This window comes from Electrona antarctica (assembly GCF_951216825.1).
Source record: "Electrona antarctica genome assembly, chromosome: 6".
Lineage (NCBI taxonomy): Eukaryota > Metazoa > Chordata > Actinopteri > Myctophiformes > Myctophidae > Electrona > Electrona antarctica.
The window spans coordinates 59,980,966-60,053,054 of NC_136811.1; the positions used below are offsets into that span (position 1 = coordinate 59,980,966).

At 46.9% G+C, this 72,089-nt stretch overlaps 1 protein-coding gene across 1 annotated transcript; it reads left to right on the top strand.

The window, feature by feature from the left end:
• The first annotated feature begins 11,310 nt into the window (after positions 1-11,310).
• LOC306924477 (uncharacterized protein) lies at positions 11,311-42,238 on the top strand. The gene is made up of 6 exons (XM_079502995.1): positions 11,311-11,411; positions 11,827-12,093; positions 17,660-18,880; positions 20,296-20,382; positions 26,912-27,220; positions 39,657-42,238. Exons 1-6 carry the CDS (start codon positions 11,396-11,398, stop codon positions 41,285-41,287), a joined length of 3,531 nt encoding a protein of 1,176 aa, XP_079359121.1. The 5' UTR covers positions 11,311-11,395; the 3' UTR covers positions 41,288-42,238.
• The last annotated feature ends 29,851 nt before the right edge of the window (positions 42,239-72,089 follow it).

Here is a 72,089-nt window from a genome sequence, read left to right on the forward strand (position 1 = left end):
AGTCTGTGATTCAGGGGGGGGGGGGAATCTAACAGTACAGTCTGTGATTCAGGGGGGGGGGGAATCTAACAGTACAGTCTGTGATTCAGGGGGGGGGGGAATCTAACAGTACAGTCTGTGATTCAGGGGGGGGGAATCTAACAGTACAGTCTGTGATTCAGGGGGGGGGGGGGAATCTAACAGTACAGTCTGTGATTCAGGGGGGGGGGAATCTAACAGTACAGTCTGTGATTCAGGGGGGGGGGAATCTAACAGTACAGTCTGTGATTCAGGGGGGGGGGGGGAATCTAACAGTACAGTCTGTGATTCAGGGGGGGGGGGAATCTAACAGTACAGTCTGTGATTCAGGGGGGGGGAATCTAACAGTACAGTCTGTGATTCAGGGGGGGGGGGGGGAATCTAACAGTACAGTCTGTGATTCAGGGGGGGGGGGAATCTAACAGTACAGTCTGTGATTCAGGGGGGGGGGGGGAATCTAACAGTACAGTCTGTGATTCAGGGGGGGGGGGGAATCTAACAGTACAGTCTGTGATTCAGGGGGGGGGGGGGGAATCTAACAGTACAGTCTGTGATTCAGGGGGGGGGGGGGAATCTAACAGTACAGTCTGTGATTCAGGGGGGGGGGGAATCTAACAGTACAGTCTGTGATTCAGGGGGGGGGGAATCTAACAGTACAGTCTGTGATTCAGGGGGGGGGGGGGGAATCTAACAGTACAGTCTGTGATTCAGGGGGGGGGGAATCTAACAGTACAGTCTGTGATTCAGGGGGGGGGGGAATCTAACAGTACAGTCTGTGATTCAGGGGGGGGGGGAATCTAACAGTACAGTCTGTGATTCAGGGGGGGGGGAATCTAACAGTACAGTCTGTGATTCAGGGGGGGGGGGGAATCTAACAGTACAGTCTGTGATTCAGGGGGGGGGGGAATCTAACAGTACAGTCTGTGATTCAGGGGGGGGGGGAATCTAACAGTACAGTCTGTGATTCAGGGGGGGGGGGGAATCTAACAGTACAGTCTGTGATTCAGGGGGGGGGGGAATCTAACAGTACAGTCTGTGATTCAGGGGGGGGGGGAATCTAACAGTACAGTCTGTGATTCAGGGGGGGGGGGGAATCTAACAGTACAGTCTGTGATTCAGGGGGGGGGGGAATCTAACAGTACAGTCTGTGATTCAGGGGGGGGGGGGGAATCTAACAGTACAGTCTGTGATTCGGGGGGGGGGGAATCTAACAGTACAGTCTGTGATTCAGGGGGGGGGGGGAATCTAACAGTACAGTCTGTGATTCAGGGGGGGGGGAATCTAACAGTACAGTCTGTGATTCAGGGGGGGGGGGGGGAATCTAACAGTACAGTCTGTGATTCAGGGGGGGGGGGAATCTAACAGTACAGTCTGTGATTCAGGGGGGGGGGGGGGGAATCTAACAGTACAGTCTGTGATTCAGGGGGGGGGGAATCTAACAGTACAGTCTGTGATTCAGGGGGGGGGGGGGGGAATCTAACAGTACAGTCTGTGATTCAGGGGGGGGGGGAATCTAACAGTACAGTCTGTGATTCAGGGGGGGGGGGGAATCTAACAGTACAGTCTGTGATTCAGGGGGGGGGGAATCTAACAGTACAGTCTGTGATTCAGGGGGGGGGGGGGAATCTAACAGTACAGTCTGTGATTGGGGGGGGGGGGGGGAATCTAACAGTACAGTCTGTGATTCGGGGGGGGGGGGGGGAATCTAACAGTACAGTCTGTGATTCGGGGGGGGGGGGGGGGGGGCATCTACGCGTACAGTCTGTGATTGGGGGGGGGGGGGGGGCATCTACGCGTACAGTCTGTGATTGGGGGGGGGGGGCATCTACGTGTACAGTCTGTGATTGGGGGGGGGGGGCATCTACGCGTACAGTCTGATTCGGGGGGGGGGGGGCATCTACGCGTACAGTCTGATTGGGGGGGGGGGCATCTACGCGTACAGTCTGATTGGGGGGGGGGGGCATCTACGCGTACAGTCTGTGATTGGGGGGGGGGGGGCATCTACGCGTACAGTCTGATTGGGGGGGGGGGGGGGCATCTACGTGTACAGTCTGATTGGGGGGGGGCATCTACGCGTACAGTCTGTGATTGGGGGGGGGGGGCATCTACGCGTACAGTCTGTGATTGGGGGGGGGGGGGGGGCATCTACGTGTACAGTCTGTGATTGGGGGGGGGGGGCGGGGCATCTACGTGTACAGTCTGTGATTCGGGGGGGGGGGGGGGGGGGGGGGGGGCATCTACGTGTACAGTCTGTGATTCGGGGGGGGGGGGGGGGGCATCTACGTGTACAGTCTGTGATTCGGGGGGGGGGGGAGGCATCTACGTGTACAGTCTGTGATTCGGGGGGGGGGGGGGGGCATCTACGTGTACAGTCTGTGATTCGGGGGGGGGGGGGCATCTACGCGTACAGTCTGTGATTCGGGGGGGGGGGGGGGCATCTACGTGTACAGTCTGTGATTCGGGGGGGGGGGGTGGGGGGCATCTACGCGTACAGTCTGTGATTCGGGGGGGGGGGGGGAGGCATCTATATGTATATAGTATTTGTATTGGCCTTAAATATTGTCTATCTTCATACATTCATTAAATATTGTCTAAACATACATTCATGAATCCACTTGCTGATCGGCTGTTAGTATTGGGCTATCTTTTTGTATTACTTTCCTTTTGCTTTAAGTATCATGTGACGTGTCATGTGATGCTTTAAGTATCATGTGACGTGTCATGTGATGCTTTAAGTATCATGTGACGTGTCATGTGATGCTTTAAGTATCATGTGACGTGTCAAACTAGGGGGTTTTCATGATTCCTGCACTTGCCCAAAATGTCCTCATCACATTTGTCATGACGTCTATGGTTGTTTTTAGCCCAAGGAGTGTTTCTTGTGCACAACTAATGCTTGGAATGTATTCAGAATCATGAAAACCCCCTAGTTTGACACGTCACATGATACTTATTTAATGTTCAAAAGGGGGGAGATTACCGACAATGGCTTTATGAATGAGAGTATGCCAGTGTACTCTCTTCAAGATCTGAGTATTTATAACAGAGTATGCCAGTGTACTCTCCTCAAGATCTGAGTATTTATTTAGGGAAGGAGTGGTTATAGTTTAACAGTAATATTGTCCGTATTCCCCCCCCGCCACACACACACACACACACAAATATGTGACAACAAGTCATACGACAATAGATGGAGAATATTTGACACATCGCAGCACGGCATTGTTTTTACGAATTGCTTTAATTTGTCTTGGTTTCTTATTTTGTTTTATCTTCAGTTGAGTGTTCTTTTTAATGTGTTACATTTAAAAAGTGATATGTAGGCCTAAGGCAGTGGTTCCCAAAGTGGGGTCCGGGGACCCCCAGGGTAGCCTGGCGTGGCCAGCCTCATAGCGGGGATTCACTGAAGATTCTTCCCCGCATATAAGAATCTTCAGTGAATCCCCGCTATGAGGCTGGCCACGCCAGGCTACCCCTAGGGGTCCTTCAGGGAGTTCCAGGGGGACCCTTATGGGTCTGTAACTCATATGTACCCTCTCTGTGGGGGGGGGGGGGGGGGGGGGGGTTATGTATATGCAAATATCATGCAAGACTAAACAATGAACATCAATGATGACGTTTAGGTGAGAAAAGAACTGAACAAATATATATTAATGAATTAATTAAAATATAAATGGTTGTATATTTGCAACGGTGTGTCTTGCAGGGTTAACATTGATTTATTCATTATAAAGTGGGGGTCCCAGAGATGGAAATGATTTATTCATTATAAAGTGGGGGTCCCAGAGATGGAAATGATTTATTCATTATAAAGTGGGGGTCCCAGAGATAGAAATGATTTATTCATTATAAAGTGGGGGTCCCAGAGATAGAAATGATTTATTCATTATAAAGTGGGGGTCCCAGAGATAGAAATGATTTATTCATTATAAAGTGGGGGTCCCAGAGATAGAAATGATTTATTCATTATAAAGTGGGGGTCCCAGAGATAGAAATGATTTATTCATTATAAAGTGGGGGTCCCAGAGATATAAATGATTTATTCATTATAAAGTGGGGGTCCCAGAGATGGAAATGATTTATTCATTATAAAGTGGGGGTCCCAGAGATATAAATGATTTATTCATTATAAAGTGGGGGTCCCAGAGATAGAAATGATTTATTCATTATAAAGTGGGGGTCCCAGAGATAGAAATGATTTATTCATTATAAAGTGGGGGTCCCAGAGATATAAATGATTTATTCATTATAAAGTGGGGGTCCCAGAGATGGAAATGATTTATTCATTATAAAGTGGGGGTCCCAGAGATATAAATGATTTATTCATTATAAAGTGGGGGTCCCAGAGATGGAAATGATTTATTCATTATAAAGTGGGGGTCCCAGAGATATAAATGATTTATTCATTATAAAGTGGGGGTCCCAGAGATGGAAATGATTTATTCATTATAAAGTGGGGGTCCCAGAGATAGAAATGATTTATTCAAAAAAGGAACAACAAAACAAAGTATTTGATTCCTTGCTTACGGTAATGAAAGTATTCCATAAGTGTTGCTACAGTATGGTGATACGATACGATTCAATGATTAGAAATAGATACAGTAACTATTTAAAATACATTGACATTATTTTAACCCATTCTGGGCGGGAACCACTTTTGGTGTTAGCATTATGTTATGTTATGCTTTAGCTATTGAAAAATAGCAGACCTACTGTACAAGCTCATAGCGTGCCACCGAGTGGCGCGCTATGAGGTTGTAGGTCTGCTATTTTTGAAAAATCGAAGAACGACTGACACAGAAACACAGCTTTTTCAGAAAACTGTCAGGATGTAGAAGACATTTTAAACTGTCAGGATGTAGAAGACATTTATAGAATCTGATCTCAGGTCAAAATGGGTTAAACTAAGTAATTAAACCCCTCTTTTTCTTCTATAAATTGCTAAATACCACACACAAAAAAGTAGTATTGATACAATCGATTATTTGCTTAGCAAAACGATTCGATATCGATTATCTGCATTGCAAAACGATACGATACAATACAGAGTCAATGTTGCTGTTTTCATTTCGATATACTTTGATTCATGAAATTAAAATGGATGTTTCGATACAGTTACTATATCGTTCCCCCCCTACTTCCTTATGTATGTATATATGAGTGTTTTGTTGTCATTGTAAGTAAAAAAGAAAGAAAGAAAAATAATTGATCATTAAAACACATTGTTTAAAAAATAATCTTGGTTTCATATTTTGTAACTCTTGTGTTTTTTAACTGTATGCCGTTTATTTCTTCCCAATTCTTAAATTGTCATTTATTTTCAACACGCTTTGACGACTCTGCAAATTAGTTTTAATTACTGGGGTCTAATCTTCGAGAATAAATACATGTGGAATGAAACTATAAATATGAAGGATTACAACATTCCTTCTAGGATCAAAGTAACTTATGAATGAAACTATAAATATGAAGGATTACAACATTCCTTCTAGGATCAAAGTAACTTATGAATGAAACTATAAATATGAAGGATTACAACATTCCTTCTAGGATCAAAGTAACTTATGAATGAAACTATAAATATGAAGGATTACAACATTCCTTCTAGGATCAAAGTAACTTATGAATGAAACTATAAATATGAAGGATTACAACATTCCTTCTAGGATCAATGAAACTATAAATATGAAGGATTACAACATTCCTTCTAGGATCAAAGTAATGAAACTATAAATATGAAGGATTACAACATTCCTTCTAGGATCAAAGTAATGAAACTATAAATATGAAGGATTACAACATTCCTTCTAGGATCAAAGTAATGAAACTATAAATATGAAGGATTACAACATTCCTTCTTGGATCAAACTATAAATATGAAGGATTACAACATTCCTTCTAGGATCAAAGTAATGAAACTATAAATATGAAGGATTACAACATTCCTTCTAGGATCAAAGTAACTTATGAATGAAACTATAAATATGAAGGATTACAACATTCCTTCTAGGATCAATGAAACTATAAATATGAAGGATTACAACATTCCTTCTAGGATCAATGAAACTATAAATATGAAGGATTACAACATTCCTTCTAGGATCAATGAAACTATAAATATGAAGGATTACAACATTCCTTCTAGGATCAAACTATAAATATGAAGGATTACAACATTCCTTCTAGGATCAAAGTAACTTAACTGTTTCATTAAGATATTCTGTTAACCCATTCAGGACGGGAACCCCTTTTTATCATCATGCATCATCTCATACTGGCCAATCAGAATGCCTCGTTGCCACAAAATGTACGTCATACTTGGTGGACACTTGACCTAATCTCTCCTTCCATTTGACCTAATCTCTCCTTCCATTTGACCTAATCTCTCCTTCCATTTGACCTAATCTCTCCTTCCATTTGACCTAATCTCTCCTTCTATTTGACCTAATCTCTCCTTCCATTGTCGATGGCAAATATGAGACGTGTGGGGACACAATGGCATACATGTTCCCTTCACGATGACGTACATGTTCCCTCCATGATGACGTACATGGTCCCTTCACGATGACGTGCATGTTTCATTCATGATGACGTACATGTTCCTTTCACGATGACGTACATGTTCCCTGCATTGTCCCCTCACGATGACGTACATGTTCCCTTCACGATGACGTACATGTTATCTGCATTGTCCCATCACGATGGCGTACATGTTCCCTTCACGATGACGTACATGTTCCCTTCACGATGACGTGCATGTTCCCTTCACGATGACGTACATGTTCCCTGCATGATGACGTACATGTTCCCTTCATTGTCCCCTCACGATGACGTACATGTTCCCTTCATGATGGTGTACATGTTCCATTCACGATGACGTATATGTTCCCTTCACGATGGCGTACATGTTCCCTTCACGATGCCGTACATGTTCCCTTCACGATGGCGTACATGTTCCCTTCACGATGACGTACATGTTCCCTTCACGATGACGTGCATGTTCCCTTCACGATGACGTACATGTTCCCTGCATTGTCCCCTCACGATGACGTACATGTTCCCTCACGATGACGTACATGTTCCCTTCACGATGGCGTACATGTTCCCTTCACGATGACGTACATGTTCCCTACACGATGACGTTCATGTTCCCTTCATGATGACGTACATGTCCCCTTCATTGTCCCCTCACGATGACGTGCATGTTCCCTTCACGATGACGCACATGTTCCCTTCACGATGACGTGCATGGTCCCTTCACAATGACGTACATGTTCCCTTCACGATGACGTACATGTTCCCTTCACGATAACGTACATGTTCCCTTCACGACGACGAACATGTTCCCTTCACGACGACGTACATGTTCCCTCCACGATGACGTACATGCTCCCTCCACGATGACGTGCATGTTCCCTCCACGATGACGTACATGTCCCATACATGATGACGTACATGTCCCATTCACGATGACGTACATGTCCCCGTTACGATGACGTACATGTCCCCTTCACGATGACGTACATGTGCCCTTCACGATGGCGTACATGTTCCCTTCACGATGACGTGCATGTTCCCTCCACAATGACGTACATGTTCCCTCCACGATGACGTACATGCTCCCTCCACGATGGCATACATGTTCCCTACACGATGACGCACATGTCCCCTTCACGATCACGTACATGTTCCCTACACGATGACGTACATGCTCCCTACACGATGGCGTACATGTTCCCTACACGATGGCGTACATGTCCCCTCCACGATGACGTACATGTCCCCTTCACGACGACGTACATGCCCCCTCCACGATGACGTACATGTTCCCTCCACGATGACGTACATGGTCCCCCCACGACGACGTACATGATCCCCCCCCATGATGACGTACATGATCCCCTCCACGATGACGTACATGTTCCCTCCACGATGACGTACATGCTCCCTCCACAATGACGTACATGTTCCCTACACGATGACGTACATGTCCCCTTCACGATGATGTACATGTCCCCTTCACGATGACGTACATGTTCCCTTCACGATGGCGTACATGTTCCCTACATGATGACGTACATGTCCCCTGCGCGATGACGTACATGTTCCCTTCACGACGACGTACATGGTCCCGCCATGATAACGTACATGTTCCCTTCACGATGACGTACATGCTCCCTTCACGATGACGTACATGGTCCTTTCACGATGACGTACATGGTCCCTTCACGATGACGTGCATGGTCCCTTCACGATGACGTACATGTTCCCTCCACGATGACGTACATGTTCCCTTCACGATGACGTACATGTTCCCTTCATTGTCAATGGCATTTCATTTGTGTTTGTGTTGCGGACATTTTGTGAGGACACAAGCTGTAGCGCCCAAATAAAAAACAGATTTCCATCTGGGTGAAGATACAGAACCTTGAAGATACAGAACCTTGAAGATACAGAACCTTGAAGTGGGAAAGGGATCCTTTTCAGCAGGTGTTTTGTCCTCTCGGCCACTACATTAAACTGCTGATAGGATGTTCATTATATTATATTTTTGGTATAGCGGGGACCTCATGTAGGCTAATAGTCTTGATGCTGTGTGTCGTGTGATATGTCGCTTTGTGCAATCAGTGTTTATTTTGTCGACTAAAACTAAGACGAAAAAGTTTGTCAACTACCTTTTTCCACTGACGAAAACTAAATGAACTATAAGCTATGACGACTAAAACTGAGACTAAATATACTGACAATTTCGTCCACAAATAAAACCTAAATGTCAGGAAGGGACTAGTGGACAAGAGATCCAGTATAAGTCATTTTACACTTGGTTGCATGCTGAAAATAGACGATCTACAGGCTCACAACGTGTCCGCAGCGCGACACATTGTGAGCTTGTAGATCTGCTATTTTCAGCAAGTGTAAAAACAGTCATGATCTGTCAAGATCAAGGCCCGACAAAATACATTTCAGTTGACTAAATCAACTGTAGATTTAGTCAACTAAAATACTATATTTAGTCGACTAAAACTAGATTAACACTGAAACATTCCAGGTGACTAAAACTAGCCTAAATGAAAACTATTCAAGACACTATGATTAAAACTAAAATATAAATGTGCTGCCAAAAACAAGCAGTGTGTGATATGGTTATTGTTTATTTTATTTTAACAGACTGTGAAGACAAATATACTTTCTGTAATTACATCCCTCATGACGCACGCACGCATACACACACACACACACACACGCAGTTTGGTAATATGAGACATTTTTGTGAGTATTTATTTAATTTAAGGACACGCTTTAAAATGTTTATTTAAAAAATATATATGTTTTTCATGTCCTGTTTTATGTTTGAATCCTCATTACATGCTTAAGAACCTTTATTTGTTTCCCTATGATTGGCCATTAGTGTAAATAATATAATAACGTCTCTAGTATTGTCATAATAAAACACAATGTACTGTAGGCTAAAAGATGCATCTACACTTTATCCTTCCATCGCTTTATGTATTTACACACCTCCACCAGGGGGCGAACTGCATTAAGGGACAGTGTCTGGATGGGGTGGTGCGTGCGCGTCCGTTCGTTACCAGCTAATCTCCGGCACAGTTAAAAACCGCACTGAAAACCCACCTGTTCAGAATTGCTGATGTGTTTTTAACTTGTTACATGTAACTTGTTTTAACTTGTTACATGTAGGCCTACTTGTTACATGTTTTATTGTTTTTTTGTATTCTTATTTCACTCGTTCTTTCTAATAAAGTCATTTTCTTATGTCCCCCCTAAGGACTACTATCTGTACCCAGTAGACCTAAACAATGGAATACAACCACCCTAAGGACTACTATCTGTACCCAGTAGACCTAAACAATGGAATACAACCACCCTAAGGACTACTATCTGTACCCAGTAGACCTAAACAATGGAATACAACCCCCCTAAGGACTACTATCTGTACCCAGTAGACCACATGTAAACAATGGAATACAACCACCCTAAAGACTACTATCTGTACCCAGTAGACCTGCTGCACATGTAAACAATGGAATACAACCACCCTAAGGACTACTATCTGTACCAGTAGACCTACTGCACATGTAAACAATGGAATACAACCACCCTAAGGACTACTATCTGTACCCAGTAGACCACATGTAAACAATGTAATACAACCACCCTAAGGACTACTATCTGTACCAGTAGACCTACTGCACATGTAAACAATGGAATACAACCACCCTAAGAACTACTATCTGTACCCAGTAGACCAGCTGCACATGTAAACAATGGAATACAACCACCCTAAGGACTACTATCTGTACCCAGTAGACCACATGTAAACAATGGAATACAACCACCCTAAGGGCTACTATCTGTACCCAGTAGACCTAGTGCACATCTAAACAATGGAATACAACCACCCTAATAACTACTATCTGTACCCAGTAGACCTACTGCACATGTAAACAATGGAATACAACCACCCTAATAACTACTATCTGTACCCAGTAGACCTACTGCACATGTAAACAATGGAATACAACCACCCTAATAACTACTAACTGTACCCAGTAGACCTGCTGCACATGTAAACAATGGAATACAACCACCCTAAGAACTAGACCTACTGCACATGTAAACAATGGAATACAACCACCCTAAGAACTACTATCTGTACCCAGTAGACCTACTGCACATGTAAACAATGGAATACAACCACCCTAAGAACTAGACCTACTGCACATGTAAACAATGGAATACAACCACCCTAAGAACTAGACCTACTGCACATGTAAACAATGGAATACAACCACCCTAAGAACTACTATCTTAGACCTTTAAACACATCTTAGATCTGAGTTTTCCTGTATACAATTTAAATAGTCCTGAGCAAAATAAATGCTGCTATTTGTACCAAAATGACTGCAAAGAAAAAAAATAGATAAAAACATTTGTTGCTAATTTTCTTTCTCCAAGAAAGCTTTTATATCCTGTTATAAATAACGATGCAATGTGACATAGCTCTGTTTGCAACATACTGAACCTCCAAATAGCTCTGTTTGCAACATACTGAACCTCCAACTTTATATACTTTCCCCATTTTCAACTGTTTTTATTCTATTGTATTTTTTTGACACTCTTTGGTAATGTATGTAAACGTATGTTTTCTCACGCCAATAAAGCTCCTTTGAATTGAATTGAAAGGGGGCGGGACGACGACGGCCCTCTACTGCGCATGCTCGAACCACGTTCACCCGGAAGTAGTAAGTGCGAGTTTGTTGTCATTGTTACGCCGTCGCGTAGACACTAGATGTTGTTGTTGTTCATCTTGTTCTAACACGATGGTCGCAACGCAGCGTCTGCTAAAGGAGACACAATGAGTCAGAAAAGAGGTAAACATTACTATTATTATTAATAACTCTATGGTGAAACATGTCTCCTAAAGGAGGTAATTACTATTATAATTAATATTATTAATAACTACTCTATGGTGAAACATGTCTCCTAAAGGAGGTAATTACTATTATAATTAATATTATTAATAACTACTCTATGGTGAAACATGTCTCCTAAAGGAGGTAATTACTATTATAATTAATATTATTAATAACTACTCTATGGTGAAACATGTCTCCTAAAGGAGGTAATTACTATTATAATTAATATTATTAATAACTGGTGAAACATGTCTCCTAAAGGAGGTAATTACTATTATAATTCATATTATTAATAACTATATGGTGAAACATGTCTCCTAAAAGAGGTAATTACTATTAATAACTCTATGGTGAAACATGTCTCCTCAAGGAGGTAAAGAGGTTCAAATGGAGTCTCTACGGATGTCCATCAATGAGCAGCTGCGGTCGGCGGGAGAGGACATCATATTGTGTGTTCTGCGTCGCGGTGCTATCAGCGATGTCTGCAGTGTGGAGCTCAGCGTCAGGGTGCTGGTGTTGGAGCGCCTCAGTGTGGCCGCGGCGTGGATGTGCAGCCTCTTCCAGAGAGAGATGGAGACACTGGAAACCCTGCTGGAGAAAAAGGACAGACTTCTGGAGGGTTTCAATGCGACCATAGGTTGGTAAAAACAAACGGTAACACACAGTTCATTATAATCTCCCTCCTAGCCTGTTTTTATAATGGGATGAATCTAGAGTTGCAATACCCTCCATTGACTCCCCACTCATCCAATTTGCGTTTGCGATCTGCTTGTCTTAAACAATGTTAAACTCACCAACATTGCAGCTGTAGTCCAAGCTTGAATTATCCTCTTTCAATCTGCTGAGCTTGTTTTTCATAAAAATCCACCGTAGACATGTTATGAGATACTTTCTGTCAAGAAATTCTGTACAAGTGATTCTTTTTCGAAGTGTTGGAGTTTGGAAGCGCTCGTCGTAAGTCACTGAACGGCCCTGCATGACATCTGTTTCGCATTTGCACATAATGCAGGAGGCAGCAGCGCGACCCATTAATAAAAACGAGTGCTTCCAACTCCAAAGAATCACCTGCAGAGAATTTCTTGACAGAAAGTAGCTCATAACAACATGTCTACGGTGGATTTTTATGAAACAAAAGCTTGGCAGATTGAAAGAGGATAATTCAAGCTTGGCCTAGAGCTGCAATGTTGGTGAGTTTAACGTAGTTTAATACAAGCAGATCACAAACGCAATTTGGATGATTGGGGACTCAATGGAGGGTATTGCAACTCTAGATTCATCCCATTATAAAAAAAAATAGAGTTTCAAATTCATAAGTCCTGCTAATGTAGCCCTGTTTAAAAACAATAGCATTGGAGCGGGGTGCTGACCACAGGAGAGCAACTGGTTGAGACAGAGAGGAGCGGGGTGCTGACCACAGGAGAGCAACTGGTTGAGACAGAGAGGAGCGGGGTGCTGACCACAGGAGAGCAACTGGTTGAGACAGAGAGGCTACAAGCTGTGAGCGGGGTGCTGACCACAGGACAGCAACTGGTTGAGACAGAGAGGCTACAAGCTGTGCGACCTCCTTCCTTTCCCTACACAGCATTGGTTTTCAACCGTTTTTATATCAAGGCCCATTATTTATTGGGTATTTGAGCCACGGAACCACCGTTTGATGAGATTTAGCCTCTCGGACCCATTTGAGCCACGGACCACCATTTGATGACATTTAGCCTCTCAGACCCAAAACTTGGAATATTGTTGTGGTCGTTGGACACAATTTTGTCCACAATTCCATGCTGTATTGATGTTGGTACCATTAGGAGAGATAACAGGATGTTGGTACCATTAGGAGAGATAACAGGATGTTGGTACCACTAGGAGAGATAACATGATGTTGGTACCATTAGGAGAGATAACATGATGTTGGTACCATTAGGAGAGATAACATGATGTCGGTACCATTAGGAGAGATAACATGATGTCGGTACCATTAGGAGAGATAACATGGTGTCGGTACCATTAGGAGAGATAACATGATGTCGGTACCATTAGGAGAGATAACATGATGTCGGTACCATTAGGAGAGATAACATGATGTTGGTACCATTAGGAGAGATAACATGATGTTGGTACCATTAGGAGAGAGAACATGATGTTGGTACCATTAGGAGAGATAACATGATGTTGGTACCATTAGGAGAGATAACATGGTGTTGGTACCATTAGGAGAGATAACATGATGTTGGTACCACTAGGAGAGATAACATGATGTTGGTACCATTAGGAGAGATAACATGATGTTGGTACCATTAGGAGAGATACCATGGTGTTGGTACCATTAGGAGAGATAACATGGTGTTGGTACCATTAGGAGAGATAACATGATGTTGGTACCATTAGGAGAGATAACATGGTGTTGGTTCCATTAGGAGAGATAACATGATGTTGGTTCCATTAGGAGAGATAACATGGTGTTGGTACCATTAGGAGAGATAACATGGTGTTGGTACCGGTACCATTAGGAGAGATAACATGATGTTGGTTCCATTAGGAGAGACAACATGGTGTTGGTACCATTAGGAGAGACAACATGATGTTGGTACCATTAGGAGAGATAACATGATGTCGGTACCATTAGGAGAGATAACATGGTGTCGGTACCATTAGGAGAGATAACATGGTGTTGGTACCATTAGGAGAGATAACATGATGTCGGTACCATTAGGAGAGATAACATGATGTTGGTACCGTTAGGAGAGATAACATGATGTTGGTACCATTAGGAGAGATAACATGATGTTGGTACCATTAGGAGAGATAACATGATGTTGGTTCCATTAGGAGAGACAACATGGTGTTGGTACCATTAGGAGAGATAACATGGTGTTGGTACCATTAGGAGAGATAACATGATGTTGGTACCATTAGGAGAGATAACATGATGTTGGTACCATTAGGAGAGATAACATGATGTTGGTAGCATTAGGAGAGATAACATGATGTTGGTACCTGTCCTGTTGTCCCTGCAGTGTGATATGTCCTGTTGTCCCTGCAGTGATATGTCCTGTTGTCCCTGCAGTGATATGTCCTGTTGTCCTGTTGTCCCTGCAGTGATATGTCCTGTTGTCCCTGCAGTGTGATATGTCCTGTTGTCCCTGCAGTGATATGTCCTGTTGTCCTGTTGTCCCTGCAGTGATATGTCCTGTTGTCCTGTTGTCCCTGCAGTGTGATATGTCCTGTTGTCCCTGCAGTGTGATATGTCCTGTTGTCCCTGCAGTGATATGTCCTGTTGTCCTGTTGTCCCTGCAGTGATATGTCCTGTTGTCCCTGCAGTGATATGTCCTGTTGTCCTGTTGTCCCTGCAGTGTGATATGTCCTGTTGTCCCTGCAGTGTGATATGTCCTGTTGTCCCTGCAGTGTGATATGTCCTGTTGTCCCTGCAGTGATATGTCCTGTTGTCCTGTTGTCCCTGCAGTGATATGTCCTGTTGTCCTGTTGTCCCTGCAGTGATATGTCCTGTTGTCCTGTTGTCCCTGCAGTGTGATATGTCCTGTTGTCCCTGCAGTGTGATATGTCCTGTTGTCCCTGCAGTGTGATATGTCCTGTTGTCCTGTTGTCCCTGCAGTGATATGTCCTGTTGTCCTGTTGTCCCTGCAGTGTGATATGTCCTGTTGTCCCTGCAGTGTGATATGTCCTGTTGTCCTGTTGTCCCTGCAGTGTGATATGTCCTGTTGTCCCTGCAGTGTGATATGTCCTGTTGTCCCTGCAGTGTGATATGTCCTGTTGTCCCTGCAGTGTGATATGTCCTGTTGTCCTGTTGTCCCTGCAGTGTGATATGTCCTGTTGTCCTGTTGTCCCTGCAGTGTGATATGTCCTGTTGTCCCTGCAGTGTGATATGTCCTGTTGTCCTGTTGTCCCTGCAGTGTGATATGTCCTGTTGTCCCTGCAGTGTGATATGTCCTGTTGTCCCTGCAGTGATATGTCCTGTTGTCCTTGCAGTGATATGTCCTGTTGTCCCTGCAGTGTGATATGTCCTGTTGTCCCTGCAGTGATATGTCCTGTTGTCCTGTTGTCCCTGCAGTGATATGTCCTGTTGTCCTGTTGTCCCTGCAGTGTGATATGTCCTGTTGTCCCTGCAGTGTGATATGTCCTGTTGTCCCTGCAGTGATATGTCCTGTTGTCCCTGCAGTGTGATATGTCCTGTTGTCCTGTTGTCCCTGCAGTGTGATATGTCCTGTTGTCCCTGCAGTGTGATATGTCCTGTTGTCCCTGCAGTGTGATATGTCCTGTTGTCCCTGCAGTGTGATATGTCCTGTTGTCCCTGCAGTGTGATATGTCCTGTTGTCCTGTTGTCCCTGCAGTGTGATATGTCCTGTTGTCCCTGCAGTGTGATATGTCCTGTTGTCCCTGCAGTGTGATATGTCATGTTGTCCTGTTGTCCCTGCAGTGTGATATGTCCTGTTGTCCTGTTGTCCCTGCAGTGTGATATGTCCTGTTGTCCCTGCAGTGTGATATGTCCTGTTGTCCCTGCAGTGATATGTCCTGTTGTCCCTGCAGTGATATGTCCTGTTGTCCTGTTGTCCCTGCAGTGTGATATGTCCTGTTGTCCCTGCAGTGATATGTCCTGTTGTCCTGTTGTCCCTGCAGTGATATGTCCTGTTGTCCTGTTGTCCCTGCAGTGTGATATGTCCTGTTGTCCCTGCAGTGTGATATGTCCTGTTGTCCCTGCATTGATATGTCCTGTTGTCCTGTTGTCCCTGCAGTGTGATATGTCCTGTTGTCCCTGCAGTGATATGTCCTGTTGTCCTGTTGTCCCTGCAGTGTGATATGTCCTGTTGTCCCTGCAGTGTGATATGTCCTGTTGTCCCTGCAGTGTGATATGTCCTGTTGTCCCTGCAGTGATATGTCCTGTTGTCCTGTTGTCCCTGCAGTGTGATATGTCCTGTTGTCCCTGCAGTGTGATATGTCCTGTTGTCCCTGCAGTGTGATATGTCCTGTTGTCCCTGCAGTGTGATATGTCCTGTTGTCCCTGCAGTGATATGTCCTGTTGTCCCTGCAGTGTGATATGTCCTGTTGTCCCTGCAGTGTGATATGTCCTGTTGTCCCTGCAGTGTGATATGTCCTGTTGTCCCTGCAGTGTGATATGTCCTGTTGTCCCTGCAGTGATATGTCCTGTTGTCCTGTTGTCCCTGCAGTGTGATATGTCCTGTTGTCCCTGCAGTGTGATATGTCCTGTTGTCCCTGCAGTGATATGTCCTGTTGTCCTGTTGTCCCTGCAGTGTGATATGTCCTGTTGTCCCTGCAGTGTGATATGTCCTGTTGTCCCTGCAGTGTGATATGTCCTGTTGTCCCTGCAGTGTGACATGGCCGCGGTCTGCAGATGGTCAATGGCCCAGACCACACCAACATGGCCGCGGTCTGCAGATGGTCAATGGCCCAGACCACACCAAAGGGTCACCATGTGACTCCTTGCAACTGTTTGGACCCAAGGAGTTGCATGGTGACCCTTTGGTGTGGTTTGGGCTCAAGGGGTATTTTGCAAACCATTTTTGAATAGTTCAAATGGCCAGTCTAGAAGCTCACAACGTGTCAATGTAGATTGGCTAGTTGAACTATTCAAACAAAAAATTCAAAATAGTAAAAAAAAAAGGCAAATAAGTTTTAGGATAAGGGGTTTTGCGGTGGCGAAAATGGAGCCCCATACGTATGTCATCCAATGGAGCCCCATACGTATGTCATCCAATGGAGCCCCATACGTATGTCATCCAATGGAGCCCCATGCGTATGTCATCCAATGGAGCCCCATACGTATGTCATCCATACGTATGTCATCCATACGTATGTCATCCATACGTATGTCATCTCATACGTATGTCATCCATACGTATGTCATCCATACGTATGTCATCCATACGTATGTCATCCATACGTATGGATGACATACGTATGTCATCCATACGTATGTCATCCATACGTATGGATGACATACGTATGTCATCCATACGTATGTCATCCATACGTATGTCATCCATACGTATGGATGACATACGTATGTCATCCATACGTATGTCATCCATACGTATGTCATCCATACGTATGTCATCCATACGTATGGATGACATACGTATGTCATCCATACGTATGTCATCCAATGCGAAAAGTTATTTTGAGTTGTTGTGCTGAATGATGTAATGTTTTTTCTCTCCTCCTTGTGTCTAAAGAGGTTTCATCTGAACATCAGGAGAGGAGATCCAGTCTGGTCCAGGAGGAACCAGGACCTCCACCACATCAGGAGAGGAGATCCAGTCTGGTCCAGGAGGAACCAGGACCTCCACCACATCAGGAGAGGAGATCCAGTCTGGTCCAGGAGGAACCAGGACCTCCACCTCCAGAACATCAGGAGAGGAGATCCAGTCTGGTCCAGGAGGAACCAGGACCTCCACCACATCAGGAGAGGAGATCCAGTCTGGTCCAGGAGGAACCAGGACCTCCACCACATCAGGAGAGGAGATCCAGTCTGGTCCAGGAGGAACCAGGACCTCCACCTCCAGAACATCAGGAGAGGAGATCCAGTCTGGTCCAGGAGGAACCAGGACCTCCACCACATCAGGAGAGGAGATCCAGTCTGGTCCAGGAGGAACCAGGACCTCCACCACATCAGGAGAGGAGATCCAGTCTGGTCCAGGAGGAACCAGGACCTCCACCACATCAGGAGAGGAGATCCAGTCTGGTCCAGGAGGAACCAGGACCTCCACCTCCAGAACATCAGGAGAGGAGATCCAGTCTGGTCCAGGAGGAACCAGGACCTCCACCACATCAGGAGAGGAGATCCAGTCTGGTGCAGGAGGAACCAGGACCTCCACCACATCAGGAGAGGAGATCCAGTCTGGTCCATGAGGAACCAGGACCTCCACCTCCAGAACATCAGGAGAGGAGATCCAGTCTGGTCCAGGAGGAACCAGGACCTCCACCACATCAGGAGAGGAGATCCAGTCTGGTCCAGGAGGAACCAGGACCTCCACCACATCAGGAGAGGAGATCCAGTCTGGTCCAGGAGGAACCAGGACCTCCACCTCCAGAACATCAGGAGAGGAGATCCAGTCTGGTCCAGGAGGAACCAGGACCTCCACCACATCAGGAGAGGAGATCCAGTCTGGTCCAGGAGGAACCAGGACCTCCACCTCCACCACATCAGGAGAGGAGATCCAGTCTGGTCCAGGAGGAACCAGGACCTCCACCTCCAGAACATCAGGAGAGGAGATCCAGTCTGGTCCAGGAGGAACCAGGACCTCCACCTCCAGAACATCAGGAGAGGAGATCCAGTCTGGTCCAGGAGGAACCACCACCTCCACACATTAAAGATGAACAGGAGGAGGAGGAGGCTGCTGCTGTGTCAACATTGACATTACTACATGAGAACACCTGGTGCCACACTGTCTCAGGTAAAAAAATAAAAAAAATATATCACTTTTTTAGCACTTATATTATCCCATTTGGGCCTGACGTTGAAATAAAATAAAAATCTTCTGATTTCAAAGATTTGTGCCACATTTTCACGATTTTTCAAAAATAGCAGACCTACAAGCTCATAGCGCGCCACTCGGTGGCGCGCTATGAGCCACCGAGCCACCGAGAGCCGGATGTGGGAACATAAAAATCATCATTATGCATTATTTTATGATTGTATTGTCGTGTTTCTTGTATGTTTAGCCCTTATATGTTAATCTATGGACCTGAGTCTGCTAATAAAGTATGAATTTAATTGAATTGCCACCAGAATCTATTATTTTTCATGAAATTCTATTCTAGGCTCTGGCCCATGGACTATCTGTACTGTTTTACACTCAACCTTCCTCTACGAGCCATGTTGTTACATTTGTTACATCAAAGTCTAATGTATTCTGAGCGTGTCGGAGGGTTTGTAGAAACCCTCCCACGTTCTCAGATCAGCCGACGCAACCCTAAACCCTACAAACCCTCCCGTGCTCTCAGATCAGCCAACGCAACCCTAAACCCTACAAACCCTCCCACGTTCTCAGATCAGCCGACGCAACCCTAAACCCTACAAACCCTCCCACGTTCTCAGATCAGCCGACGCAACCCTAAACCCTACAAACCCTCCCTCCTCTCAGATCAGCCGACGCAACCCTAAACCCTACAAACCCTCCCTCCTCTCAGATCAGCCGACGCAACCCTAAACCCTACAAACCCTCCCACGTTCTCAGATCAGCCGACGCAACCCTAAACCCTACAAACCCTCCCTCCTCTCAGATCAGCCGACGCAGGGAAGCTGGAAGTACCTTCACTAAAACCAGCCGGGACAACAACGCTCCACACGTGCGTTTTTTAAAATAGGACTGGACCTAAATTCAACGCACGCGTTTAGGGTAAACGCGTGCGTTTTGTGCGTGAAAAGCCTGGTGTAGCTTGGCTGTCACTCCCAATCTAAACTATGGAATGCACTTCCCATTACAATCAGAACTGCAGCCTCACTCCCAATCTTCCGCCGTAGTCTGAAAACCCACCTCTTCAGACCATCATGGCCCGTAGCACTTGCCCTAGCCCCTTATATAGCACTTTATGTAGACTTGGATAGCATTTTATACAGACTTATAGCATGTTACGTAGACAGCACTATAATTGCATAGTAGTATAGTATGTATAGTTTATATGTATAGTTTCATTATATAGATATTCCACTGTTACGTTCTTAGTTTACGCATGTTTCATGATAACTACTTTTTATGTGAGCATGTATTGCCATGCTTTTTGTTCTTGCTTACTGTAAATCGCTCTGGATTAAGAGCATCTGATAAATGACTACACTGTAAATTGTATTCTATTGTCTTCATTCCAGAGCAGCGTGAGGAGCCCAGCCGGCAGGTGAAGACGACTTCTCCTCAACCAGCCTGGACTGTTTCTATTAAAACGGAACCTGAAGACAGTAAGTTTCTCTCATTCTTGTACTGTTATGTTGTAGGGCGATCTCCTTATCAACGATTAAGTAACATAATGTAATATAATATGATATAGGTACTGTTATGTTGTAGGGCGATCTCCTTATCAACGTTTAAGTAACATAATGTAATATAATACGATATAGGCCCTAATATAAGATCTCCACAAAGGTTTACTCATCAGAACTGGTTATAAAACTGTAATAATTAAAGCATGGACAGCACTCGACGACCCGTAATGTTATGTGAGCATGTTGTCTATGAGGTGACAGTACTTCATTAGACACCCTGGAGTCGTTTTTATGTACAATGATGTATTCCCTTTGTATTTAGGGTTTCTTCCTGGAGGCTGAACCCTTGACAGTCAAACAAGCCAATTAAATAAACAGTAATATAGTGACATCACACTATCAGCCCCTCCCCTAACCCCTCCCCCTTTATCATACAACTACAGCTGTGGGTGCGGCTTCAGTTCAGGTGGATCTCCACCCACAAGGCAAACCAGGCATACTTAATGAACTGGTGGGCGTGCCCACATAAAAACAACATTTTAACAAATACTGTACACTTTTTTTTGAAAAAATTATACCTCCTTATATAACAATAAGACCTGATGATCATGTCTTAGGGTGGAACAACAATCACGCCACTCCATCTTTAAAATGATAAAAACAACAATAGGTTTATGAGGAGCAGGTTTAGGTCTGGTCCTTTGCTCCAGGTTTATGAGGAGCAGGTTTAGGTCTGGTCCTTTGCTCCAGGTTTATGAGGAGCAGGTTTAGGTCTGGTCCTTTGCACCAGGTTTATGAGGAGCAGGTTTAGGTCTGGTCCTTTGCTCCAGGTTTATGAGGAGCAGGTTTAGGTCTGGTCCTTTGCACCAGGTTTATGAGGAGCAGGTTTAGGTCTGGTCCTTTGCACCAGGTTTATGAGGAGCAGGTTTAGGTCTGGTCCTTTGCACCAGGTTTATGAGGAGCAGGTTTAGGTCTGGTCCTTTGCACCAGGTTTATGAGGAGCAGGTTTAGGTCTGGTCCTTTGCACCAGGTTTATGAGGAGCAGGTTTAGGTCTGGTCCTTTGCACCAGGTTTATGAGGAGCAGGTTTAGGTCTGGTCCTTTGCACCAGGTTTATGAGGAGCAGGTTTAGGTCTGGTCCTTTGCTCCAGGTTTATGAGGAGCAGGTTTAGGTCTGGTCCTTTGCTCCAGGTTTATGAGGAGCAGGTTTAGGTCTGGTCCTTTGCTCCAGGTTTATGAGGAGCAGGTTTAGGTCTGGTCCTTTGCTCCAGGTTTATGAGGAGCAGGTTTAGGTCTGGTCCTTTGCTCCAGGTTTATGAGGAGCAGGTTTAGGTCTGGTCCTTTGCACCAGGTTTATGAGGAGCAGGTTTAGGTCTGGTCCTTTGCACCAGGTTTATGAGGAGCAGGTTTAGGTCTGGTCCTTTGCACCAGGTTTATGAGGAGCAGGTTTAGGTCTGGTCCTTTGCACCAGGTTTATGAGGAGCAGGTTTAGGTCTGGTCCTTTGCTCCAGGTTTATGAGGAGCAGGTTTAGGTCTGGCCCTTTGCACCAGGTTTATGAGGAGCAGGTTTAGGTCTGGTCCTTTGCACCAGGTTTATGAGGAGCAGGTTTAGGTCTGGTCCTTTGCACCAGGTTTATGAGGAGCAGGTTTAGGTCTGGTCCTTTGCACCAGGTTTATGAGGAGCAGGTTTAGGTCTGGTCCTTTGCACCAGGTTTATGAGGAGCAGGTTTAGGTCTGGTCCTTTGCACCAGGTTTATGAGGAGCAGGTTTAGGTCTGGTCCTTTGCACCAGGTTTATGAGGAGCAGGTTTAGGTCTGGTCCTTTGCACCAGGTTTATGAGGAGCAGGTTTAGGTCTGGTCCTTTGCTCCAGGTTTATGAGGAGCAGGTTTAGGTCTGGTCCTTTGCTCCAGGTTTATGAGGAGCAGGTTTAGGAGGTCTGGTCCTTTGCTCCAGGTTTATGAGGAGCAGGTTTAGGTCTGGTCCTTTGCTCCAGGTATATGAGGAGCAGGTTTAGGTCTGGTCCTTTGCACCAGGTTTATGAGGAGCAGGTTTAGGTCTGGTCCTTTGCACCAGGTTTATGAGGAGCAGGTTTAGGTCTGGTCCTTTGCTCCAGGTTTATGAGGAGCAGGTTTAGGTCTGGTCCTTTGCACCAGGTTTATGAGGAGCAGGTTTAGGTCTGGTCCTTTGCACCAGGTTTATGAGGAGCAGGTTTAGGTCTGGTCCTTTGCTCCAGGTTTATGAGGAGCAGGTTTAGGTCTGGTCCTTTGCTCCAGGTTTATGAGGAGCAGGTTTAGGTCTGGTCCTTTGCTCCAGGTTTATGAGGAGCAGGTTTAGGTCTGGTCCTTTGCTCCAGGTTTATGAGGAGCAGGTTTAGGTCTGGTCCTTTGCTCCAGGTTTATGAGGAGCAGGTTTAGGTCTGGTCCTTTGCTCCAGGTTTATGAGGGAGCAGGTTTAGGTCTGGTCCTTTGCTCCAGGTTTATGAGGAGCAGGTTTAGGTCTGGTCCTTTGCACCAGGTGTATGAGGAGCAGGTTTAGGTCTGGTCCTTTGCACCAGGTTTATGAGGAGCAGGTTTAGGTCTGGTCCTTTGCTCCAGGTTTATGAGGAGCAGGTTTAGGTCTGGTCCTTTGCTCCAGGTTTATGAGGAGCAGGTTTAGGTCTGGTCCTTTGCACCAGGTTTATGAGGAGCAGGTTTAGGTCTGGCCCTTTGCACCAGGTGTATGAGGGAGCAGGTTTAGGTCTGGCCCTTTGCTCCAGGTTTATGAGGAGCAGGTTTAGGTCTGGTCCTTTGCTCCAGGTTTATGAGGAGCAGGTTTAGGAGGTCTGGTCCTTTGCTCCAGGTTTATGAGGAGCAGGTTTAGGTCTGGTCCTTTGCTCCAGGTTTATGAGGAGCAGGTTTAGGTCTGGTCCTTTGCACCAGGTTTATGAGGAGCAGGTTTAGGTCTGGTCCTTTGCACCAGGTTTATGAGGAGCAGGTTTAGGTCTGGTCCTTTGCTCCAGGTTTATGAGGAGCAGGTTTAGGTCTGGTCCTTTGCACCAGGTTTATGAGGAGCAGGTTTAGGTCTGGTCCTTTGCACCAGGTTTATGAGGAGCAGGTTTAGGTCTGGTCCTTTGCACCAGGTTTATGAGGGAGCAGGTTTAGGTCTGGTCCTTTGCTCCAGGTTTATGAGGGAGCAGGTCTAGGAGGTCTGGTCCTTTGCTCCAGGTTTATGAGGAGCAGGTTTAGGTCTGGTCCTTTGCTCCAGGTTTATGAGGAGCAGGTTTAGGTCTGGTCCTTTGCACCAGGTTTATGAGGAGCAGGTTTAGGTCTGGTCCTTTGCACCAGGTTTATGAGGAGCAGGTTTAGGTCTGGTCCTTTGCTCCAGGTTTAGGTCTGGTCCTTTGCACCAGGTTTATGAGGGAGCAGGTTTAGGTCTGGTCCTTTGCTCCAGGTTTATGAGGAGCAGGTTTAGGAGGTCTGGTCCTTTGCTCCAGGTTCATGAGGAGCAGGTTTAGGTCTGGTCCTTTGCACCAGGTTTATGAGGAGCAGGCTTAGGTCTGGTCCTTTGCTCCAGGTTTATGAGGAGCAGGTTTAGGTCTGGTCCTTTGCACCAGGTTTATGAGGAGCAGGTTTAGGAGATCTGGTCCTTTGCACCAGGTTTATGAGGAGCAGGTTTAGGTCTGGTCCTTTGCACCAGGTGTATGAGGGAGCAGGTTTAGGAGGTCTGGTCCTTTGCACCAGGTTTATGAGGAGCAGGCTTAGGTCTGGTCCTTTGCACCAGTTTATGAGGGAGCAGGTTTAGGAGGTCTGGTCCTTTGCACCAGGTTTATGAGGAGCAGGTTTAGGTCTGGTCCTTTGCACCAGGTGTATGAGGGAGCAGGCTTAGGTCTGGTCCTTTGCACCAGGTTTATGAGGAGCAGGCTTAGGTCTGGTCCTTTGCACCAGGTTTATGAGGAGCAGGCTTAGGTCTGGTCCTTTGTACCAGGTGTATGCCACTAGGTCTCCATTGGTGTCGTTGCTCGGTAAGGAAATTACTCTTCAGAACCACCGAGCGGCAATTTACCCTATCTGGAGAAACCGATTTTTTGTTTTACTTAAATGTCAATCAGGTATAGTACAGTATAGTACAGTATAGTACAATATCATTGTTCATCTTTGTGACAGGCCTAAACATTCACACAGGAACAACAACATTTTGACATATAATAATTTGCGAAATGTTCAAATGGCACGGAGAACTCCATCCTGTTCCTCTTTACACAGGGCACGGAGAACTCCATCCTGTTCCTCTTTACACAGGGCACGGAGAACTCCATCCTGTTCCTCTTTACACAGGGCACGGAGAACTCCATCCTGTTCCTCTTTACACAGGGCACGGAGAACTCCATCCTGTTCCTCTTTACACAGGGCACGGAGAACTCCATCCTGTTCCTCTTTACACAGGGCACGGAGAACTCCATCCTGTTCCTCTTTACACAGGGCACGGAGAACTCCATCCTGTTCCTCTTTACACAGGGCACGGAGAACTCCATCCTGTTCCTCTTTACACAGGGCACGGAGAACTCCATCCTGTTCCTCTTTACACAGGGCACGGAGAACTCCATCCTGTTCCTCTTTACACAGGGCACGGAGAACTCCATCCTGTTCCTCTTTACACAGGGCACGGAGAACTCCATCCTGTTCCTCTTTACACAGGGCACGGAGAACTCCATCCTGTTCCTCTTTACACAGGGCACGGAGAACTCCATCCTGTTCCTCTTTACACAGGGCACGGAGAACTCCATCCTGTTCCTCTTTACACAGGGCACGGAGAACTCCATCCTGTTCCTCTTTACACAGGGCACGGAGAACTCCATCCTGTTCCTCTTTACACAGGGCACGGAGAACTCCATCCTGTTCCTCTTTACACGGGGCACGGAGAACTCCATCCTGTTCCTCTTTACACAGGGCACGGAGAACTCCATCCTGTTCCTCTTTACACGGGGCACGGAGAACTCCATCCTGTTCCTCTTTACACAGGGCACGGAGAACTCCATCCTGTTCCTCTTTACACGGGGCACGGAGAACTCCATCCTGTTCCTCTTTACACAGGGCACGGAGAACTCCATCCTGTTCCTCTTTACACAGGGCACGGAGAACTCCATCCTGTTCCTCTTTACACGGGGCACGGAGAACTCCATCCTGTTCCTCTTTACACAGGGCACGGAGAACTCCATCCTGTTCCTCTTTACACAGGGCACGGAGAACTCCATCCTGTTCCTCTTTACACAGGGCACGGAGAACTCCATCCTGTTCCTCTTTACACAGGGCACGGAGAACTCCATCCTGTTCCTCTTTACACGGGGCACGGAGAACTCCATCCTGTTCCTCTTTACACAGGGCACGGAGAACTCCATCCTGTTCCTCTTTACACAGGGCACGGAGAACTCCATCCTGTTCCTCTTTACACAGGGCACGGAGAACTCCATCCTGTTCCTCTTTACACAGGGCACGGAGAACTCCATCCTGTTCCTCTTTACACAGGGCACGGAGAACTCCATCCTGTTCCTCTTTACACAGGGCACGGAGAACTCCATCCTGTTCCTCTTTACACGGGGCACGGAGAACTCCATCCTGTTCCTCTTTACACGGGGCACGGAGAACTCCATCCTGTTCCTCTTTACACAGGGCACGGAGAACTCCATCCTGTTCCTCTTTACACAGGGCACGGAGAACTCCATCCTGTTCCTCTTTACACAGGGCACGGAGAACTCCATCCTGTGCGCTCAGGGTGTTCTCCGTTCAATGAATTAGTAGCGGCCAGCGCTCAGGACAGAGATTGATCAAAAGGACGGAGATTTATTGAATAACTCTTGATCTAAATCATTCCGTCCAATTCTAAGCAAAGATTATGTGTCAGACGGCCCACCGCGGTCCCGTCGCTAGTCGCGTTAGAATGAATCATACCTCCCGTTGTTGTCGATCGCCTCGGGAGTGTTTTGGCTACATTTAGCTACTTCAGCTACATCCAGGATAGCGCCTGGTGCGTCGCTAAATGTGCTCCGCTGCTATAAATCGCTTGGTGCTCTGATTTAATGGATTAATTAATCCCGGGCGTTCTGGGTGTTAAAAGGTCTGAGAGGCTTTTCTGCTAAACCCACTTTTTACTACAAACTCCTGCAAATCGGTACACGTTATCCCTGTGGTCGTCACGTTATCCCTGTGGTCGTCACGTTATCCCTGTGGTCGTCACATTGGACCAATTACAGTCTGTGTCCAATTGGACCAATAACAGTCAGTATCCAATTGCATCAATCACAGTCGGTGTGCAATTGCACCAATCACAGTCAAAGTGCAGTGGTAAAGGAAAATGTTTTCAGCCAATCACACGTCTTTGATAAATGACGATGGTATAGAAAATATCAGCCTTTATTTACAGTGGAAGTTCCTCCAACTACCACAGCGGAAAACAAGAGGAGAAACTGACAGAAAGAAAATGTTAAAGTTCACAAACGATTTGTCTTTCTCTAATTGTATCTCTTGTCTAGACTTCCTTTCACCTGAACAACATGAGGAGGAACCGCAGCCTCCACACGTTAAAGATGAACAGGAGGAGCTTCTCCAAAGACCAGGGGAGGCCGATGGGTCAACCATGACATCACTAGCAGTGAAAAGGGAAAATGATGATGAAGACGGAGAGACGGAGCCTGTAGCCGGCACCTCGACTCAAACACAGGCTTCTGTAGAGGACTGTGGAACATCGCAACCAGACAGTGACGAGGAGCGCCGCCCCCTCTCTTCACACGGCTCTGACTCTGACACTGAAGACAGTGACGATTGGGTGGAGACCGGGGAAGGTATAAAATCAGCTTCAAACACACTGCAATCACACGAGACACAACACGTGGCGGGACAAACGTTGTATTTGAGCGGCAAGCTGTCCCAGGACCTGAAAACGTCAAAACAAAGGAGCCACGCGGGGAAGAATCCTTGTAGCAAAATGTTTAATTTAAAGGGAGATATGAACACAGGGGAAAAGCCCCTTGCTTGTACAGTTTGTGGCAAACGCTGTAGGTACAGGGGTCATCTAAAACAACACATGAAGACTCATACAGGGGGAAGGCCCTTTAGTTGTACGGTGTGTGGCAAAGGCTGTGCTCACGTAGGTCATCTAAAAGATCACATGAGGACACATACGGGGGAAAAACCCTTTATTTGTACATTCTGTGGAAAAGGCTGTAGTCAAAAGGGTGAACTAAATGCACACGTCAGGGTCCACACAGGGGAAAGGCCTTTTTCCTGTGCGGTCTGTGGCAAAGCCTTTGGTCAAAGGAATAATCTAAACGCACACATGAGGATTCATACAGGAGAAAAGCCCTTTAGATGTGCAGTTTGTGGCACATGTTATGGTCACAGGGGTCATCTAAATACACACATGAGGACTCATACTGGGGAGAAACCCTTTGCCTGTACAGTTTGTGATCAAAGATTCAATCAAAATTATGTTCTGAAGAGGCACATGAGGACTCACACCGGGGAGAAGACATTTACTTGTCCAGTTTGTGATCAGAGATTCATTCGGAATGATACTCTGAAGAGGCACATGAGGACACATACAGAGGGAAAACCCCTTTAGTTGTGCAGGGGAGGAAAACCTTTACCTGTACAGTTAGTGATCAAAGATTCATTAGAACTTATACTCTGAAGAGTCACACGTGGACGCATACAGAGGGAAACACTATGTGGTTGAGCAGGAGAAAAAAACCTTTACCTGTACAGTTAGTGATCAAAGATTAATTCAAAGTGATACTCTGAAGAGGCACACGAGGACTCGTGCAGAGGGAAAAACCCTTTAGTTGCAGTTTGTGAAAAATGCTTTGGTCGAAATGTGCATGTGAAGCTATGAGGATTCCTATAAGAAGCTTTTAGAATTAACATGAATTAATATTCATTTGTGATGATTTATTTCATTCAATCACATAATTGACAATAATTATCAACACGACCAAATTCTTTTTATTTTTTCTTGGGTCATCAAAATAACCCAAAACGATCACCAATCAATCACCATAGGCTAATTATATTCATGAATTATAATCTTAGCTGAGTTATTAAACATGAGTTAAAGAACAACCTTTAGCACCACCAGGCAATATAAGAGGAAATTATAATTAAGCAAAATACAATGTGCACGCCATTTTGGGGTGAGGTCGCTTCTTTCTGGTAGTAATACTTACCCCCCGGGGAACTCCAAAATGTTCGGGAAATGATAAATATACATTTTTAAGGAACTGAATAAAACCATATATGTTTTAAACAAAGCAATACTGCCTCATCAAAGTTGGTGTTGTGACTTTAGATATTGTCAATTACTTGCATGAGAAGGAGAGAGGTGGTGGAGTTAGCTGCTTTAGCAGACAGTTTGAGGGTCTAATGGAGTTAAGAGGTTTTGTCCAATGTGTGTTTTACTACTTGACATTGGTTCAATATGTTTTAAACCAGGGGTTCTCAACATTTTTGGCCGGGGACCCCCAGAAATGCTTTGGCAATGTCTCGGGACCCCCGCCCCGCCCCCTCCCGACCCCCAATATAAATTGACTGCTACAATAACCTTAATAATAGAGACAATACACCATAAATAAATACTGAAACCAGATATAATCATTAGGGAAGGTGTATGCATGTACTATGTGTACTATATGTAAACTCTTCACTTCCATTTTCCAGCCATTCAGTTGCAAAAAAAAAGATATATATATATATATTTTGAAAATAATTTGGGGGCCCCCAAAATAATTTGGCGACCCCCCGAGGGGTCGCGACCCACGGGTTGAGAACCCCTGTTTTAAACGACACACAGACGTAAAGGGTGTTCAATAGCACTGATTTATGGAAGAAAAAAATCAAAAACCTAAAAAATGTGTAAACGGATTTGTTTACACATGATAGCGATATTTAAATTTCACTCTCACAAACGTTTGTGCGAGGGTGCCCAAAACACCGTTTGTGCGAGGGAGCCCAAAACACCGTTTGTGCGAGGGAGCCCAAAACACCGTTTGTGCGAGGGAGCCCAAAACAACGTTTGTGCGAGGGAGCCCAAAACACCGTTTGTGCGAGGGAGCCCAAAACAACGTTTGTGCGAGGGAGCCCAAAACAACGTTTGTGCGAGGGAGCCCAAAACACCGTTTGTGCGAGGGTGCCCAAAACACCGTTTGTGCGAGGGAGCCCAAAACACCGTTTGTGCGAGGGTGCCCAAAACACCGTTTGTGCGAGGGTGCCCAAAACACCGTTTGTGCGAGGGAGCCCAAAACAACGTTTGTGCGAGGGAGCCCAAAACACCGTTTGTGCGAGGGTGCCCAAAACAACGTTTGTGCGAGGGTGCCCAAAACACCGTTTGTGCGACGGAGCCCAAAACACCGTTTGTGCGAGGGAGCCCAAAACACCGTTTGTGCGAGGGAGCCCAAAACACCGTTTGTGCGAGGGAGCCCAAAACACCGTTTGTGCGAGGGTGCCCAAAACACCGTTTGTGCGAGGGAGCCCAAAACACCGTTTGTGCGAGGGTGCCCAAAACACCGTTTGTGCGAGGGAGCCCAAAACACCGTTTGTGCGAGGGTGCCCAAAACAACGTTTGTGCGAGGGAGCCCAAAACACCGTTTGTGCGAGGGTGCCCAAAACAACGTTTGTGCGAGGGAGCCCAAAACACCGTTTGTGCGAGGGTGCCCAAAACACCGTTTGTGCGACGGAGCCCAAAACACCGTTTGTGCGAGGGAGCCCAAAACACCGTTTGTGCGAGGGAGCCCAAAACAACGTTTGTGCGAGGGAGCCCAAAACACCGTTTGTGCGAGGGAGCCCAAAACAACGTTTGTGCGAGGGAGCCCAAAACACCGTTTGTGCGAGGGTGCCCAAAACACCGTTTGTGCGACGGAGCCCAAAACACCGTTTGTGCGAGGGAGCCCAAAACACCGTTTGTGCGAGGGAGCCCAAAACACCGTTTGTGCGAGGGAGCCCAAAACAACGTTTGTGCGAGGGAGCCCAAAACAACGTTTGTGCGAGGGAGCCCAAAACAACGTTTGTGCGAGGGAGCCCAAAACACCGTTTGTGCGACGGAGCCCAAAACAACGTTTGTGCGAGGGAGCCCAAAACACCGTTTGTGCGAGGGAGCCCAAAACACCGTTTGTGCGAGGGAGCCCAAAACACCGTTTGTGCGAGGGAGCCCAAAACACCGTTTGTGCGAGGGAGCCCAAAACACCGTTTGTGCGAGGGAGCCCAAAACACCGTTTGTGCGAGGGAGCCCAAAACAACGTTTGTGCGACGGAGCCCAAAACAACGTTTGTGCGAGGGAGCCCAAAACACCGTTTGTGCGAGGGAGCCCAAAACACCGTTTGTGCGAGGGAGCCCAAAACACCGTTTGTGCGAGGGAGCCCAAAACAACGTTTGTGCGACGGAGCCCAAAACAACGTTTGTGCGAGGGAGCCCAAAACACCGTTTGTGCGAGGGAGCCCAAAACAACGTTTGTGCGAGGGAGCCCAAAACAACGTTTGTGCGACGGAGCCCAAAACACCGTTTGTGCGACGGAGCCCAAAACACCGTTTGTGCGAGGGAGCCCAAAACACCGTTTGTGCGACGGAGCCCAAAACAACGTTTGTGCGAGGGAGCCCAAAACACCGTTTGTGCGACGGAGCCCAAAACAACGTTTGTGCGAGGGAGCCCAAAACAACGTTTGTGCGACGGAGCCCAAAACAACGTTTGTGCGAGGGAGCCCAAAACACCGTTTGTGCGAGGGAGCCCAAAACAACGTTTGTGCGACGGAGCCCAAAACAACGTTTGTGCGACGGAGCCCAAAACAACGTTTGTGCGAGGGAGCCCAAAACAACGTTTGTGCGAGGGAGCCCAAAACAACGTTTGTGCGAGGGAGCCCAAAACAACGTTTGTGCGACGGAGCCCAAAACAACGTTTGTGCGAGGGAGCCCAAAACACCGTTTGTGCGAGGGAGCCCAAAACACCGTTTGTGCGAGGGAGCCCAAAACAACGTTTGTGCGACGGAGCCCAAAACAACGTTTGTGCGAGGGAGCCCAAAACACCGTTTGTGCGAGGGAGCCCAAAACACCGTTTGTGCGAGGGAGCCCAAAACACCGTTTGTGCGAGGGAGCCCAAAACACCGTTTGTGCGAGGGAGCCCAAAACAACGTTTGTGCGAGGGAGCCCAAAACACCGTTTGTGCGAGGGAGCCCAAAACACCGTTTGTGCGAGGGAGCCCAAAACACCGTTTGTGCGAGGGAGCCCAAAACACCGTTTGTGCGAGGGAGCCCAAAACACCGTTTGTGCGAGGGAGCCCAAAACAACGTTTGTGCGAGGGAGCCCAAAACAACGTTTGTGCGAGGGAGCCCAAAACACCGTTTGTGCGAGGGAGCCCAAAACACCGTTTGTGCGACGGAGCCCAAAACACCGTTTGTGCGACGGAGCCCAAAACACCGTTTGTGCGAGGGAGCCCAAAACACCGTTTGTGCGACGGAGCCCAAAACACCGTTTGTGCGAGGGAGCCCAAAACAACGTTTGTGCGAGGGAGCCCAAAACAACGTTTGTGCGAGGGAGCCCAAAACACCGTTTGTGCGAGGGAGCCCAAAACACCGTTTGTGCGAGGGAGCCCAAAACACCGTTTGTGCGAGGGAGCCCAAAACACCGTTTGTGCGACGGAGCCCAAAACACCGTTTGTGCGAGGGAGCCCAAAACACCGTTTGTGCGAGGGAGCCCAAAACACCGTTTGTGCGACGGAGCCCAAAACAACGTTTGTGCGAGGGAGCCCAAAACACCGTTTGTGCGAGGGAGCCCAAAACACCGTTTGTGCGAGGGAGCCCAAAACAACGTTTGTGCGACGGAGCCCAAAACAACGTTTGTGCGAGGGAGCCCAAAACAACGTTTGTGCGAGGGAGCCCAAAACACCGTTTGTGCGACGGAGCCCAAAACAACGTTTGTGCGAGGGAGCCCAAAACAACGTTTGTGCGAGGGAGCCCAAAACAACGTTTGTGCGAGGGAGCCCAAAACACCGTTTGTGCGAGGGAGCCCAAAACACCGTTTGTGCGAGGGAGCCCAAAACAACGTTTGTGCGAGGGAGCCCAAAACAACGTTTGTGCGAGGGAGCCCAAAACACCGTTTGTGCGACGGAGCCCAAAACACCGTTTGTGCGACGGAGCCCAAAACAACGTTTGTGCGAGGGTGCCCAAAACAACGTTTGTGCGAGGGAGCCCAAAACACCAGATCTACAAACTATATTAACAACATGGCATGATGCAAAGCTAAAAGCATGTTAGCTTGTAGATCTGTTATTTTGTTTTAATGAGGCCCATTCTCTTATACTGACATTACCATTTACACCAGTGGTTCTCAAAGTAGGCTCCAGGGACCCCCAGGGGTCCTCGAGGCGGTTCTAGTGCTTTTCCTTACACCTTACAGCTTAGTCTAGATGTCCATGTTTACTAGCCTGGGTAAACCCACTCCCCCTGCTGGACAACATTTCATTCAGAATGCAAATCTGGCGAGGGGGGAGGGGTTTACCCAGGCTACATGTTCACATGCCTTTTGTAAAGCGTTTTGTAGCCTTAAGGGCCTTTCAAACCCTTAAGGGCCTTTCAAACCCTTAAGGGCCTTTCAAACCCTTAAGGGCCTTTCAAACCCTTAAGGGCCTTTCAAACGTGAAGCGAGGAACGCAGGCGTTGTTTCCTGGATCAACACCAGGGGCTTATTTCACCAAACTTGGATTAGCGATTAAACCCGGATTTCACAGATATCCTGGTTTATTATAGCCTGGATCAGCGATTAACCCGTTTCATGAAAACTGGTTAATCTTGCCAGATTAACTTGGCCAGTTAACCTGGATATGTTGAGGCTTGATTTGGTTTCATGAAAGCAATGCCACATTAGTTCCCATGGAAACTAATGCTGTGGACTAGTCCGGAGACTTAACCTGCTCCGGACCAGGCTAACAGCAGGTTTAACCTAATCCTGATGTCTTTACTGTTCATTAAGCAGTCAATCTGATCACAAATGATGTTTTCCACACTTATTCAATTATTATGGGTTTATGTTGCCTTATTGTTATCGGTCTGCATTAAAGGACTAATTTAAGCACTATATCAAATCAAAGAACAAAAATATACGTATAGGCTAACATCATGACAGCTTGTGAGCTTGTAGATCAGCTACTTTTGGTGAATGTTCCCCAGAATAGGTTTGCTGTCGTGCAAGTGGTTAAGAAGAATTATTATATTATATTATATTATATTATATTATATTATATTATATTATATTATATTATATTATATTATATTATATTATATTATATTATATTATATATATATTTTTTTTTGTAAAAGTGAAAACCACTAATATTAGGCCTACTCATTGTTTTACAACATATTACCATTGTAACGTTTCACCCAACGTCTGGACAACAACCCCCTTCCCCAAAGGTAGCTCCCTCAGAGCAGGGAGTTATCACAATGTGACAATATCATTATGCTTACAATATTAAGAATTCGGTTTTAAGTTAATAGTAGTGGTAAAATGTAAACTATATTTTTGGGGTAGTTAATCATTCAGTCTATCCACTATTGAGAGTATGTTCTCTCTTTAATTACAGCAGCAGTATTTATTTTAGAAGCTTAAATCCTTGTATCAGTCTTGAATAGATTAGTAAAGATATTGAGATATACACAAGGGGGCAGTAATGCAACTATTAAGGATGCAAACTGCCATAATACCCCACGAAGAAGAAGGATCAGTAAATCTGTTCCACCGAATGGGTCTAGAGACAAAAAGCCAGGCTTTATGATCCTGGCTCGATAAATCCGACCATTCTAAGCCTCGCTTGGCTTTAGTGGAACGGAATAAACCAGGCTGTACAGAACAGGATTTAACAAACCTGGTTTTGTCTTAAATCCTGGATTAGTTAATCCAAGTTTTGTGAAATAGGCCCCAGGTCTCCTCCAGGTCTGCTCTAGAGGGTCTGTATCAACGACAGGTCTGCTCTAGAGGGTCTGGACCAACGACAGGTCTCCTCCAGGTCTGCTCTAGAGGGTCTGGATCAACGACAGGTCTCCTCCAGGTCTGCTCTAGAGGGTCTGGACCAACGACAGGTCTCCTCCAGGTCTGCTCTAGAGGGTCTGGACCAACGACAGGTCTGCTCTAGAGTGTCTGGATCAACGACAGGTCTCCTCCAGGCCTGGATCAACGACAGGTCTCCTCCAGGTCTGCTCTAGAGGGTCTGGATCAACGACAGGTCTCCTCCAGGCCTGCTCTAGAGGGTCTGGATCAACGACAGGTCTGCTCTAGAGGGTCTGGACCAACGACAGGTCTCCTCCAGGCCTGCTCTAGAGGGTCTGGATCAATGACAGGTCTCCTCCAGGTCTGCTCTAGAAGGTCTGGACCAACGACAGGTCTCCTCCAGGTCTGCTCTAGAGGGTCTGGATCAACGACAGGTCTGCTCCAGGCCTGCTCTAGAGGGTCTGGACCAACGACAGGTCTCCTCCAGGTCTGCTCTAGAGGGTCTGGACCAACGACAGGTCTCCTCCAGGTCTGCTCTAGAGGGTCTGGATCAACGACAGGTCTGCTCTAGAGGGTCTGGACCAACGACAGGTCTCCTCCAGGTCTGCTCTAGAGGGTCTGGACCAACGACAGGTCTCCTCCAGGTCTGCTCTAGAGGGTCTGGACCAACGACAGGTCTCCTCCAGGTCTGCTCTAGAGGGTCTGGATCAACGACAGGTCTGCTCTAGAGGGTCTTGATCAACGACAGGTCTCCTCCAGGTCTGCTCTAGAGGGTCTGGACCAACGACAGGTCTCCTCCAGGTCTGCTCTAGAGGGTCTGGACCAACGACAGGTCTGCTCTAGAGGGTCTGGACCAACGACAGGTCTCCTCCAGGTCTGCTCTAGAGGGTCTGGACCAACGACAGGTCTGCTCTAGAGGGTCTTGATCAACGACAGGTCTCCTCCAGGTCTGCTCTAGAGGGTCTGGATCAACGACAGGTCTCCTCCAGGTCTGCTCTAGAGGGTCTGGACCAACGACAGGTCTCCTCCAGGTCTGCTCTAGAGGGTCTGGATCAACGACAGGTCTCCTCCAGGTCTGCTCTAGAGGGTCTGGATCAACGACAGGTCTTCTCCAGGTCTGCTCTAGAGGGTCTGGATCAACGACAGGTCTCCTCCAGGTCTGCTCTAGAGGGTCTGGATCAACGACAGGTCTCCTCCAGGTCTGCTCTAGAGGGTCTGGACCAACGACAGGTCTGCTCTAGAGGGTCTGGACCAACGACAGGTCTGCTCTAGAGGGTCTGGACCAACGACAGGTCTGCTCTAGGGGGTCTGGACCAACGACAGGTCTGCTCTAGAGGGTCTGGACCAACGACAGGTCTGCTCTAGAGGGTCTGGACCAACGACAGGTCTGCTCTAGAGGGTCTGGATCAACACAGGTCTCCTCCAGGTCTGCTCTAGAGGGTCTGGACCAACGACAGGTCTCCTCCAGGCCTGCTCTAGAGGGTCTGGACCAACGACAGGTCTCCTCCAGGTCTGCTCTAGAGGGTCTGGATCAACGACAGGTCTGCTCTAGAGGGTCTGGACCAACGACAGGTCTCCTCCAGGTCTGCTCTAGAGGGTCTGGACCAACGACAGGTCTCCTCCAGGTCTGCTCTAGAGGGTCTGGATCAACGACAGGTCTGCTCTAGAGGGTCTGGATCAACGACAGGTCTCCTCCAGGTCTGCTCTAGAGGGTCTGGACCAACGACAGGTCTCCTCCAGGTCTGCTCTAGAGGGTCTGGATCAACACAGGTCTCCTCCAGGTCTGCTCTAGAGGGTCTGGACCAACGACAGGTCTCCTCCAGGTCTGCTCTAGAGGGTCTGGACCAACGACAGGTCTCCTCCAGGTCTGCTCTAGAGGGTCTGGACCAACGACAGGTCTGCTCTAGAGGGTCTGGACCAACGACAGGTCTGCTCTAGAGGGTCTGGACCAACGACAGGTCTGCTCTAGAGGGTCTGGACCAACGACAGGTCTCCTCCAGGTCTGCTCTAGAGGGTCTGGACCAACGACAGGTCTGCTCTAGAGGGTCTGGACCAACGACAGGTCTGCTCTAGAGGGTCTGGACCAACGACAGGTCTGCTCTAGAGGGTCTGGACCAACGACAGGTCTCCTCCAGGTCTGCTCTAGAGGGTCTGGACCAACGACAGGTCTGCTCTAGAGGGTCTGGACCAACGACAGGTCTCCTCCAGGTCTGCTCTAGAGGGTCTGGACCAACGACAGGTCTCCTCCAGGTCTGCTCTAGAGGGTCTGGATCAACGACAGGTCTCCTCCAGGTCTGCTCTAGAGGGTCTTGATCAACGACAGGTCTCCTCCAGGTCTGCTCTAGAGGGTCTGGATCAACGACAGGTCTCCTCCAGGTCTGCTCTAGAGGGTCTGGACCAACGACAGGTCTCCTCCAGGTCTGCTCTAGAGGGTCTGGATCAACGACAGGTCTCCTCCAGGTCTGCTCTAGAGGGTCTGGATCAACGACAGGTCTTCTCCAGGTCTGCTCTAGAGGGTCTGGATCAACGACAGGTCTCCTCCAGGTCTGCTCTAGAGGGTCTGGATCAACGACAGGTCTCCTCCAGGTCTGCTCTAGAGGGTCTGGACCAACGACAGGTCTGCTCTAGAGGGTCTGGACCAACGACAGGTCTGCTCTAGAGGGTCTGGACCAACGACAGGTCTGCTCTAGGGGGTCTGGACCAACGACAGGTCTGCTCTAGAGGGTCTGGACCAACGACAGGTCTGCTCTAGAGGGTCTGGACCAACGACAGGTCTGCTCTAGAGGGTCTGGATCAACACAGGTCTCCTCCAGGTCTGCTCTAGAGGGTCTGGACCAACGACAGGTCTCCTCCAGGCCTGCTCTAGAGGGTCTGGACCAACGACAGGTCTCCTCCAGGTCTGCTCTAGAGGGTCTGGATCAACGACAGGTCTGCTCTAGAGGGTCTGGACCAACGACAGGTCTCCTCCAGGTCTGCTCTAGAGGGTCTGGATCAACGACAGGTCTGCTCTAGAGGGTCTGGATCAACGACAGGTCTCCTCCAGGTCTGCTCTAGAGGGTCTGGACCAACGACAGGTCTCCTCCAGGTCTGCTCTAGAGGGTCTGGATCAACGACAGGTCTCCTCCAGGTCTGCTCTAGAGGGTCTGGACCAACGACAGGTCTCCTCCAGGTCTGCTCTAGAGGGTCTGGACCAACGACAGGTCTCCTCCAGGTCTGCTCTAGAGGGTCTGGACCAACGACAGGTCTGCTCTAGAGGGTCTGGACCAACGACAGGTCTGCTCTAGAGGGTCTGGACCAACGACAGGTCTGCTCTAGAGGGTCTGGACCAACGACAGGTCTCCTCCAGGTCTGCTCTAGAGGGTCTGGACCAACGACAGGTCTGCTCTAGAGGGTCTGGACCAACGACAGGTCTGCTCTAGAGGGTCTGGACCAACGACAGGTCTGCTCTAGAGGGTCTGGACCAACGACAGGTCTGCTCTAGAGGGTCTGGACCAACGACAGGTCTCCTCCAGGTCTGCTCTAGAGGGTCTGGACCAACGACAGGTCTGCTCTAGAGGGTCTGGACCAACGACAGGTCTGCTCTAGAGGGTCTGGACCAACGACAGGTCTCCTCCAGGTCTGCTCTAGAGGGTCTGGATCAACGACAGGTCTGCTCTAGAGGGTCTGGACCAACGACAGGTCTGCTCTAGAGGGTCTGGACCAACGACAGGTCTGCTCTAGAGGGTCTGCTCTGCTCTGTGTGCACAGGACTGCGCTCACGTAAATACGCTTGCGTTGTCGCACCGTGACTGCTCCCCAGAGCTCCGAGCAAAAACGCAGGTCTCATTGAAGATGAACTATAGGCGCGTTTTATCGCTTCACGTTTGAAAGGCCTTTAAAATCAGGATATATTTATGTGGTACATGATATGATATTGTTTATTCATAACTTCACTACAGACAGACACACAGACAGACACACAGACAGACGGTGTCATATGTTTGATTTGGATACAATTTAATGCAACAGAAGTTTGATGTGGTCATAAAGCAGTGGTTCTCAAAGTAGGGTCCGGGGACCCCCAGGGGTCCTTGAGGGAGTTCCAGGGGGTCCCCAGCTAAATGATAGTTAGGAACTAAATGAACCCTTATGGGTCTGTAACTCAGACAGTGTACGAATGTTTGTTTTTGTACACTCAGAGTTAAATTAACATTGATTTTACATTTTACCTCTTCCTGGGCGATCGGGGTGTTAACATTGATTTTACATTTTACTTTGTCCTGGCGATCGGGGTGTTAACATTGATTTTACAATATAAATTGGGGGTCCCAGAGATAGAAATGCCATTAAATGGGGGGTCCGTAGACAAATGCATGTCAAACTGGGGGGTCCTTGAAATTAAACGGGTTGAGAATCACTGCTAGAGACATACAAAATCTTCTCTTATGGGGGTCCCTGGCATGTATTTTCAAATCAATTTGGGGGTCCTTGACGTGGAAAAGGTTTGGAAACCACAGTCTTAAAGGACAACTCCAGGACTAAATAACATTTAGGATCATTTTCCTACTCTATATTGATCCCAAATGACGTCCAGTTTCACCAGCAGCTCTCGTAGCATCGAGTGGAGCCGATGAGCATATCGCGTTTTTAGCATTTCTTTTTTTGCGGTCAAAAGTGATTATTATTTTCATGAATTAATGCGTTATAATGGTTTTCATTACAAAACATATCCATGCCTTGGTTGTCCCATGCGAGCCACCGTCCATCCATCCATCCATCCTCAACCACTTATCCGTAGTCGGGTCGCGGGGGCAACAGCTCCACCAGAGAGCTCCAGACTTCCCTCTCCTGAGCAACATTAGCTCATTTCAGGCTAACGACTTCTTTAACGCCTTTTTTAATGAAATCGCGAGCCGCCAACGACGCCATTAACGTGTTATTTAGCGCTTTGTTTAATGATAAACCTATAAAGTTGTCTCTGCATATCAAAGCTCTCGTCGATCGGCAGCTCCGTGTTCCATTGCTTCCCCTTCAGCGTCAATGCATTGAAAAAAGAGCAAGGTGGTGGATGAGGCTTTTCTAGGAGTATTCCATTTCAAATGGCACTGGATAAATAAAGCGACTGTGTTTAGTGGCTCAATAGCAACTCCCCGTAACCGCGCAAAGTAACCCAAAGATCTACGACTAAGAAGCGAAATTCAATGTTACATCCTCCTCCCTCTCTCTGTCTCTGTCTCTGTGTCTCTGTCTCTGTGTCTCTCTCTCTGTCTCTCAGGAGTGAGGTCCCAGAACCCCCAGACTCGGGTCTTCTCCTGTTCAGAGTGTCCGTACGCCTTCACGTCTCAGGACTTACTCTGCACACACATGAAGAGGAACCACTATGCCCTCTACTGGCAAATGAGCCGCTCTGCAACCCTCCAGAAACACCAAGGAGACGCAGCGTCTCCCAGTGAGCCGTTTACCAAGACGTCACCTCAGCACGGAGAACCGACGACGACACACCAGGCGACCGACGCGGGAAATGAGAAGCCCCACGTCTGCAATCACTGTGGCAAGAGCTTCGGTTTCCCGGGTAACCTGAAGCGGCACCACGACCTCCACTGCCAAATCAGCAGCTCTGCAGCCTGCCGAGTACACGGAGACACGTCTTCATGTCTGCAGTTTACCAAGACGTCCCCTCGGCCAGGACAACCCAAGACGCCCCACGTCTGCGATCGCTGCGGCAAGAGCTTCAGTAACCCAGGTAACCTGAGGCGCCACCACGACCTCAACTGCCAAATCGGCAGCTCTGCGAAACGCCCCAAACGAGGTGACACATCTTCCAGTGAGCAGTCTACCAAGACGTCACCTCAGCATGGAGAACCCAAGACGCCCCACGTCTGCGATCACTGTGGCAAGAGCTTCGGTCACCCGGTTAACCTGAAGAAGCACCTGCTCGTCCACTCCAAGCCCCACGTCTGCAGCGTCTGTGGCAAGAGCTTCAGTCACATAACGCTGCTGAAGACACACCGGCGTGTCCACCTGAAGCCCCACGTCTGTGACGACTGTGGCAAGAGCTTCAGTCACCCAGGGAAGCTGAAGCGGCACCAACTGGTCCACTTCAAGCCCCACGTCTGCACCGTCTGTGACAAGAGTTACAGTCACTTGGCTAACCTGAAGAAGCACCAGGCGACCTGCACGGGAACGCGACCGCACGCCTGCGACCGATGTGACAAGAGCTTCTGTCAGTTGAGTAACCTGAAACGGCACCTGATCAGCCACTCTGAAGAAAGACCTTTCCTCTGCCAACTGTGTGACAAGAGCTTCAGTCAGATATATGACCTGCAGCGACACCAACAAGTCCACGGAGGGAAGCGTTTCCACTGCAAACGGTGCAGCAAAAGCTTCAGCTGCTCCTCGGATCTGGAGAGACACCGTCGCGTTCACACCGGAGCCAAACCGTACTATTGTACGCAGTGCGGCAGGGGCTTCAATCGGATAGACAGTCTGAACAGACACCTGCGCGTCCACACCGAGGACAGACAGCTCCACTGTCACCTGTGCGAGCAGGTTTTTAATAACGCGTACAGCCTGAAGCGACACCAGCGTCTCCTCCACACCGACGAAGGGCCCTTCCGCTGTAAATCGTGCGGCAAGAGTTTCAACCGCTCGCGCGATCTAGAGAAACACGAGCGCCGCCACGCCCGGCCTACGCCGTTCCACTGCGCGCAGTGCGACAAGAGCTTCAGCGACCTCAAAGGTCTGAACAGACACGAGCTCGTCCACACCGGAGAAAGACGCGTCCACTGTGACCGCTGTGACAAGAGTTTCAGTCAGATGTCTAATCTCAGACGACACCAGTGTGTCCACACCGAGTTAAGGATAAAAAACGTCTTCAGTCTAAACGAGCAGAGAGAGACCACTTAAAACCCAGATGTGACAGGATTTGACTGAGGCACTGCCATCGCACAGCCTCCGGCTTTTCACCAGAGGATAAAATAAATATTTTCCCCCAAAATGAGTTAACAGCACAGGCAGACTCTTCACATACTAGAGCATGTCTGAAATAAAGGTCAGAGCTGAAATCGACATGTAAATTTGAGATAAATGCTTAAACATGTAGCTAGGTGTAATGTTAGAGACCACAGAAGACATGTAAATATGAAATGAATGCTTAAACATGTAGCTAGGTGTAATGTTAGAGACCACAGAAGACATGTAAATATGAAATAAATGCTTAAACATGTAGCTAGGTGTAATGTTAGAGACCACAGAAGACATGTAAATATGAAATAAATGCTTAAACATGTAGCTAGGTGTAATGTTAGAGTCCCCACAGAAGTGAACCTTTCAAGCCTGTTTTCTCAACTCGCTGTTTCTCTGCAAGACATTACTCTATAAGCCATATCTCCAAAACTGGTGGGTGAAAGTGAACAACCAATAGGTCAATTTGAAGCTATGCTTCCCTGCTTGTATATGACATGAGAAAACAAAAACAAAAAAAATAAATGTGGTGGCAGCCCCTCAGTCAAATCTGGTCACAAATGTTGTGAAGCCATCGTAGCAATCCTGTAATATCATTTCACTTAAATGTCAGAGATTAACTTGGCATGTAAACATGACACGAATGCAATAATGTGTAAGTGCAATATATATTCTGCCCTGATATATGTCCAGTCTTTCAACCGTTTATATTTATATAAGCTATTATTTCATTAGGGGTTCTCAACCTGTGTGTCGCGACCCCTCGGGGTGTCGCCAAATTATTTTGGGGGGTCCCCAAATTATTTAAAAAAAAAGGTATTTTTTTTCTCTCAACTGAATGGCTGGAAAATGGAAATGAAGAGTTTACATATAGTACACATAGTACATGCATACACCTTCCCTAATGATTATATCTGGTTTCAGTATTTATTTATGGTGTATTGTCTCTATTATTATTAAGGTTATTGTAGCAGTCAATTTATATTGGGGGTCGGGAGGGGGCGGGGCGGGGGTCCCGAGACATTGCCAAAGCATTTCCGGGGGTCCCCGGCCAAAAACGTTGAGAACCCCTGAACTAAGCCGCTGTCTGAAGGTAAATGCAGACATGTCCGCGCTACAGTACTTATCGACGCGAGTTTAGTTTTCATGTCTAAGGTACAATCCAAATAAACAATTATTAACCACGTCATGGTGTTGTAATCAATGAATTATTAACCACGTCATGGTGTTGTAATCAATGAATTATTAACCACGTCATGGTGTTGTAATCAATGAATTATTAAACACGTCATGGTGTTGTAATCAATGAATTATTAACCACGTCATGGTGTTGTAATCAATGAATTATTAACCACGTCATGGTGTTGTAATCAATGAATTATTAACCACGTCATGGTGTTGTAATCAATGAATTATTAACCACGTCATGGTGTTGTAATCAATGAATTATTAACCACGTCATGGTGTTGTAATCAATGAATTATTAACCACGTCATGGTGTTGTAATCAATGAATTATTAACCACGTCATGGTGTTGTAATCAATGAATTATTAACCACGTCATGGTGTTGTAATCAATGAATTATTAACCACGTCATGGTGTTGTAATCAATGAATTATTAACCACGTCATGGTGTTGTAATCAATGAATTTGTATTAAAACACGAGAAGCTTCTTTGCTGGTTTTGGAAACAAAAAGTGGACCATTTCACCCCATTCGACTGGTATCATGTATTGAATCGGCGAAATCATCTGTTATCAGCACGTTTAAATGTCCATACTGGCATCCTCACTGTTCAGTATGTCATTATCTGCGATTGTAGCATTGTCATTATCACTGATGTCCTGACGGAGGCGCGCCGTGTCTGGTGGCCATGAGCTACGTGAGGCACCGACGAGCGAGGCGCTAGCCAAGCGAGTCACCGCGCCGAGCGTTGCGAAGGCCACCAGACCCGACTCAGCGCCGTCCGAGTTACGTCCTGATAGGCAGAGAATAGTATATATTAGTAGCTCCTAGTTCCATGCACCGACAATAGTTGGAAATGACACGTCCACCAGGGGGAAACCTTGACCAGGCTATGTGGTGAGCACATTTTGGCACCATTCAAACGTGCTGATAATGGATGATTTCGCCGTTCCAATGCAGAGATAACGGTCGAATCAGCTGACCATTTCCACATGTTGTTGTTCTTAGTTGGTCAGGAATGTTGAGTTCAGGCCTGCGATTGGCTAATGGAATGTTGAGCTCCGGCCTGCGATTGGCTAATGGAATGTTGAGCTCCGGCCTGCGATTGGCTAATGCCGTATGACGCAGGTGTCTGTGATTGGCTCTGGCTGCTAGCCCCTCCCCTAGTCCCTCCTATATACAGGTTTAATGTTTGTTTTTAGTTCATTGTTTGTTTTGTAAACGCCATTGACAATGAAGGGAAAATGTACGTCATATTGTCCCTCATAACGTCATCTCTTCATTGTTAATGGTGTCTAATGTTTGTGTTTGCACCGTTTGTTTTACATCACCATTACATCACCTAATCAACATGAGTTATAGACTTTAATATATTCGGGGGGCATACTATGGTCCGACGGAGCATTGGTTCGACATGCGTCCGCACCTCGGACTAGCGCCTGCTCCTCCACCTCGGACTAGCGCCTGCTCCTCCACCTCGGACTAGCGCCTGCTCCTCCACCTCGGACTAGCGCCTGCTCCCGTGCTTGCGGTTATGGTTAGGGTTTGAGGTGGATTGTCGTGTTTCGGACCAATGACTAGTCGGACCAAACACATGCACTCAATATATTCGCACCCCTCACTTCACACGGGTGTGATTTTATTCTGTATGCATGCATAAGTACAGAATACAGATTATAAGAATCAGTCATTTGGGATCAATATAAGTATAGTCAGAGTCAGGAAGCTGCCATTTCCATTCACGAAAATACATTTTAAAATATTATCTTTAGCTTTTTTTTTTCATTTCAATTTCTGCTAAGAGGCAAGCTGTATGAGCTTAGATGATTTCTATTTATATTAGGATAAATGTTAAGACTAAACGGAAGTGGGGAGGAGGCTCCACTTCCGCTTTATATTTGACTCGTGATCAGAGCTTCTGTTGCTCCAGACTGTACGACGGAAGCATTTATATTTGACTCGTGATCAGAGCTTCCGTTGCTCCAGACTGTACGACGGAAGCATTTATATTTGACTCGTGATCAGAGCTTCCGTTGCTCCAGACTGTACGACGGAAGCATTTATATTTGACTCGTGATCAGAGCTTCCGTTGCTCCAGACTGTACGACGGAAGCATTTATATTTGACTCGTGATCAGAGCTTCCGTTGCTCCAGACTGTACGACGGAAGCATTTATATTTGACTCGTGATCAGAGCTTCCGTTGCTCCAGACTGTACGACGGAAGCATTTATATTTGACTCGTGATCAGAGCTTCCGTTGCTCCAGACTGTACGACGGAAGCATTTATATTTGACTCGTGATCAGAGCTTCCGTTGCTCCAGACTGTATGACGGAAGCATTTATATTTGACTCGTGATCAGAGCTTCCGTTGCTCCAGACTGTACGACGGAAGCATTTATATTTGACTCGTGATCAGAGCTTCCGTTGCTCCAGACTGTACGACGGAAGCATTTATATTTGACTCGTGATCAGAGCTTCCGTTGCTCCAGACTGTACGACGGAAGCATTTATATTTGACTCGTGATCAGAGCTTCCGTTGCTCCAGACTGTACGACGGAAGCATTTATATTTGACTCGTGATCAGAGCTTCCGTCGCTCCAGACTGTACGACGGAAGCATTTATATTTGACTCGTGATCAGAGCTTCCGTCGCTCCAGACTGTACGACGGAAGCATTTATATTTGACTCGTGATCAGAGCTTCCGTCGCTCCAGACTGTACGACGGAAGCATTTATATTTGACTCGTGATCAGAGCTTCCGTTGCTCCAGACTGTACGACGGAAGCATTTATATTTGACTCGTGATCAGAGCTTCCGTTGCTCCAGAGTCTGGAGTCCAGACTGTACGACGGAAGCATTTATATTTGACTCGTGATCAGAGCTTCCGTCGCTCCAGACTGTACGACGGAAGCATTTATATTTTACTCGTGATCAGAGCTTCCGTTGCTCCAGACTGTATGACGGAAGCATTTATATTTGACTCATGATCAGAGCTTCCGTTGCTCCAGACTGTACGATGGAAGCATTTATATTTGACTCATGATCAGAGCTTCCGTTGCGAGAGGCAACAGTCTGTTAACATGATACTAGACATCTACTGATATTCAACAGGAAATAACTTGGATCATTTGGAATGTTTCACTTTATTTTTTTTATAAAACAAGATAAAATGAGCACTTACATCTTGTATTTCTGTCACATTTATTGCTACAGAATAATAATGTAAAAGAGAATTACTAAATCCAGTTAACGTGGCGATTATATATCCATAATAAACAACCTTAATGATAAATGAGATGAGACAATAATAGCAGATAACCAGAATCCCACTATTACTGTAAATATATATATATATATCACTACAGCACTAACACAATGGAAGAAAATAGAATATTAAAAAAGGCACACAATCGAGCAGCCGTTTTGCTGCTGAAACCTGGTTGGCTCAGAGGAATGACTTGAGGATCCTGTACTGAAACCTGAAACCTGAAACCTGGTTGGCTCAGAGGAATGACTTGAGGATCCTGTACTGAAACCTGAAACCTGAAACCTGGTTGGCTCAGAGGAATGACTTGAGGATCCTGTACTGAAACCTGAAACCTGAAACCTGGTTGGCTCAGAGGAATGACTTGAGGATCCTGTACTGAAACCTGAAACCTGGTTGGCTCAGAGGAATGACTTGAGGATCCTGTACTGAAACCTGAAACCTGAAACCTGGTTGGCTCAGAGGAATGACTTGAGGATCCTGTACTGAAACCTGAAACCTGAAACCTGGTTGGCTCAGAGGAATGACTTGAGGATCCTGTACTGAAACCTGAAACCTGAAACCTGGTTGGCTCAGAGGAATGACTTGAGGATCCTGTACTGAAACCTGAAACCTGAAACCTGGTTGGCTCAGAGGAATGACTTGAGGATCCTGTACTGAAACCTGAAACCTGAAACCTGGTTGGCTCAGAGGAATGACTTGAGGATCCTATACTGAAACCTGAAACCTGAAACCTGGTTGGCTCAGAGGAATGACTTGAGGATCCTGTACTGAAACCTGAAACCTGAAACCTGGTTGGCTCAGAGGAATGACTTGAGGATCCTGTACTGAAACCTGAAACCTGAAACCTGGTTGGCTCAGAGGAATGACTTGAGGATCCTGTACTGAAACCTGAAACCTGAAACCTGGTTGGCTCAGAGGAATGACTTGAGGATCCTGTACTGAAACCTGAAACCTGAAACCTGGTTGGCTCAGAGGAATGACTTGAGGATCCTGTACTGAAACCTGAAACCTGAAACCTGGTTGGCTCAGAGGAATGACTTGAGGATCCTGTACTGAAACCTGAAACCTGGTTGGCTCAGAGGAATGACTTGAGGATCCTGTACTGAAACCTGAAACCTGAAACCTGGTTGGCTCAGAGGAATGACTTGAGGATCCTGTACTGAAACCTGAAACCTGAAACCTGGTTGGCTCAGAGGAATGACTTGAGGATCCTGTACTGAAACCTGAAACCTGAAACCTGGTTGGCTCAGAGGAATGACTTGAGGATCCTGTACTGAAACCTGAAACCTGAAACCTGGTTGGCTCAGAGGAATGACTTGAGGATCCTGTACTGAAACCTGAAACCTGAAACCTGGTTGGCTCAGAGGAATGACTTGAGGATCCTATACTGAAACCTGAAACCTGAAACCTGGTTGGCTCAGAGGAATGACTTGAGGATCCTGTACTGAAACCTGAAACCTGAAACCTGGTTGGCTCAGAGGAATGACTTGAGGATCCTGTACTGAAACCTGAAACCTGAAACCTGGTTGGCTCAGAGGAATGACTTGAGGATCCTGTACTGAAACCTGAAACCTGAAACCTGGTTGGCTCAGAGGAATGACTTGAGGATCCTGTACTGAAACCTGAAACCTGAAACCTGGTTGGCTCAGAGGAATGACTTGAGGATCCTGTACTGAAACCTGAAACCTGGTTGGCTCAGAGGAATGACTTGAGGATCCTGTACTGAAACCTGAAACCTGGTTGGCTCAGAGGAATGACTTGAGGATCTGCTGAAACCTGGTTGGCTCAGAGGAATGACTTGAGGATCTGCTGAAACCTGGTTGGCTCAGAGGAATGACTTGAGGATCCTGTACTGAAACCTGGTTGGCTCAGAGGAATGACTTGAGGATCCTGTACTGAAACCTGAAACCTGGTTGGCTCAGAGGAATGACTTGAGGATCCTGTACTGAAACCTGGTTGGCTCAGAGGAATGACTTGAGGATCCTGTACTGAAACCTGGTTGGCTCAGAGGAATGACTTGAGGATCCTGTACTGAAACCTGAAACCTGGTTGGCTCAGAGGAATATGTAGTTCCAGGGACCCCCCCCCCTGCATGAAGTAAATTGCATGAAGTAAATATGTAGTTCCAGGGACCCCCTCCCTGCATGAAGTAAATATGTAGTTCCAGGGACCCCCTCCCTGCATGAAGTAAATATGTAGTTCCAGGGACCCCCCCCCCCCTGCATGAAGTAAAGATGTTGTTCCAGGACCCCCCCCCCCCCCCCTGCATGAAGTAAATTGCATGAAGTAAATATGTAGTTCCAGGGACCCCCTCCCTGCATGAAGTAAATATGTAGTTCCAGGGACCCCCTCCCTGCATGAAGTAAATATGTAGTTCCAGGGACCCCCTCCCTGCATGAAGTAAATATGTAGTTCCAGGGACCCCCTCCCTGCATGAAGTAAATATGTAGTTCCAGGGACCCCCTCCCTGCATGAAGTAAATATGTAGTTCCAGGGACCCCCTCCCTGCATGAAGTAAATATGTAGTTCCAGGGACCCCCTCCCTGCAGAAGCAAACATTTGAGCTAAAAACGTTGGCTCTGAAATAATATATATTCAAAGCTTTGCGCTACATTTTCTCGATTTTTCAAAAACAGCAGATCTACACGCACCGAGTGCCGCGCTAGCTTGTAGATCTGCTGTTTTTCAGTAGCTAAAGTATAACGTAATGCTTTAAACACCAAAAGTGGTTCCCGTCCAGAATGGGCTAATTCGGAATCCTCTGTTCTCTGTAATTGACAAACAATACACTGGGAGTCAGATGAATCAATGCCATACAGACAACAATACACTGGGAGTCAGATGAATCAATGCCATACAGACAACAATACACTGGGAGTCAGATGAATCAATGCCATACAGACAACAATACACTGGGAGTCAGATGAATCAATGCCATACAGACAACAATACACTGGAAGTCAGATGAATCAATGCCATACAGACAACAATACACTGGGAGTCAGATGAATCAATGCCATACAGACAACAATACACTGGGAGTCAGATGAATCAATGCCATACAGACAACAATACACTGGGAGTCAGATGAATCAATGCCATACAGACAACAATACACTGGGAGTCAGATGAATCAATGCCATACAGACAACAATACACTGGAAGTCAGATGAATCAATGCCATACAGACAATACACTGGGAGTCAGATGAATCAATGCCATACAGACAATACACTGGGAGTCAGATGAATCAATGCCATACAGACAATACACTGGGAGTCAGATGAATCAATGCCATACAGACAATACACTGGGAGTCAGATGAATCAATGCCATACAGACAACAATACACTGGGAGTCAGATGAATCAATGCCATACAGACAACAATACACTGGGAGTCAGATGAATCAATGCCATACAGACAATACACTGGGAGTCAGATGAATCAATGCCATACAGACAACAATACACTGGGAGTCAGATGAATCAATGCCATACAGACAACAATACACTGGGAGTCAGATGAATCAATGCCATACAGACAACAATACACTGGGAGTCAGATGAATCAATGCCATACAGACAATACACTGGGAGTCAGATGAATCAATGCCATACAGACAATACACTGGGAGTCAGATGAATCAATGCCATACAGACAACAATACACTGGGAGTCAGATGAATCAATGCCATACAGACAACAATACACTGGGAGTCAGATGAATCAATGCCATACAGACAACAATACACTGGGAGTCAGATGAATCAATGCCATACAGACAACAATACACTGGAAGTCAGATTAATCAATGCCATACAGACAACAATACACTGGGAGTCAGATGAATCAATGCCATACAGACAACAATACACTGGAAGTCAGATGAATCAATGCCATACAGACAACAATACACTGGGAGTCAGATGAATCAATGCCATACAGACAACAATACACTGGGAGTCAGATGAATCAATGCCATACAGACAACAATACACTGGGAGTCAGATGAATCAATGCCATACAGACAACAATACACTGGGAGTCAGATGAATCAATGCCATACAGACAACAATACACTGGAAGTCAGATGAATCAATGCCATACAGACAACAATACACTGGGAGTCAGATGAATCAATGCCATACAGACAACAATACACTGGGAGTCAGATGAATCAATGCCATACAGACAACAATACACTGGGAGTCAGATGAATCAATGCCATACAGACAACAATACACTGGGAGTCAGATGAATCAATGCCATACAGACAACAATACACTGGAAGTCAGATGAATCAATGCCATACAGACAACAATACACTGGGAGTCAGATGAATCAATGCCATACAGACAATACACTGGGAGTCAGATGAATCAATGCCATACAGACAACAATACACTGGAAGTCAGATGAATCAATGCCATACAGACAACAATACACTGGGAGTCAGATGAATCAATGCCATACAGACAACAATACACTGGGAGTCAGATGAATCAATGCCATACAGACAACAATACACTGGAAGTCAGATGAATCAATGCCATACAGACAACAATACACTGGGAGTCAGATGAATCAATGCCATACAGACAACAATACACTGGGAGTCAGATGAATCAATGCCATACAGACAATACACTGGGAGTCAGATGAATCAATGCCATACAGACAATACACTGGGAGTCAGATGAATCAATGCCATACAGACAATACACTGGGAGTCAGATGAATCAATGCCATACAGACAACAATACACTGGGAGTCAGATGAATCAATGCCATACAGACAACAATACACTGGGAGTCAGATGAATCAATGCCATACAGACAACAATACACTGGGAGTCAGATGAATCAATGCCATACAGACAACAATACACTGGGAGTCAGATGAATCAATGCCATACAGACAACAATACACTGGAAGTCAGATGAATCAATGCCATACAGACAACAATACACTGGAAGTCAGATGAATCAATGCCATACAGACAACAATACACTGGGAGTCAGATGAATCAATGCCATACAGACAACAATACACTGGAAGTCAGATGAATCAATGCCATACAGACAACAATACACTGGAAGTCAGATGAATCAATGCCATACAGACAACAATACACTGGGAGTCAGATGAATCAATGCCATACAGACAACAATACACTGGAAGTCAGATGAATCAATGCCATACAGACAACAATACACTGGAAGTCAGATGAATCAATGCCATACAGACAACAATACACTGGAAGTCAGATGAATCAATGCCATACAGACAACAATACACTGGGAGTCAGATGAATCAATGCCATACAGACAACAATACACTGGGAGTCAGATGAATCAATGCCATACAGACAACAATACACTGGGAGTCAGATGAATCAATGCCATACAGACAACAATACACTGGGAGTCAGATGAATCAATGCCATACAGACAACAATACACTGGGAGTCAGATGAATCAATGCCATACAGACAACAATACACTGGGAGTCAGATGAATCAATGCCATACAGACAACAATACACTGGAAGTCAGATGAATCAATGCCATACAGACAACAATACACTGGGAGTCAGATGAATCAATGCCATACAGACAACAATACACTGGGAGTCAGATGAATCAATGCCATACAGACAACAATACACTGGGAGTCAGATGAATCAATGCCATACAGACAACAATACACTGGGAGTCAGATGAATCAATGCCATACAGACAACAATACACTGGGAGTCAGATGAATCAATGCCATACAGACAACAATACACTGGGAGTCAGATGAATCAATGCCATACAGACAACAATACACTGGGAGTCAGATGAATCAATGCCATACAGACAACAATACACTGGGAGTCAGATGAATCAATGCCATACAGACAACAATACACTGGGAGTCAGATGAATCAATGCCATACAGACAACAATACACTGGGAGTCAGATGAATCAATGCCATACAGACAACAATACACTGGGAGTCAGATGAATCAATGCCATACAGACAACAATACACTGGGAGTCAGATGAATCAATGCCATACAGACAACAATACACTGGGAGTCAGATGAATCAATGCCATACAGACAACAATACACTGGGAGTCAGATGAATCAATGCCATACAGACAACAATACACTGGGAGTCAGATGAATCAATGCCATACAGACAACAATACACTGGGAGTCAGATGAATCAATGCCATACAGACAACAATACACTGGGAGTCAGATGAATCAATGCCATACAGACAACAATACACTGGGAGTCAGATGAATCAATGCCATACAGACAACAATACACTGGGAGTCAGATGAATCAATGCCATACAGACAACAATACACTGGGAGTCAGATGAATCAATGCCATACAGACAACAATACACTGGGAGTCAGATGAATCAATGCCATACAGACAACAATACACTGGGAGTCAGATGAATCAATGCCATACAGACAACAATACACTGGGAGTCAGATGAATCAATGCCATACAGACAACAATACACTGGGAGTCAGATGAATCAATGCCATACAGACAACAATACACTGGAAGTCAGATGAATCAATGCCATACAGACAACAATACACTGGAAGTCAGATGAATCAATGCCATACAGACAACAATACACTGGGAGTCAGATGAATCAATGCCATACAGACAACAATACACTGGGAGTCAGATGAATCAATGCCATACAGACAACAATACACTGGGAGTCAGATGAATCAATGCCATACAGACAACAATACACTGGGAGTCAGATGAATCAATGCCATACAGACAACAATACACTGGGAGTCAGATGAATCAATGCCATACAGACAACAATACACTGGGAGTCAGATGAATCAATGCCATACAGACAACAATACACTGGGAGTCAGATGAATCAATGCCATACAGACAACAATACACTGGGAGTCAGATGAATCAATGCCATACAGACAACAATACACTGGAAGTCAGATGAATCAATGCCATACAGACAACAATACACTGGGAGTCAGATGAATCAATGCCATACAGACAACAATACACTGGGAGTCAGATGAATCAATGCCATACAGACAACAATACACCGGGAGTCAGATGAATCAATGCCATACAGACAACAATACACTGGGAGTCAGATGAATCAATGCCATACAGACAACAATACACCGGGAGTCAGATGAATCAATGCCATACAGACAACAATACACTGGAAGTCAGATGAATCAATGCCATACAGACAACAATACACTGGGAGTCAGATGAATCAATGCCATACAGACAACAATACACTGGAAGTCAGATGAATCAATGCCATACAGACAACAATACACTGGAAGTCAGATGAATCAATGCCATACAGACAACAATACACTGGGAGTCAGATGAATCAATGCCATACAGACAACAATACACTGGGAGTCAGATGAATCAATGCCATACAGACAACAATACACTGGGAGTCAGATGAATCAATGCCATACAGACAACAATACACTGGGAGTCAGATGAATCAATGCCATACAGACAACAATACACTGGAAGTCAGATGAATCAATGCCATACAGACAACAATACACTGGGAGTCAGATGAATCAATGCCATACAGACAACAATACACTGGAAGTCAGATGAATCAATGCCATACAGACAACAATACACTGGGAGTCAGATGAATCAATGCCATACAGACAACAATACACTGGGAGTCAGATGAATCAATGCCATACAGACAATACACTGGGAGTCAGATGAATCAATGCCATACAGACAACAATACACTGGAAGTCAGATGAATCAATGCCATACAGACAACAATACACTGGGAGTCAGATGAATCAATGCCATACAGACAACAATACACTGGGAGTCAGATGAATCAATGCCATACAGACAACAATACACTGGGAGTCAGATGAATCAATGCCATACAGACAACAATACACTGGAAGTCAGATGAATCAATGCCATACAGACAACAATACACTGGGAGTCAGATGAATCAATGCCATACAGACAACAATACACTGGAAGTCAGATGAATCAATGCCATACAGACAACAATACACTGGAAGTCAGATGAATCAATGCCATACAGACAACAATACACTGGGAGTCAGATGAATGGGTTAAGGCATATATGTTAAGGGTTAATGGGTTAAGGCATATATGTTAAGGGTTAAGGGTTAATGGGTTAAGGCATATATGTTAAGGGTTAAGGGTTAATGGGTTAAGGCATATATGTTAAGGGTTAAGGGTTAATGGGTTAAGGCATATATGTTAAGGGTTAAGGGTTAAGGGTTAATGGGTTAAGGCATATATGTTAAGGGTTAAGGGTTAATGGGTTAAGGCATATATGTCTTTTGTCTTATTAACCAGGGATCCTTTTAAACCACTTTCTGAACTCAAACATCCACATGAATCGTAAAACAAAATGTTTCTCTCTGACTCCAGTCGACACACGGGGACATTTTAACAACTTAACTGTGATGATGTTGTGACTGAGATACAGTATTGTTGGTCTAGTCTATAGTCTTCATTGATGTTGTGACTGAGTTACAGTATTGTTGGTCTAGTCTATAGTCTTCATTGTCAGATTTACAGTAATGTATTAATTGTTTTCTCTTTCTTCGCACTGTGCCGCGGGCCAGTGTAATGGCAGTATGTGGGCGCGCGACAAACACCGAACCTATCAACCTAATTGGACAAACAAAAAAAGAAACACAGTATAGTGAAATAAATTATATGAACAATGAAACAATGAAGCTCTTGCCCTAAAAGTAATTGTGCTCATATGACACGGACACTTTCTTTAATGTCATTGTGCTCATATGACACGGACACCTTTAATGTCATTGTGCTCATATGACACGGACACTTTCTTTAATGTCATTGTGCTCATATGACACGGACACCTTTAATGTCATTGTGCTCATATGACACGGACACCTTTAATGTCATTGTGCTCATATGACACGGACACTTTCTTTAATGTCATTGTGCTCATATGACACGGACACCTTTAATGTCATTGTGCTCATATGACACGGACACCTTTAATGTCATTGTGCTCATATGACACGGACACCTTTAATGTCATTGTGCTCATATGACACGGACACTTTCTTTAAGTCTTTAAATGTCATTGTGCTCATATGACACGGACACTTTCTTTAAGTCTTTAAATGTCATTGTGCTCATATGACACGGACACTTTCTTTAGGTCTTTAAATGTCATTGTGCTCATATGACACGGACACTTTCTTTATGTCTAAATGTCATTGTGCTCATATGACACGGACACCTTTAATGTCATTGTGCTCATATGACACGGACACCTTTAATGTCATTGTGCTCATATGACACGGACACTTTCTTTAAGTCTTTAAATGTCATTGTGCTCATATGACACGGACACTTTCTTTAAGTCTTTAAATGTCATTGTGCTCATATGACACGGACACTTTCTTTGTCTTTAAATGTCATTGTGCTCATATGACACGGACACTTTCTTTAAGTCTTTAAATGTCATTGTGCAACTTGTTGCCAATGTGTTGGCATCGTGACTACGAGCTGTGCGGCCTCTCCTTTCTCAGTCAGTTTTATCTCCCGTGGTCAGCACCTCCTACCTTCCTGTTTGGTAACTTTAAATATTGTCAATTACTTCCATGAGAGGGAGAGAGGTGGTGGAGTTAGCTGCTTTATAGCAGACAGTTTGAGGGTCCAATGGAGTTAAGAGGTTTTCTCCAAAGCGTTAAACAACACACAGATGTAAAGGGTGTTCAATAGCATTGATTTATGCACCCTAAGGATCATAAAGAAAAAACCTTGAACGATTAGTATTGCAATTTATTTTGGGTCAAACCTTAGATTGAGTGGCCTGAGTGGTCACTCTCTCCCTAAGTGGTCACTCTCTCCCTGACTCTCCCTAAGTGGTCACTCTCTCCCTAAGTGGTCACTCTCTCCCTGAGTGGTCACTCTCTCCCTGAGTGGTCACTCTCTCCCTAAGTGGTCACTCTCTCCCTGAGTGGTCACTCTCTCCCTGAGTGGTCACTCTCTCCCTGAGTGGTCACTCTCTCCCTGAGTGGTCACTCTCTCCCCGTTTACAGTGGAAAGGGTTTCTATTCTCAACTCGGTGTGGACCCACTGGTGTCGTCTGAGATTAGACATCTGACTGAAACTCTTGTCACAGCGGTCACAGTGGACGCGTCTTTCTCCGGTGTGGACGAGCTCGTGTCTGTTCAGACCTTTGAGGTCCTGAAGCTCTTGTCGCACTGCGCGCAGTGGAACGGCGTAGGCCGGGCGTGGCGGCGCTCGTGTTTCTCTAGATTGCGCGAGCGGTTGAAACTCTTGCCGCACGATTTACAGCGGAAGGGCCCTTCGTCGGTGTGGAGGAGACGCTGGTGTCGCTTCAGGCTGTACGCGTTATTAAAAACCTGCTCGCACAGGTGACAGTGGAGCTGTCTGTCCTCGGTGTGGACGCGCAGGTGTCTGTTCAGACTGTCCAGCCGACCGAAGCCCCTGCCGCACTGCGTACAATAGTACGGTTTGTCTCCGGTGTGAACGCGACGGTGTCTCTCCAGATCCGAGGAACAGCCGAAGCTTTTGCTGCACCGTTCGCAGCGATAACGCTTTTCCGCCACGTGGACTTGTCGGTGTCGCTGCATGTCGCCTATCTGACTGAAGCTCTTGTCACACAGTTGGCCGAGGAAAGGTCTTTCTTTAGAGTGGCTGATCAGGTGCCGTTTCAGGTTACTCAACTGACCGAAGCTCTTGTCACATCGGTCGCAGGCGTGCGGTCGCGTTCCCGTGCAGGTCGCCTGGTGCTTCTTCAGGTTAGCCAAGTGACTGTAACTCTTGTCACAGACGGTGCAGACGTGGGGCTTGAAGTGGACCAGTTGGTGCCGCTTCAGCTTCCCTGGGTGACTGAAGCTCTTGCCACAGTCGTCACAGACGTGGGGCTTCAGGTGGACACGCCGGTGTGTCTTCAGCAGCGTTATGTGACTGAAGCTCTTGCCACAGACGCTGCAGACGTGGGGCTTGGAGTGGACGAGCAGGTGCTTCTTCAGGTTAACCGGGTGACCGAAGCTCTTGCCACAGTGATCGCAGACGTGGGGCTGAGGTGACGTCTTGGTAGACTGCTCACTGGAAGATGTGTCACCTCGTTTGGGGCATTTCGCAGAGGTGCTGATCTGGCAGTGGAGGTCGTGGTGGCGCCTCAGGTTACCTTTGTGACTGAAACTTGTGTCACAGCGATCGCAGGCGTGGGGCGTCTTCGTCTTCGGTTGTCTTCCCTGCGGTGACGTCTCGGTAAACTGCTCATCGGAAGAGGCGTCGCCTTGTTTGGGGCGTTTTGTAAAGTTGCTGATTTGGCAGTTGATGTCGTGGTGCCGCCTCAGGTTACCTGTAGGGGGCGTGCAGAGTGTTAGGTGGCACTGAGACAGTTAAGAGGGCACTTATGGACAACAATAGCGAACATAGCAGATCTACAAGCTCTCAACGTGTCGCAGCGCGACGCGTTGAGAGCTTGTAGATCGGCTATGTTCGTGGAGCAACCCAGCACTCTTTAGCTATAGAGATGCGGTGTGTTTAACGACATGGATTTATAAACAAATTTGTTCAACGCAAAATACTGTGTTCAAGTTCAGGAGACTTAAATACCATTTGTTTTACAGACGGGTAAAAGGGCAGTTGTTTTACAGACGGGTAAAAGGGCAGTTGTTTTACAGACGGGTAAAAGGGCAGTTGTTTTACAGACGGGTAAAAGGGCAGTTGTTTTACAGACGGGTAAAAGGGCTGTTGTTTTACAGACGGGTAAAAGGGAAGTTGTTTTACAGACGGGTAAAAGGGCAGTTGTTTTACAGACGGGTAAAAGGGCAGTTGTTTTACAGACGGGTAAAAGGGCAGTTGTTTTACAGACGGGTAAAAGGGCAGTTGTTTTACAGACGGGTAAAAGGGCAGGTTGTTTTACAGACGGGTAAAAGGGCAGTTGTTTTACAGACGGGTAAAAGGGCTGGTTGTTTTACAGACGGGTAAAAGGGCTGGTTGTTTTACAGACGGGTAAAAGGGCAGGTTGTTTTACAGACGGGTAAAAGGGCAGGTTGTTTTACAGACGGGTAAAAGGGCAGTTGTTTTACAGACGGGTAAAAGGGCTGGTTGTTTTACAGACGGGTAAAAGGGCAGTTGTTTTACAGACGGGTAAAAGGGCAGTTGTTTTACAGACGGGTAAAAGGGCAGTTGTTTTACAGACGGGTAAAAGGGCAGTTGTTTTACAGACGGGTAAAAGGGCAGTTGTTTTACAGACGGGTAAAAGGGCAGTTGTTTTACAGACGGGTAAAAGGGCAGTTGTTTTACAGACGGGTAAAAGGGCAGGTTGTTTTACAGACGGGTAAAAGGGCAGTTGTTTTACAGACGGGTAAAAGGGCAGTTGTTTTACAGACGGGTAAAAGGGCTGGTTGTTTTACAGACGGGTAAAAGGGCTGGTTGTTTTACAGACGGGTAAAAGGGCTGGTTGTTTTACAGACGGGTAAAAGGGCTGGTTGTTTTACAGACGGGTAAAAGGGCAGTTGTTTTACAGACGGGTAAAAGGGCAGGTTGTTTTACAGACGGGTAAAAGGGCAGTTGTTTTACAGACGGGTAAAAGGGCTGGTTGTTTTACAGACGGGTAAAAGGGCAGTTGTTTTACAGACGGGTAAAAGGGCAGTTGTTTTACAGACGGGTAAAAGGGCAGTTGTTTTACAGACGGGTAAAAGGGCAGTTGTTTTACAGACGGGTAAAAGGGCAGTTGTTTTACAGACGGGTAAAAGGGCAGGTTGTTTTACAGACGGGTAAAAGGGCAGTTGTTTTACAGACGGGTAAAAGGGCTGTTGTTTTACAGACGGGTAAAAGGGCAGTTGTTTTACAGACGGGTAAAAGGGCAGTTGTTTTACAGACGGGTAAAAGGGCAGTTGTTTTACAGACGGGTAAAAGGGCAGTTGTTTTACAGACGGGTAAAAGGGCAGGTTATTTTACAGACGGGTAAAAGGGCAGTTGTTTTACAGACGGGTAAAAGGGCTGGTTGTTTTACAGACGGGTAAAAGGGCAGGTTGTTTTACAGACGGGTAAAAGGGCAGGTTGTTTTACAGACGGGTAAAAGGGCAGTTGTTTTACAGACGGGTAAAAGGGCTGGTTGTTTTACAGACGGGTAAAAGGGCTGGTTGTTTTACAGACGGGTAAAAGGGCAGTTGTTTTACAGACGGGTAAAAGGGCAGTTGTTTTACAGACGGGTAAAAGGGCAGTTGTTTTACAGACGGGTAAAAGGGCAGTTGTTTTACAGACGGGTAAAAGGGCAGTTGTTTTACAGACGGGTAAAAGGGCAGTTGTTTTACAGACGGGTAAAAGGGCTGTTGTTTTACAGACGGGTAAAAGGGCTGTTGTTTTACAGACGGGTAAAAGGGAAGTTGTTTTACAGACGGGTAAAAGGGCAGTTGTTTTACAGACGGGTAAAAGGGCAGTTGTTTTACAGACGGGTAAAAGGGCAGTTGTTTTACAGACGGGTAAAAGGGCAGTTGTTTTACAGACGGGTAAAAGGGCAGTTGTTTTACAGACGGGTAAAAGGGCAGGTTGTTTTACAGACGGGTAAAAGGGCAGTTGTTTTACAGACGGGTAAAAGGGCAGTTGTTTTACAGACGGGTAAAAGGGCTGGTTGTTTTACAGACGGGTAAAAGGGCTGGTTGTTTTACAGACGGGTAAAAGGGCTGGTTGTTTTACAGACGGGTAAAAGGGCAGTTGTTTTACAGACGGGTAAAAGGGCAGGTTGTTTTACAGACGGGTAAAAGGGCAGTTGTTTTACAGACGGGTAAAAGGGCTGGTTGTTTTACAGACGGGTAAAAGGGCAGTTGTTTTACAGACGGGTAAAAGGGCAGTTGTTTTACAGACGGGTAAAAGGGCAGTTGTTTTACAGACGGGTAAAAGGGCAGTTGTTTTACAGACGGGTAAAAGGGCAGTTGTTTTACAGACGGGTAAAAGGGCAGTTGTTTTACAGACGGGTAAAAGGGCAGGTTGTTTTACAGACGGGTAAAAGGGCAGTTGTTTTACAGACGGGTAAAAGGGCAGTTGTTTTACAGACGGGTAAAAGGGCAGTTGTTTTACAGACGGGTAAAAGGGCAGTTGTTTTACAGACGGGTAAAAGGGCAGTTGTTTTACAGACGGGTAAAAGGGCAGTTGTTTTACAGACGGGTAAAAGGGGCAGGAGCTGAAGCCCCCTTTGATGTCTGTGTGTGCCACGTCCTCAGTTACCTGGGTTACTGAAGCTCTTGCCACAGCGATCGCAGACGTGGGGCGTCTTGGGTTGTCCTGGCCGAGGGGACGTCTTGGTAAACTGCAGACATGAAGACGTGTCTCCGTGTACTCGGCAGGCTGCAGAGCTGCTGATTTGGCAGTGGAGGTCGTGGTGCCGCTTCAGGTTACCCGGGAAACCGAAGCTCTTGCCACAGTGATTGCAGACGTGGGGCTTCTCATTTCCCGCGTCGGTCGCCTGGTGTGTCGTCGTCGTCGGTTCTCCGTGCTGAGGTGTCGTCGTCGGTTCTCCGTGCTGAGGTGTCGTCGTCGGTTCTCCGTGCTGAGGTGACGTCTTGGTAAACGGCTCACTGGGAGACGCTGCGTCTCCTTGGTGTTTCTGGAGGGTTAGGGTTAGGGTTAGGAGACGATGCGTCTCCTTGGTGTTTCTGGAGGGTTAGGGTTAGGGTTAGGAGACGATGTGTCTCCTTGGTGTTTCTGGAGGGTTAGGGTTAGGGTTAGGAGACGATGTGTCTCCTTGGTGTTTCTGGAGGGTTAGGGTTAGGAGACGATGCGTCTCCTTGGTGTTTCTGGAGGGTTAGGGTTAGGGTTAGGAGACGATGTGTCTCCTTGGTGTTTCTGGAGGGTTAGGGTTAGGAGACGATGTGTCTCCTTGGTGTTTCTGGAGGGTTAGGGTTAGGAGACGATGCGTCTCCTTGGTGTTTCTGGAGGGTTAGGGTTAGGAGACGATGCGTCTCCTTGGTGTTTCTGGAGGGTTAGGGTTAGGAGACGATGCGTCTCCTTGGTGTTTCTGGAGGGTTAGGGTTAGGGTTAGGAGACGATGTGTCTCCTTGGTGTTTCTGGAGGGTTAGGGTTAGGAGACGATGTGTCTCCTTGGTGTTTCTGGAGGGTTAGGGTTAGGGTTAGGAGACGATGCGTCTCCTTGGTGTTTCTGGAGGGTTAGGGTTAGGAGACGATGTGTCTCCTTGGTGTTTCTGGAGGGTTAGGGTTAGGAGACGATGCGTCTCCTTGGTGTTTCTGGAGGGTTAGGGTTAGGAGACGATGCGTCTCCTTGGTGTTTCTGGAGGGTTAGGGTTAGGAGACGATGCGTCTCCTTGGTGTTTCTGGAGGGTTAGGGTTAGGGTTAGGAGACGATGTGTCCTTGGTGTTTCTGGAGGGTTAGGGTTAGGAGACGATGTGTCTCCTTGGTGTTTCTGGAGAGTTAGGGTTAGGAGACGATGTGTCTCCTTGGTGTTTCTGGAGGGTTAGGGTTAGGAGACGATGCGTCTCCTTGGTGTTTCTGGAGGGTTAGGGTTAGGGTTAGGAGACGATGTGTCTCCTTGGTGTTTCTGGAGGGTTAGGGTTAGGGTTAGGAGACGATGCGTCTCCTTGGTGTTTCTGGAGGGTTAGGGTTAGGAGACGATGTGTCTCCTTGGTGTTTCTGGAGGGTTAGGGTTAGGGTTAGGAGACGATGTGTCTCCTTGGTGTTTCTGGAGGGTTAGGGTTAGGGTTAGGAGACGATGCGTCTCCTTGGTGTTTCTGGAGGGTTAGGGTTAGGAGACGATGCGTCTCCTTGGTGTTTCTGGAGGGTTAGGGTTAGGGTTAGGAGACGATGTGTCTCCTTGGTGTTTCTGGAGGGTTAGGGTTAGGGTTAGGAGACGATGCGTCTCCTTGGTGTTTCTGGAGGGTTAGGGTTAGGAGACGATGCGTCTCCTTGGTGTTTCTGGAGGGTTAGGGTTAGGAGACGATGTGTCTCCTTGGTGTTTCTGGAGGGTTAGGGTTAGGGTTAGGAGACGATGTGTCTCCTTGGTGTTTCTGGAGGGTTAGGGTTAGGGTTAGGAGACGATGTGTCTCCTTGGTGTTTCTGGAGGGTTAGGGTTAGGGTTAGGAGACGATGTGTCTCCTTGGTGTTTCTGGAGGGTTAGGGTTAGGAGACGATGTGTCTCCTTGGTGTTTCTGGAGGGTTAGGGTTAGGAGACGATGTGTCTCCTTGGTGTTTCTGGAGGGTTAGGGTTAGGGTTAGGAGACGATGTGTCTCCTTGGTGTTTCTGGAGTGTTAGGGTTAGGGTTAGGAGACGATGCGTCTCCTTGGTGTTTCTGGAGGGTTAGGGTTAGGAGACGATGTGTCTCCTTGGTGTTTCTGGAGGGTTAGGGTTAGGAGACGATGTGTCTCCTTGGTGTTTCTGGGTTAGGGTTAGGAGACGATGTGTCTCCTTGGTGTTTCTGGAGGGTTAGGGTTAGGGTTAGGAGACGATGCGTCTCCTTGGTGTTTCTGGAGGGTTAGGGTTAGGGTTAGGAGACGATGTGTCTCCTTGGTGTTTCTGGAGGGTTAGGGTTAGGAGACGATGCGTCTCCTTGGTGTTTCTGGAGGGTTAGGGTTAGGAGACGATGTGTCTCCTTGGTGTTTCTGGAGGGTTAGGGTTAGGAGACGATGTGTCTCCTTGGTGTTTCTGGAGGGTTAGGGTTAGGGTTAGGAGACGATGTGTCTCCTTGGTGTTTCTGGAGGGTTAGGGTTAGGAGACGATGCGTCTCCTTGGTGTTTCTGGAGGGTTAGGGTTAGGGTTAGGAGACGATGCGTCTCCTTGGTGTTTCTGGAGGGTTAGGGTTAGGAGACGATGCGTCTCCTTGGTGTTTCTGGAGGGTTAGGGTTAGGGTTAGGAGACGATGCGTCTCCTTGGTGTTTCTGGAGGGTTAGGGTTAGGAGACGATGTGTCTCCTTGGTGTTTCTGGAGGGTTAGGGTTAGGAGACGATGTGTCTCCTTGGTGTTTCTGGAGGGTTAGGGTTAGGGTTAGGAGACGATGTGTCTCCTTGGTGTTTCTGGAGGGTTAGGGTTAGGGTTAGGAGACGATGCGTCTCCTTGGTGTTTCTGGAGGGTTAGGGTTAGGAGACGATGTGTCTCCTTGGTGTTTCTGGAGGGTTAGGGTTAGGAGACGATGTGTCTCCTTGGTGTTTCTGGAGGGTTAGGGTTAGGAGACGATGCGTCTCCTTGGTGTTTCTGGAGGGTTAGGGTTAGGAGACGATGTGTCTCCTTGGTGTTTCTGGAGGGTTAGGGTTAGGAGACGATGTGTCTCCTTGGTGTTTCTGGAGGGTTAGGGTTAGGGTTAGGAGACGATGTGTCTCCTTGGTGTTTCTGGAGGGTTAGGGTTAGGAGACGATGTGTCTCCTTGGTGTTTCTGGGTTAGGGTTAGGAGACGATGTGTCTCCTTGGTGTTTCTGGAGGGTTAGGGTTAGGGTTAGGAGACGATGTGTCTCCTTGGTGTTTCTGGAGGGTTAGGGTTAGGAGACGATGTGTCTCCTTGGTGTTTCTGGGTTAGGGTTAGGAGACGATGTGTCTCCTTGGTGTTTCTGGAGGGTTAGGGTTAGGGTTAGGAGACGATGCGTCTCCTTGGTGTTTCTGGAGGGTTAGGGTTAGGAGACGATGTGTCTCCTTGGTGTTTCTGGGTTAGGGTTAGGAGACGATGTGTCTCCTTGGTGTTTCTGGAGGGTTAGGGTTAGGGTTAGGAGACGATGTGTCTCCTTGGTGTTTCTGGAGGGTTAGGGTTAGGAGACGATGCGTCTCCTTGGTGTTTCTGGGTTAGGGTTAGGAGACGATGTGTCTCCTTGGTGTTTCTGGAGGGTTAGGGTTAGGAGACGATGCGTCTCCTTGGTGTTTCTGGAGGGTTAGGGTTAGGAGACGATGTGTCTCCTTGGTGTTTCTGGAGGGTTAGGGTTAGGGTTAGGAGACGATGTGTCTCCTTGGTGTTTCTGGAGGGTTAGGGTTAGGAGACGATGCGTCTCCTTGGTGTTTCTGGAGGGTTAGGGTTAGGAGACGATGTGTCTCCTTGGTGTTTCTGGAGGGTTAGGGTTAGGAGACGATGTGTCTCCTTGGTGTTTCTGGAGGGTTAGGGTTAGGGTTAGGAGACGATGTGTCTCCTTGGTGTTTCTGGAGGGTTAGGGTTAGGGTTAGGAGACGATGTGTCTCCTTGGTGTTTCTGGAGGGTTAGGGTTAGGAGACGATGTGTCTCCTTGGTGTTTCTGGAGGGTTAGGGTTAGGAGACGATGTGTCTCCTTGGTGTTTCTGGAGGGTTAGGGTTAGGAGACGATGTGTCTCCTTGGTGTTTCTGGAGGGTTAGGGTTAGGAGACGATGTGTCTCCTTGGTGTTTCTGGAGGGTTAGGGTTAGGGTTAGGAGACGATGCGTCTCCTTGGTGTTTCTGGAGGGTTAGGGTTAGGAGACGATGTGTCTCCTTGGTGTTTCTGGAGGGTTAGGGTTAGGAGACGATGTGTCTCCTTGGTGTTTCTGGAGGGTTAGGGTTAGGAGACGATGCGTCTCCTTGGTGTTTCTGGAGGGTTAGGGTTAGGGTTAGGAGACGATGTGTCTCCTTGGTGTTTCTGGAGGGTTAGGGTTAGGAGACGATGCGTCTCCTTGGTGTTTCTGGAGGGTTAGGGTTAGGAGACGATGCGTCTCCTTGGTGTTTCTGGAGGGTTAGGGTTAGGAGACGATGCGTCTCCTTGGTGTTTCTGGAGGGTTAGGGTTAGGAGACGATGCGTCTCCTTGGTGTTTCTGGAGGGTTAGGGTTAGGGTTAGGAGACGATGTGTCTCCTTGGTGTTTCTGGAGGGTTAGGGTTAGGGTTAGGAGACGATGCGTCTCCTTGGTGTTTCTGGAGGGTTAGGGTTAGGAGACGATGTGTCTCCTTGGTGTTTCTGGAGGGTTAGGGTTAGGGTTAGGAGACGATGTGTCTCCTTGGTGTTTCTGGAGGGTTAGGGTTAGGAGACGATGTGTCTCCTTGGTGTTTCTGGGTTAGGGTTAGGAGACGATGTGTCTCCTTGGTGTTTCTGGAGGGTTAGGGTTAGGGTTAGGAGACGATGCGTCTCCTTGGTGTTTCTGGAGGGTTAGGGTTAGGAGACGATGTGTCTCCTTGGTGTTTCTGGGTTAGGGTTAGGAGACGATGTGTCTCCTTGGTGTTTCTGGAGGGTTAGGGTTAGGGTTAGGAGACGATGCGTCTCCTTGGTGTTTCTGGAGGGTTAGGGTTAGGAGACGATGCGTCTCCTTGGTGTTTCTGGGTTAGGGTTAGGAGACGATGTGTCTCCTTGGTGTTTCTGGAGGGTTAGGGTTAGGGTTAGGAGACGATGTGTCTCCTTGGTGTTTCTGGAGGGTTAGGGTTAGGGTTAGGAGACGATGTGTCTCCTTGGTGTTTCTGGAGGGTTAGGGTTAGGGTTAGGAGACGATGTGTCTCCTTGGTGTTTCTGGAGGGTTAGGGTTAGGAGACGATGCGTCTCCTTGGTGTTTCTGGAGGGTTAGGGTTAGGGTTAGGAGACGATGTGTCTCCTTGGTGTTTCTGGAGGGTTAGGGTTAGGAGACGATGTGTCTCCTTGGTGTTTCTGGAGGGTTAGGGTTAGGAGACGATGCGTCTCCTTGGTGTTTCTGGAGGGTTAGGGTTAGGGTTAGGAGACGATGTGTCTCCTTGGTGTTTCTGGAGGGTTAGGGTTAGGGTTAGGAGACGATGTGTCTCCTTGGTGTTTCTGGAGGGTTAGGGTTAGGAGACGATGCGTCTCCTTGGTGTTTCTGGAGGGTTAGGGTTAGGAGACGATGTGTCTCCTTGGTGTTTCTGGAGGGTTAGGGTTAGGAGACGATGTGTCTCCTTGGTGTTTCTGGAGGGTTAGGGTTAGGGTTAGGAGACGATGTGTCTCCTTGGTGTTTCTGGAGGGTTAGGGTTAGGGTTAGGAGACGATGTGTCTCCTTGGTGTTTCTGGAGGGTTAGGGTTAGGAGACGATGCGTCTCCTTGGTGTTTCTGGAGGGTTAGGGTTAGGAGACGATGCGTCTCCTTGGTGTTTCTGGAGGGTTAGGGTTAGGAGACGATGTGTCTCCTTGGTGTTTCTGGAGGGTTAGGGTTAGGAGACGATGCGTCTCCTTGGTGTTTCTGGAGGGTTAGGGTTAGGAGACGATGTGTCTCCTTGGTGTTTCTGGAGGGTTAGGGTTAGGAGACGATGTGTCTCCTTGGTGTTTCTGGAGGGTTAGGGTTAGGAGACGATGTGTCTCCTTGGTGTTTCTGGAGGGTTAGGGTTAGGAGACGATGTGTCTCCTTGGTGTTTCTGGAGGGTTAGGGTTAGGAGACGATGTGTCTCCTTGGTGTTTCTGGAGGGTTAGGGACACTTCGGGGGTAATTGGGTGATTTAACATTGAGTTGATGAGGAACCGGCAAAGGCCCAATTTTCCTATAACAAAATCCGGGATCCCATCAACTTGATATGAAAACGGATTAATGGGATTGATATGGCTTTGGATGTGTTGGTTGATAGGTCGTTGGGTACGCACCCTATTTCCAGAACCGGCCACCAGGGGGTGCTGTTTCTTACGCCCGTACCACCCCGTACCAGTAGGGGGCGCTATAGTTCACCCAATATCTGCCCAATAACCAATATAGTATCAATAACAGTCAACTTTTCCCTAACCCCCTAACCCTATGACCCCACCCCAAAAACCATAAAGACCCTAACCAATGATATATCAATTCCACATCAATTATCCCTAACCCCCTAACCTATGACCCCCACCCCTGACCCCCACCCCAGAACCCATCAAGAGCCTAACCAATGACATATCAATTCCACACTAATTATCCCTAACCCCTAACTTCCTTCCTTCCTTCCTTCCTTCCTTCACCCAATATCTGCCCAATAACCCAATGTACTATCAATTACAGTCAACGTTTCCCTAACCCCCTAACCATCCTATGACCCCCACCCCAAAAACCATCAAGAGCCTAACCAATGACATATCAATTCCACACTAATTATCCCTAACCCCCTAACCTATGACCCCCACCCCTGACCCCCACCCCAGAACCCATCAAGAGCCTAACCAATGACATATCAATTCCACACTAATTATCCCTAACCCCTAACTTCCTTCCTTCCTTCCTTCCTTCCTTCCTTCCTGCACCCGGACGGGTGCAGTACTTAATTCAGACAGTTTTTAGGGTTAGACTAGTCATTGGTTAGACCAGTCATTAGTCCTACAACTACAACCTATCTCAAACCCTCACCCTAAACCTAACCTCCCACGGGGCAGCACACCTAAACCTAACCTTAACCCATGTCTGACCAATGACTAGTCTAAACTAAGTATGCACCCCCCCTCCCCCCCCCCCCCGGACACGTCTCGGCAAAAACCAAGACCATTTTCGGACTCAGCGTGACGAGCCGAACGCGCCCATATGCGTATCCATGCATACAGACTTACGGGAAAGTGGTTAATTAGTGTGCACAATTTTATAGATGGGTTAGTGTTAGGGGTTGTTTTGGGCGTTATTATAACAGAGATTGATCACTAATTGGAACACAGATATATCATAAATGGGGGGTCCTTTTCGCACAGACAGGACGTTTTCTGAATCGTGATGCCGAGCCAAATGCGTCGGTACCGGCCTCGAGCCCGTGCTGTGCACGGTTGCCGCGTGGTCTCCAAAGAGCGATCCCCTAATCTAACAAGGCTTATATCATATGAGGCCCCGTACAGCTAACTATCAACTTCCCTTTACTGTTCACCCAATTTCTAGTTACCGCCCTAACCTTTGTATGACCCTAACCCTAGAGGTTAAACCCTGCCCCCGGACACGTCTCGCCAAAACCAAGACCATTTTTCGACTCAGCGCGACGAGCCGAACGCGCCCATATGGGTTTCTGCGCACACAGACTTACGGTTCTCTTAATTGGCTAGGGTTAGGGTTACTTTTCGATGCACGATAGCTCGCCAACGAAAAGTCTGTTTGCGAAGTAATGTATAGGGCCGCGTTCAGCTTGCCCAGATCTACGCTCTGATATGTTCGCCATTTCCGTGCGACCCTTGTAGAAGGAGTTTTCCAACTATGGCCTGTCTTTCGAATGGTACATAGAAGTATACCCTCTAACACCATAGTGAATGTGAAAATGTTAAACCTAATTTTGAGAACCATAAATCCGTGTGCGGGGAAACAAATATGGGCGCGTTCGTAAAATCGATAGCTATGCGTGGATGTGCGGCACGCCCCTTTTCGACCTTTGTGGGCGGAGTTATCGTGCGTCAAAGTGTAACCCTGATTTTATGAACCACATGACTGTGTGTGGAGAAACACATAACAACGTGTTCGTCTCGTCGAGCCCTACGCATGGATGTGCGCCACGCCTTCGTGCGGCCTTTGTGGGCGGAGTTAAACACTCGTAATTAGGTGCACTATAGACATTTTTCTTATTCCAAAAAAGGACAACTTAGTCTGACTTACTTTTGCACGCTGAATCGAATGGTGTTGGTCCCGTGGCTGTACCACGTCGGGAAAGTGGTTAATTAGTGTGCACAATTTTATAGACGGGTTAGTGTTGCAGGGGTCTTTTGGGCGTGATTATCATGGAGATTGATTACTAATTGGAACAAAGATATATCATAAATGGGGCGTCCTTTTCGCACAGACAGGACGTTTTCTGAATCGTGAAGCCGAGCCCAATCCGTCGTTACAGGCCTCGAGCCGGTGCTGTGCACGGATGTCGCGTGGTTTCGAAAGAGCAAGCTCCTCTCCTAACAAAGGCTTTGATTACGGCCTTCTGCTGTCTAAGAGCTCGGAACTCAGGGGGCGAGGGTCCAAGTGGCCCGTCCTTCGAAGAGCACATCCCCTGAGCTTCAGCAAACAAGTGTATAAAGGTTGTTGAGCAGAGATTGATTCTATCTCGAATGGTTATAAAAAAGAGATTGACCCAATCCCCCATTAACATATAACGCTAACCCAGCTCCTATGTTTTGAGGGTTCAGGCCGGTTGTGCATGGCTCAGGGCCTAGTGCTCAGAATACAGCAGAGATCACAGCCCTGGGTACGTTTGGTCCGAAAAACAGACCCCAGACGCCATCCTTGTGGTCTCTATAGGCCCCCAAGTATCATGAAGACGCCACCCATTTTAGTGTCGAAACCCTAACCCTCACCTTTGACCTGTCATAAGTCATGTCATGGGGTCCCGCAGGTGTTCAATCACCATCCATTCTTTTCAGAATTCTCTGTCTAATGCGTAGACATCTGCATTATGATCCTAGCATGTACGGTACACGAGAGGTCAATCAAAATGCTTACGATCCCAAAACTATAGTAAGACTTAATTTGAGGCCCCCGCCCAGCTAACTATCAACTTCCCTTTACTGTTCACCCAATTTCCAGTTACCACCCTAACCTTTTTATTATCCTAACCAAAAAGGTTCAAGACCCTAACCCTGCCCCCCGGACACGTATTGGCAAAACCAAGACCATTTTCAGACTCAGTGCGACGAGCCGAACGCACCCATATGTGTATCCGTGCACACAGACTTACGGTTCTCTTAATTGGCTAGGGTTAGGGTTACTTTTCGACACACGATAGATCGCCAACGAAAAGTCCGTTCGCGAAGTAATTTATAGGGGCGCGTTCAGCTTGCCCAGATCTACGCTCTGATATGTTCGCCATTTCCGTGCGACCCTTGTAGGAGGAGTTTTCCAACTATGGCCTGTCTTTCGAATGGTACATAGAAGTATACCCTCTAACACCATAGTGAATGTGAAAATGTTAAACCTAATTTTGAGAACCATAAATCCGTGTGCGGGGAAACAAATATGGGCGCGTTCGTCTAATCGCGAGCTATGCGTGGATGTGCGGCACGCCCCTTTTCGACCTTTGTGGGCGGAGTTATCGTGCGTCAAAGTGTAACCCTGATTTTATGAAACAACATGACTGTGTGTGGAGAAACACATAACAACGTGTTCGTCTCGTCAAGCCCTACGCGTGGATGTGCGCCATGCCCCCGTGCGGCCTTTGTGGGCGGAGTTAAACACTCTTAATTAGGTGCGCTATAGACTTTTTTTCTTATTCCAAAAAAGGACAACTTAGGCTGACTTACTTTTGCACGCTGAATCGAATGGTGTTGGTCCCGTGGCTGTACCACGTCGGGAAGGTGGTTAATTAGTGTGCACAATTGTATACACGGGTTAGTGTGGCAGGGGTATTTCGGGCGTTATTAACATGGAGATTGATTACTAATCGGAACACAGATATATCATAAATGGGGGGTCCTTTTTGCGCAGACTGGACGTTTTCTGAATCGTGAAGCCGAGCCCAATCCGTCGGTACCGGCCTCGAGCCGGTCCTGTGCACGGCTGCCGCGTGGTTGCGAAAGAGCGAGCTCCTCTCCTAACAGAGGCTTTTGACTCGGAGGCCATGACCTCCCATAAGTCATGTCATGGGGTCCCGCAGGAGTTCAATGTTCATCCATTCTTTTCAGAATTGTCTGCCGAACGCGTAGACATCTTCATTATGACCCTAGCATGTACGGTTCACAAGAGGTCAATCAAAATACGCATGACCCCCAACCTCGAGTGAGGCTTCATTCGAGGCCTCCGCCCAGCTAACCATCAACCTCCCTTTACTGTTCACCCAATGACTAGTTACCGCCCTAACCTTTTTATGATCCTAACCAAAATCCTATGGGGGGGTCCTTTTTGCACAGACAGGACGTTTTCTGAATCGTGAGGCCGAGCCCAATGCGCCGGTACCGGCCTCGAGCTGGTGCTGTGCGCGGCTGTCGCGTGGTTTCCAAAGAGCAAGCTTCTCTCCCTAAAGGCTGGGGTAGCTGGATGAGACCATCCAGCTAACTATCAAACTCCCTTTTCTTTTCACCCAATTACATATTACCACCCTACGCCTAAGGTATTCCATGCGTTGACATGCATATAATTGATCCAGCTGGAGTTGATCAAGCCGGACCAGGTGTTGGTTATTGAAGCTAATGGCACACTATATATGTTTGGACTCAGAGTGACTGTCAGACAGTATCAGACTAGCATGGAAGAAGGACTGACTAACCAGCAACCAAGAGGTTGGTATTTCTGTTAAATATTGTTGAAATTCTACATCAATTATCTTCTTTCGAAAAGACTATCAACATTGTATGTTTTGCAATCTGAAATCTTTCTAATAATATACAGAATGGAACAACCAAGCCAGGAGGGAGACCCCCCGACAATGGAAAATGTGCTCCCACAACCCAACCCTTCTCCTCAATTCAATTCACCAGGTGAAGATGTAAGTACATCATAAAAAGATGTGTGGCTGCAAACCTTTTTTGAGCGACCTAAATAATTCAAATTCATGATTTACCTTTCAACACAGGCATATACATTAATCCAATTACGTTTGTCTATAGACACATGATGACCAGGAGGAAGAGGCTGAGGAGGAGCAATCTAACACCCCACCTGAGGTTGCCCCAAATCCCCCAGAGGCGGAGGAGGATGAGGAGGACGATGAGGCGGACGATGAGGACAATGAGGAATTTGAACTCCAGGTCAGAGGCAGGAGGAGGTATGAGGTACTCCTCAAATACCTCCGACTTCTGGAGGCCAGACGGCGAGCCCTGAGGAGACGCCGTCGACATGCAGCCTCCGGAGGATCTGGGGCAGCCTAATAATTAATTCAATTTCTGTTTTCTTTCTTTGTTTTGTTATTCCTTTTGTTTTTTTTGCTTTTGAGTTTTGTTAAATAAATGTTGTTCCTTTTACACCTAAATCTGAGTCATCCATTTATGATTAGTCTGTTTTTTTTCTCTCCAAAAAATGGTAATATCATGTAGTGATATCATGTAGTTGACACTTAGTAGGTGATTAGTGATAATTAGTGACAGGGGTTGGAGATAATTAAAATGTAATTGATATTCTAGTGGGCAGGGTTTGAGTGGTTTTGGGGTGGGGGGCTAGCAAAGGGTTTAGGGGCAATTAATATGTAGAGGGAGGGTTCTTGATGGGTCTGGGGTATGTGGTCTTTATTGTGTAAGTGTTGGGGCACCGAGGATAACTCTGTCTTGAATGGTTTTTCTATTCCATTAATTTAGATTTTATGGTTAGGCTAGGGTTGCCCAATTTCACATCATATCCATTATGAATGGATTTGATTGGTTAGATAATTTCATCACAAATTGTTTGAAAAAAATATTCGATTTGATAGGAGTTTGGGTACCCAATTCCATATCAAATCCATGCATTCTTTCCATGT

Coding starts and splice junctions, on each gene's coding strand:
- LOC306924477 (XM_079502995.1), top strand. Junction 18,881..20,295: donor CTGGTGCCACACTGTCTCAG/GTAAAAAAATAA, acceptor TCTTCATTCCAG/AGCAGCGTGAGGAGCCCAGC. Junction 20,383..26,911: donor TAAAACGGAACCTGAAGACA/GTAAGTTTCTCT, acceptor TCTCTTGTCTAG/ACTTCCTTTCACCTGAACAA.